At 39.5% G+C, this 72089-nt stretch overlaps 3 pseudogenes; 1 reads left to right on the top strand and 2 right to left on the bottom strand.

Moving 5' to 3' along the window:
• Positions 1-13460: 13460 nt before the first annotated feature.
• LOC119511366 lies at positions 13461-43264 on the bottom strand (annotated as a pseudogene).
• Positions 43265-45189: 1925 nt separating this feature from the next.
• On the bottom strand, positions 45190-46402 carry LOC119511364 (annotated as a pseudogene).
• A 10700-nt stretch (positions 46403-57102) lies between these two features.
• LOC119511599 lies at positions 57103-57589 on the top strand (annotated as a pseudogene).
• Positions 57590-72089: the final 14500 nt, after the last annotated feature.

The following is a 72089-nucleotide window of genomic DNA, read 5'->3' as shown; positions in this document are numbered from 1 at the left end:
CACATTCAATAAAGAAGGGCTTTCGCCCCTACATAAACATTGGGGGCCCTCGTATAGGCCCACCCAGGCCCCGATGGTTTACTGGAAGGACCCAGAGAATAATGCCTGGAAGGGTCCCTCCCCACTCCTCGCCCAGGGGCGTGGGTTTGCTTGTGTTTTCCCAGATGATGCAGCACAACCAATCTGGATCCCGGGAAAAGCAATCCGACCTGCCACCAGCAGCCAAACGGCTGACAAGACGAGAACGCCGCCGTCTCCGCAGCCTAACATACCAGATGACAACCTTGCAACTGGACCAGGAAGGCCATCCGAGAGCACCCCCGGAGAGGCCTGAAAACTCGCAAGAGGAAAGACAAGAAATCGTCCAAATCATGCGCCTATACAGACAGGCAAAAGCCAGCCCCCTACACCTTCACAACCCTCACCCAAGCATAGCTTCTCTTCTAATAGCCATGTTAACCCTCGCCTCTTCTACCCAGGCCAACCCCCACCAGCCTTGGAAGTGGACCCTTGCGCATTGGGAAGACTCCAAAATAATTCTTTGCATTACCACAGCAGGATCCCCCTCCTTTGTTTTTAATGCCACTGATCTGTTCCCCCCTCCTAATCCAAAACCTATTGGTTATCCAGGCAGCCTAAATACACAAAATTATTATATGTGTCCATCTTCAAATCCTGGAAAATCATACTGCAATTCCCCCTATGAGTACTACTGTGCATACTGGGGGTGTGAAACATTAGCCACTGGCTGGAAACCTTCTGTCCCTGACAAATTTCTAAATCTTACAGTAATCCCTTATACTTGCCTAAACTCAGGCAATCGCTATTTCGACAGGTACCTTTGTCCTAAAAGGCTAATGCTCACCGTACAAAACCCTACCGATACGTCTTGGCTCATGGGTCGAACCTGGGGCTTCCGAATTTATCTAGCGGGGTCCAATCCGGGATCCCTTATTCTCATAAAAAAGGAAGCAGCTCAACATTCATCTTCGGGCATTGGCGCCAATAAAGTCATTAACCCCCTTTTTCCACAGCTCTCCAGCCGCACCTCAGCTCCAACCAGCCGCACCTCAGCTGCAAACAAAGCATCGCCAACCCCACCACCCCAACCTTTTCTACCCCCCTCTCATTACTCCTCTCCCCTCTTCAGCCTTATCCAAGCAACCTTCACCTCACTAAATGTCTCCTATCCCAATATTACCTCCTCTTGTTGGCTTTGCCTCTCCACCTCTTCCTCACTGTATGAGCCCGTCGCCTCCAACCTCTCCTTTTCAGAAAATGCAGAAGACAACCCCTCGGAATGCAATTGGAATACCTCAGCCGTCCCCCTAACCTTTCATTCAGTCTCCTTTACAGGAAAGTGCATCCGCCCTCGCTCAAGTAACTCTCCCAACCTCACAGCCTGTGCCAACTACTCATCTCCCAGCAGCTCTGCCAAGTTTCTTATTCCTCACAACTCCTCCCAATGGCTCTGCTCCTCTACAGGACTTACCCCCTGCCTTAACGTGCAGACCCTCAATACAACTCATGAAACTTGCCTCCTAATTGTCCTTATCCCCAGGGTCCTATACCACAGCGAGGAAGACTTCTTCCTCCTCCTGGAAAAAACTGCAGCTCCTGCCCCACTGCAAAAGCGAGAGCCCATCACCGCCCTCACGATTGCCTCCCTCCTAGGTCTTGCAGGCACTGGCACCGGAATCGCTGCATTAGCCAGTCAAGGCTCCGCCCTAACTCACCTCCGGGCGGCTGTTGACGAGGACATTCGTCACCTACAAGACGCTATTTCCCATCTTAAAAATTCTGTCAATTCCCTCTCTGAGGTCGTGCTCCAAAACCGCCGAGGTCTCGACCTTCTCCTCCTCAAAGAAGGAGGCCTTTGCGCCGCCCTAGGAGAAGAGTGCTGTGTATATGCCAATTCCACAGGTCTCGCCGAAGACAGCCTAAAGAAGGTCCGAGAGGGACTAGAACAACGCAAAAGAAACCGTGAAACCACCAACTATTGGTCCCACATCTTTACCCCCCTCCTCCCATACCTCCTCCCTCTCATCGGCCCCCTACTAATGATTATTCTAGCTCTCACCCTAGGGCCGTGCATTATCCGCAGAATTGTCCAGCTTGCTAAGAACCAAGCCAATGATGTCTTTTCATCATTTGTGCAAGTCCAGTATCAACAACTTGCCTCCACTGAAGAAGCTGACCCTCCGCAGCGTCGCCACCCTCGTCCATCCCGCAAGCAGCGAAGCCCCTCTCGAACGCCCGGGCGCCACACCAACGTCGAGCTCCAACCTCTCTAACTACCATCTACCCCTATCCCTTCCCCCACCTCCCCTTTCCCTCATCCCTTGGCGGATCTCTCCGGTAAGCTTCTTCCTCTAATTAGAAAAGAAGGGGGAAATGCGGGACACTGTTATCAAGTTCTGACTTGGCGGGCCTGGGCCAGGGGAACTGATCAGCCCCTAGGAAAGGTAGTGGGGCACGGGTGGTAGCGCCCTCCACGGCCCCCCGGGCCTGAGAAAGTGGAGCTGAATGCAGGCCCCATTTCCTCACCCCAAAGTACAACCGTTGGGGAGGGCTTGCCAGAGAAAACCCCCCCCCCCTGTGCCTTACCCGCACCCTCCACCCTCTTCGTTACCGGAGCAACTCCCGCCCCTTTTCAAACAACCTCTGCACCCTCTCAGAACCAATCCAAGCCTTTAACCTCTACAGCTACCCCGCCCTCTATACCGCCCGATATAAGCTTGTACTCTCCCCTAATAAACTCTCTTGGCTTCTTCACCCTAAAAGAAACGTGTCCCGCCTGTTCCTTCTCGCCGCCCTCCACACCTTGCACGCCTCCGCCGGGGACCGGGCCCAGTCCCCCGCCTCGCCCTCGCCTCCGGGAAAGAGCCCCCGCCGCCGGTACCCTCCGAGCAATCCCGAGAGCCTAGGATTTAGCAACCGGCCGCCACCCCCCCCAGACGAATCAACTGTGACCGCAGGTTGTACCTTCTTTATAATTCCTGAAATAACATTCTTATACTTGTACTATAAACTCCAGTCCATTTTCCACAATAGCATTCACTGTATTATCTGTCCCATGTTTTAACTTCTACCTTTCATTCTAATAATGTACACCACACAAAATTTCCCCATTCAATCACATTCACATACATAATTCAGTGCTGTTAATTCAACACAGATAAGTATGCTACTATCACTACCATCCATTTCCAAACCTATCCAATCATCCTAAATAGAAGTTCTGTGCATATTAACCACCAGTTCCCCATTCTCTATGCCAGACTATCTTCTAGTAAACTGTATGCTATGTTCTAACACTGTGATTGTGGTTATTTTAATAGGTTCATATGAGTGAGGTCACATAATACTTGTCCTTTTTTGCCAGGCATATTTTACTCATCATTGGGTCCTCAGTTTCATCCATGTTGCTGCATGCATCTGGACTTCATTCTTTTACACCTGAGTAATACCCAATCCTTTGTAGAGACCACATTCTGTTTTTTCATTCATCATTTGATCTCTTGGGTTGGTGCCATCTTTTGTCAGTTGTTAATGTTGGTGTTTGAATAGCAGTGCACATGTTCAAGTGCACTGCTGTCAACTTTTCTGAGTATATACCTAGTAGCAGGATTTCTGGGTCATATAGTACTTCTATGCATAGTTTCCTGAGGAAATGACAAACTGCTTTCCACAGGACTACAAAAGTTTATGTTCCCACCAGCAAATAATGAGTGTCCCTATTTCACCACATCCTCTCCAACACTTCTAACATACTGCGTTTTTTTTTAACAGTAGCCTTTCTGCTGGGTGAAATGATATCTCATTTTGGTTTTGATTTGTGTTTCTCTAATTACAAGTGATGTTGAACATATTTTCATGTGCTTTTTTTCCCATTATATTTCCTCTTTGGAAAAATGTCTATTGAAGTCTTAGGCCATTTTTAATGCAACTTTTATTGAGATATATTCACATAAAATACAATCATCCAAAGTGTAGAATCAATTCTTAACAGTGTCATCATATAGCTGTGCATTCACACCACATTCAATTTTTTGAACATTTTCATTAATCCAAGAAATAAAGATGAAAATAAGAATAAAATTAAAATTAAAAGCAAAAAATTCATCCAGAAAAACTCACACTGCTTCCCTGTGTTATTTGTTTACTTTTTGCCCCCCCCCCTTTTTCTACTCATCTGTCCTTACACTGGATAAAAGGATTCTGAGTCACAATGCATTCACAATCACACAGTCACACCATATAAGTTACATAGTTATATAGTCATCTTCATGAATCAAGGATACTGGATTGCAGTTCAACAGTTTTAGGTATTTCCTTCTGGCTATTCAACTACACAAAAAACTAAAAATGGATATCTATAAAATGCATAGGAATAACCCCCATAATGACCTCTCAACTCCATTTGAAATCACTCATCTACTAAAACTTCATTTTGTTTCATTTTTCTTCCTCCTTTCTGTCAAGATGGCTTTCTCAATCCCATGATGCTGGGTCCAGGCTCATACCTGGGAGTCATCTCCCATGTTATCAGGGAGATTTACATCCCTGGAAGTCATGTCCTATGTAGGAGGGAAGGCATTGAGTTTACCTTCAATGTTGCCTTGGAGAGAGTGGCCACATTTGAGCAATTAAAGAGGTTCTCTGGGGGTGGCTCTTAGGCACAATTATAAGTAGGCTTAGCCTCTCCTTTGCAGTACAAGCTTCATAAGGGCAACTGCCAAGATCATGGGCTTCACATGTTAAATTGCTAATCCCCAATGCTTGCAAGAATATCAGGAGTTCTCCATGTGGGTAAGTTTAATATTTCCATGGATTTCCCACATCCCTCAATGGGGCTTTGCAAATAGCTTTATATTCTCTGTACAGATACATCAGGATGGTCAAGGCATCACACTAAGCTGTACAGACCAAGTTCTTACTGCATATTTAAGGTTCTATGTAATTATGGTGTTTGAATGAACTGACCATACAGGTTAAATTATATAGCATGCTACAGAGAATATAGATTTTCCACCAAATAAAAGTCTCTTCTTTGGTCTCACATAGAAGTTGAAGTTTCAGAATATGGTCAATATCATCCTTTTCCCTTTTGTCTGGTTTACCTTAGTTCTAACCAAGTACATTTTCTGTATTTCTGTAATTAAAATTTGATCTCTTTTTCAGTTTATTTTTGCTGTATGGAGTAATGCTGCCATTCATACCTGCTGAACTCTGGCTCTGAGTCTCAGGTGTCACACAGATATCTGAAATTCCTCAGACTAACCAGGTTATACAGAAAGACTTCATCTCAGAATTTAGGGAAAAAAAAAAAACATTAGAACTAATGAAGACATGTGGCTGCTGTGAGAGCTTACAATAGAGGAATTTTTAGCATAAGGCTTCTCTGGTAACCTATACTCTTATATTCAGTTCTCAGAGTTTGCACATTATACTTAGTCCGTATTGGTGAGGTGTTATAATGTATATCTTTTTGATTCTTGATTATTTTACTCAGCAGACTGTCCTCAAGGCCCATTCACCTTCTTGCATATCTCACAACTTCATTTCTTCTTGGCACCACTCAATAATCCATAGAATGTATATATCCAGATTATCATTCCATTTGTTGGTTGATATACACTTAGGTCACCTCTGTCCTTTGCATGTTGTGAATACTGCCATGATAGTCACCAATGTGCAATGTCCATTCATGTCCCTGCTCTCAGATCTTCCAAGTGTATACCCAATAACAGGGTTGCAGGACCATATAGCAACAACATAATTAGCTTCCTGTGGAAGTACCATACTGCCCTCCAGCTAGGCTGCACCATTCTACTTCCCTACTAACAGGGAATAGGTACATCTCTCCAAATTTTCTCTGGAACTTGAATCTCTTTGTTTATTTTTAAATGGTTTTATTCACACATCAATCATCCATTCTAAGTAAACATACAATGATTCCCACTATAGACACATAGTTATGCATTCACCTCCACAACTTATATGAGAGCATTTCTTCTGCAAAGAAAGAGGAAAAGGAGAAAAATGTAGAATAAAAATATAAAAGAAAGATGAAAAACTAAAGTAAAATACAATAAGGTCAGACAACAAAACCACAACCAAGTATTCCATATCACTCCCTTATAACTCCATCTCATAAGCATTTAGTTTTGGTATATTGCCTTATTTACAATTAATGAAAGCATCTTACAATGTTACCATTAACTATATACTCTAGTCTGCATTGATTGTACTTTTTTTCTTGTATTATCCAATTTTCAATGCCTTGCAATTTTGACATTCATTTGTTCTCCCTCTTTTAAAAACTTTCTTATATTTGTACATTTAATAACTATCATTGGCCACTCTAGATTTCATTAAGTTTTACAATCCCAGTCTTTACCTTCTATCTTTCCTTCTGGTGTCATACATGCCCTTAGCTTTCCTCTATCCAACCATACTCACACTCATCTGTGCTCAGAATTCTTACAATACTTACAATATTATGCTACCCTCACACAGTATTATGCTATCCATTTCTGGATCTATATAACAAATCCTGTTTACCATTATGTACTCCTTCAGCATCAAATGCACAATCTCTAATCTCTTTCTAACTCATGACGGCCTCTGTTCTCAATTTTAACTCTCAAATTTCTCTTATCCATATTAGTTCATATTAATGAGTCCATAGAGTACACTTCTTTTTTTTTCTAGCTAATTTCACTCAAAGTGATGTCTACTGTCTACCATTTTTACTTTTGGAATTTGTATGTCATATCTTATTTAATTTTATTTTCCCTCTCCCATTTTTACCCATACTGATAGCCTTCATTTCAACTGTCTTTTCCAAAGCTCTCACTCCTGTCCTTTCCTATCTGCTTGTTGTATTCCCTTTACTCTTTCTTGTAGAGCAGGTCTCTTGTTCAGAAACTCTCTCAGTGATGTTTGTCTGAAAATATTTTAAACTATCCCTCATTTTGAAGGACAGTTTTTTGAGATATAGAATTCTTGGTTGGCAGATTTTCTCTTTCAATATCTTAAATATATCTTACCACTGCTTTCTTACCTACATGGCTTCTACTGATAAATCTGCATGTAGTCTTATAGAGCTTTCTTTGTATGTGATGGATCACATTTCTCTTGCTGCTTTCAGAATTCTGTCTTCATCTTTGACATTTGAAATCTGATTAGAGTAGATCTATTCAGATCTGTTCAGTTTATGGTATGCTGTGCTTCTTGGGTCTGCAATTTTATGTCTTTCATAATAAATTGGAAGTTTTCAGTGATTGTTTCCTCCATTATTGTTTCTGCCTCTTTTCCCTTCTCTTCTCCTTCTGGGATACCCATGATATGTACACTCATGTCCTTCATATTGTCATTCAATTCCCTGAGACACTGCACATATTTTTCCATTCTTTCCCCTATCTGTTCTTTTTTGTGTAGTATTTTAGATACCCTGTCCTCTAGTTCCTGAATCCTTTCTTCTGCCTTTTCAAATCTGCTGTTGTATGTCTCCATTGTGTTTTCTGTCTCTTCAATATTATAGATTTCATTCCCTTAAATTCTGCCTATTGTTTTTCTCCAACTTTTTTAAAGCTCTTCCTTATGTTCACCCAGTGTTTTCTTTTTGTCCTTTAATTATTTTGCAATATCTTCCCTCTCCTTATTGATTTGATTTTTGAATTGATTTAGCTTATTCATTTGCAGATTTTTAATTAGATTTTTCAAATCCTGTATCTTATTTGAAGTGTAAGCTTGTTTCTTTGACTGGGCCATGTCTTCATTTTTTCTAGTGTGTCAAATTTTTGTTGTCTAAGCATGTGGTTTCCTTGACTACCACAATCAGATTTTCCCAGATCAGGCAGGCCCAATTCTCAGTCAGCTGATGTAATCAGTATTATGTTTCCCTGAGGATGAGACCCAGAAAGTTGCCAGACTTTCCTGTGATGACTCTAGATATGGTGCTTTTTCATATCCTGTCCAGCATTAGTGATTGTCAGCCCTCAGCTCCCCAATGACATAAAGAAATGTGTTACTCTTAATTCTCATTAGACCCTCTCCCTGTCAGGGACTGACAAGTTCAGAAGCCAAGCATAAGCTGTTTCTGTTTTTTCCCCAGGCCCTAGAATCTAATTCTCTGAGAGAGGGCAACCACTTGAGCTGGGCCCCACCTACTCCTTTTCCTAGAGAAGATAATCCCTTTAGGAATTTACCTCCAACATTTGACTTCTTCCTTTACCTCTCTATCTTAAATCCACCCTTGCCTAGATCAGCTCTGACAATTGAAAATGCCTGAGGCTTCCTCTAATTAGCTACTTCAAATGAGAGAAAAAAATGAAAAAATAAAGAAATCCCCATTTCAGGGCCATTCCCCAGCCCCCCAGTTACCAGTCAAGAACCAGAATTGGTGCCAGGTTCTCTGTGTGGCTTTTCTTGGCACACAGATGATTTGAATTTGATTCTCTTATTTGTCATTATAAGTGGAAGTTTTTCCTTGAGATTCTCTTCTGTGCACTCTCTACTGATGTACAGAAACAGTACAGATTCTTTGGGTGCATTTTTTGTGCTCTGCCACTTTGCTGAATTTGTTCATTAGCCCTCAGAGTTTTGCAGTATATTTTTTGGGGCTACCTGTATCTAGGATCATGTCATCTGCCAAAAGTGAAATTTTCTTTGTCATTTCCATGTTGGATGATTTTCATTTCTATTTTTAACACCTTCTGTAATGTTGTACATCCATTATAATTCAGGAAAGAATATTTTTATATTTGTATTATTAACCCCAGCCCATTGTCCAAAAAAGGATTCACTTTGTTATACTCTCCCATTTTTAATCTTCAGACTTTCATTCTATTAACATGCATGATCCAACATATCCCCTTTCAAACACATTCCTGTACATAGTAGAGAATTGTTAATTACACTCACAATAATATTTGACCATAACCACTATCTTATTGAAAAATTTACAATCAACCTATATGTAAACCAAGATCTCAACCTTGAAGGGTGTCTGTTGTTAAAGAGAGGGCATTAATTTGAAAGGAAAGGGATCCTGAAAATTGGAATGGGGATATATGGGGTGATAATGATGGCAGTGGGGACATGAAACCTTAGATTCTGTTGAGTTTTTGAGTCTTTACTAAATGAAGCTGTAATGATCTGCTCTGAGGAAACAACTACCTGACCTCCAGCCTGCCCTGAGGAGACAGCAACTGGTCCTCCAGCCTGCCTTGAAGAATCTCCCATCCAACATCCATTGGAGACATTAAACCTACAGTGCTTGATATACCTGTTACCACCTCTCCTGATGAAAAAGGAGAGATTAATCCTGTTTCAGCAATTGAATCTTCAACATAATGCCCTGAGTTAATTGGCTTGAAAGACAATTCTAATTCTTTTCATGAACCACTCCTACTACTTCTCTGTATTAGTGAAGGTCCTCCAGGAAAACAGAACCAACAGGGGATAGCTGTAATTATGTGGTTCTATAAAAGTGTCTCAATTGTGTCCAAATTCCATAGGGCAGGTGGCAAGCTGGCTACTCTGATGAAGGTCCTAAATGAAATCTGCAGGAGAGGTTGACTGGCTGAAGAAATGAAAGTTCTTTCTTCTCCCTTAAAATATTCAACTGACTGGATTAAATCCAACTGATTGGAATCTCTCATTGCAGAAGACACTCCCTTAGTTGACCATTGTAATAAGACAAAGATGCAATGAATTGATGATTTAATAAACCACACTTCTGGTTTATTAACCAGCCATGAAGTGTCCTTGCAGGAACAGGCCAGTGCATACTTGACCAGAAAACTGACTGCCATCATGTAGCCAAGTTGACACATGGAAATAACTGTCACCACATCTTCCAGACCTATAACTAGATTAAGTCCCAACAGGCCCCAAAAGTGAGGTACAAACTGTGACCCATGAAAAGTTACACTATACTCTAAAAGAACTTCATGAGTTTTCCAGTTTATATAGAGGACGATTTACAACTGACCCAGCATGCTTTGCAAGCTGCTCTGCCACTTTTCTCATGTGATCCAGCAGATTCTATTGTATTGGAAGTGTCAGTGGCAAGTAAAGACACTGAAGACTTTGGCAGGCCCTATAGGATAATCACAATGTAGGCCCTTAGGATTTTGGAGCAAAGCCTTGCTATCCTCTACAGATTATTTTTGGCCTGTTACTTTGCCTTAATAGAGACTGAATGCTTAACCATGGCTACCAAGTTACCAGGAGACCAGATTTGCCCAAAATGAGCTGGGTGTTGTCTGACAACCAAGCTATAATGTTGGGCAGGCACAGAAGTGCTTCATCATAAAATGGAAGTGGTATTCAAGACAGGACTCAAGCAGGTCCTGAAGGCAAAAGTAAGTTAAATGAAGAAATTACCTATATGCCCATAACCTCCACTCCTGCCAGATTATCTTTCCTTTCCCACCCCAAAACTATGGCCTCTTGTAGTGTTCATTACAAGCAGTTATGCATGATACGCATGTACCACCTGATAGTGGATAGCTACAGCATGGCAACCACTTTCTGGGATGTCCCTGAAGGGCAATCCTCCCAGTGGACAGAACTTTGAGCAGTGCATCTGGTTGTTCATTTTGCTTAGAAGGAGAACTGGCCAGAGGTATTTTTGCATACTGATTGTAGGTCTGTTGCTAATGGTTTGGCTAGATAGTCAGGGACTTGGAAGCAACATGATTGATAATAGATGACAAAGAGGTCTGTTGATAGACCTTTATGATTGGGCAAAAAACCTGAAGATATTTGAATCCATGAGAATGCTCACCAGAAGGTATTTCAGCAGAGGAAGATTTCAATAATCAAATGGATATGATGACACATTTTATGGATACCAGTCAGCCTCTTTCCTCAGCCTATCCTGCTACTGTTCAATGGGTTCATAAAAAAAATAATCATTGTGGTAGGGATGAAGGTTTTGCATGGGATCAGCAACATGAATTTCCACTCATCAAGGTTGACTTAACTACAGCCATTGTTGAGTACCCAATCTGCCAGCAGGGAGACACATGTTAAGTCCCCAATATAGCACCATTCCCCAAGGTGAGTAGCTGGCTACCTGTTGACAGGTTGATTACACTGCATCACTTCCATCATGGAAGGTGTAGCAACATCTTCTATCTTGTATAGGCACATACTCCAGATGTGGGTTTCCATTCCCTGCACACAATGCTTCTGAAAATACTGCCATTCTTAGTCTTATAGAATGCCTTATCCACCATTTTGGTATCCCACATGGCATTGCTTCTGATCAAGGGTTCATAGCAAATGTAGTGTGGGAATGGGCATACACTCATGGAATTCTCTTGAACTACAACATTCCTCATCATCCTGAAACAGCTGGATTGATAGAATGATTAAGCCTCATAATCATGATTAAGCCTCAATTAAGGCACAAACTAGGTGATAATACCTTGCATGGCTGGGGCAATTATCTCAAGGAAGCTAGTGTATGTTCTAAATAAACATTCAAAATAAGGAACTGTCTCACCCATACTGGGATTCATGGGTCCAGGAATAAAGGGGTGAAAATAGGAGTGGTATCACTCATTATTACCCCTAGTAATCCAGTAGAAAACTTTTGCTTTCTGTTCTGCTTGTCTAGAAGTTTTAGTTCCGAAAGGAGGAGGACTTCCACCAGGAAACACAATGATTCCATTGAACTGGAAGTTAAGATGGCCACATACCCACTTTGGGCTTTTTATGCCTCTGAATCACCAAGCAAAAAGGGAATTGCTGTACTGGATTGGGTGATTGATCCTGACTCTCAAGGAGAAATAGCACTGCAACTACACAATTGAGGTAAAGAACGGTTTGCCTGGAATACAGTTGATCCTCTAGGGCATCTCTTAGTACCACCATGCCATGTGATTACATCAATGAAAAGCTGCAACAACCCAATCTAGGCAGGGCTACCATTGGCCCAGAAAGTTCAGGAATGAAGATTTGGTTCACCCTACCCGGCATAGCACAACAGCCTATTGAGGGCTTGCTGAGGGCAAAAGGGACATAAAATGTGTACTGGAAGAAGGTAGTGATAAATATGAACCAAAACCATGTGACCAGTTACAGAAATGTGAGTTGCAATGATATAAATATTCCTTCCTTGTTTTGTTATGAGTACATCTGTATATGTATTTAAAGCAAATATCTTTGTTTTCATCTCTATCTTATCCCCTTATCTGGCACAAGTTTTACTGTTCATTTTCATAGTGTTTGAGTTGTAGGATATCAAGTTTAAGAGTGTATATTACCCAAGGATGTGCACCCTATTCTGGAGAGATATAGTGCATTCCTTGTTGTACACAGGACAGTTGAGTATTGTTAGGCAAAAATATGTCTGTTTTTTATTTAGAGATCAAGTATGGTTTAAGGTGATACATATAGTTGACAAGGGGTGGACTTTGATCATTAGGTTTCATATGTCATCTTGGCCAGGTATTGGTCCCCAGTGGTCTGGTCAAACAAGCACAAGCCTTTTACTGTGAGGACATTTCATGGACTTAAATCAAGTTGATTGCATTTGGGTTGATTATATTTCCAACAAACTAAAGAGACGAGGGTCTCTTCAGCAAAGAGAGATATTTTCATCCAATCAGTTGAAGGCTTTGAAAAGAGAAGTGACGTCTTCAGCAGTCAGAAGGGAAAATTTTCATCTCACTTCAGCCAGCCAAATTCTCCTGGAGAATTCATTGAAAACTGTCATTGTAGTTGTCAGCCTACAGCCTCCTTATGGAATATGGACATGTGCATCCCCGTAATTGTGTGAGACACTTTTACAAAATCTCCTAATATTTTCAGATACCTCCTATTGTTTCTGTTTCCCTAGAGAATGCTGGCTAATACACTCTTTAACTCACTGGTTAAGAGTAGGTTTTTTAATATCCACATATTTGTGGATTTTACATTTCTCCATCTGTTTTTGGGAGTTTAGCAGTGAACAAGGTCAGGTCTCATCCCATAACAAAACCATTTCAGTTGGAAAAGAGTTAATATTGAAATCTTCAATGCATGGAAAAAGATGAAAATAAAATTAAGTACTTCAAAAACCTTAGACTTTCTATATACAGATGGATAAACTTCCAAACTTAGAATAAATAACAAAATATTAAAAGTGTATTCCCCTTTTTTTGCCCCCTGCTTTCTCTCTTGCACACACACACTTTTTATAAGATAAACTAGAAGGTTACATGAAAGCTAATGAATATATTTTAAAGTAACATCTCATATTTCAAAGCAAACCATATTGTACAACATGAATTAAAAGAAATTCATGAATGATCCATTTGTGTCACTCTTTTTGGTGCTATTGAGAAATACACGGTTTGAACACTTTGTTTCTGTGGGGGTTTTTGATTTGGATTAAAATATCTGATTTAGAAAATTTACCAAAACTAGAATTAATGAGGGGTTTTTGAATTCTATTTTTAGAGGGGTGATGGTTCCAAGTCACACATGCTCACAGTAATGGATTCTGCTTCCACTGATCCTGGTTGAAGAGGTCCCAGGGACACTTGAATATCAACCTTTTTTCAGAAGACAATGCTTCCAGTTGCTTAGGCTTCTTAAACATTTGATGATACAAGGTCTTATGCTACAGTTTCTCCTTGAAAGTTAAAAACTGTAGACAGCATTTGGAACACTGGTGAACATTCTTTTCTCAGTGGCCTCTACAATGACAAAAGTATGGTCAGGTCATGTTTTTAAATTTTAGAAAAAAAAGGACAAATCAAGTTTTTAGATTTTCATGGCATGTTCTAAAATGTGTTTCCACACCAGCAAAGTTGATGATCTATAATTGCAAGCCTGTCAAATGTAAGGTTTTTCACCAAGTTTGTGACTGTCCTTCATGTGTTGTAACAGAACCTCATCTGTTTCAAATGACAATTCACAGATTTTACAGAGTGAACGGTTCCTGAGGGAGTGCTCAGTTTCAATATGGCACTGTAGCTGGAAAGGAGAGGGGAATTGCCAGTGACCATGTTGGCAGGTGCTGTGCCTTTTCCAGCTGTCACCCCTTTGCTTCATGTGGTTCATAAAATTAATATTTTTAGAACTTTAAAGCAGCTGAGGCATTTAAGGTTTGTGTCATCTTCTGCTCTGGCTGCCCATTTTCCTTATGTTGTTCATAGTAAAAGTCATGAAGTAACACAATCATACTTCCTTTCTTGGAATCAGCAGTTTCTTGACCTGCTATATTTGAAAAATCTATTTTGCCAGTCCTCCATTTTCCCTGACTGGATTTACAGGCTTAAAGTTGTCCTTTTGCAAAAACATTGTTAAAAGTGCTTCATTCTGAACATAGTTTAACAAGGTATGGCAAACTTTGGAGGGTATATTTTGCTGATTGTTTTTTTATGAGACATACCCCAGGGGGACAAAGCTAAAGAATGTCCATCACTGAGTTTAGGCCTTTTGGGATTAATGATATTTACTTCAGAAGTGGAAAGTAAATTTGATATACAAGGATTTTCATCTATACATCCTACAGAAAGTGCTGCTCTTCCTGAATGATGCAATGAACTCCCAGGAGAAAATAGCTCTGAAGTTATTAGGCATGAATTGTGGTGAATTAATTTTATAATCAGGTTCAGACAAAGTCTCAATAATAATGGGACTACATGTTGCTTTTGATTTAGATTGTGAAACTGGCAAGATGGCCACTCTTGTTGTAAGGGTCACAGGATGTATAGCCTGCAATGTATGATACGTACCTCATCAGAGTGACCATACTATTTTCTCCTTGAATTAGACCTGGGGTGACTCTGTTAAAAATGTTTGAAACTAGTTTTGAATTTGAAGTCAGTCCAAAAATAGCCCATCTTCATTTACATGTTCCACCCCAAAAAATATCATCTCAGGGTCTTCACCATCCACTTGTTTGGTTTCTTTCACACTTTTCTGTGGTTCTGGCTGTTCTACACACATACCAGTGCTTCCTTTACATAAAATGCAACCTCAAATGTGCACTGATACTTCTAAATAAATTGAGATATTTCAGGCAGAAGGTCACATCTGGTCCACATCCATGGTGATACTGGAGCTCCCAGTGGCACACCAGCATTACAGCTCTACCCAGGCAAAGACCTTAATGTCTAATTTTCATGGTATTACTATAACTACTCTAAATCTCTTTTAGCTAATACTTGCATATTATATTTTTTTTCATCCCTTCACTATCAACCTACTTTTATCTTTAAATTTAAAGTGAGTCTCTTGCAGACACCATATACTTGAGTCAATTTTTTATGGCCAACTGATTTTGTGTTTTTTTGCAAAATATAATATATATACTAGAAAATGATAACTTTCAAAGTAAAATTAAACAGGAATTTAAAGAGCAAAATTTCAAAGAATTGTATGGGCTACTGTTCTACAATTTCAGTTATTTCCTTCTAGCTGTTCTAATACACTAGAGACTAAAAATATATTTATATGATCTAGTATTCATGGTCCTTTGTTAAATCTTATCTTGTCTGTTGCTACCTCTCCGTCATTGGACCACTATTTCAATCTTCAGCGATATGTGGGCACTGACCACCCTAATTTTTCATATTGTAAAGGGGTGTCAATGGTATGGGAAAGGGGGTGCACCAGGTTGATGTTTTTGAAGAGGCTATTACCTCTGGGTGTGGGGACATATCTGGCATAGGAATACCCTGGAGGATTTAAATTTCTGAAAAATAAACCTAGTGAGTGAAATTTTAAAGAGTGTCAGATGGGGATCTGTGTATTCATTAGAATTTTGGGGACCAATGTTGATTTGAGCTTGGCATATTGAAATATTTAGCTGATGCTTTCACCATACTAACCTCTAGGAACAAACTCTTGAATATTTTAAATATCTTAATGACTGAACCCTTATTTTGTAAGCTTTCTTTCTCCTCATTTGGGCAAGAAGGTATTCTCAGTCTCTTGATGTCTGGGTCAGGCTCCTTCCTGGGAGTCATATCTCACATTGCCAGGAAGATTCACTCCCCTGGGAGTCATGTCCCATGTTGCAGGGTGGGTAATAAGTTATTTGCAGAGTTGGGCTTAGAGAAAGTCCACACATAAGCAACAAAAGAGGCCCTCTGGAAATGACTGTTAGAAATAATTATAGGTAGAATTAGCCTTCACTCTACAGCCTTAAGTCACGACAGAAGGCCTCAAGATTAAAGGTTTGACTTATTAAATAGGGGGTTCCTAATTTCACACAGAATATATTCTGTCCAATGTAAGCACTGTCTCACATTATTTTCACTTTGTTGTTCAATCATCACTCTCACTTTTAAAAAATTATCATAACCCAAAACACCCCAAAGCTCTTAGTATGTCCTAATTACTTATTCCTAGTATTAATGTGGTTCTAGTAAGTTATTCCTATTAAATATAGTAGTATGACATGGCTAGTTTTCCCCATATATCACTATGTTGTTAACTCTGTACCAGTGTCATACCTTATAAGCACAACATGCAATCACTTATTTATATTTGTAGTACTTATCTGTGGGATACATGGCATTAAACAACCCTTTTCAATCATGTTCACCTTCAATACAACACTGGTACTTTTAATCCCACTAATGAGATTTCCTCAAACCTGTCCTTTCCCATTCCTTTAAGTTCAGCCTCATTAACAGGTCTGTATATATTAGGTAATCATTCTCCCTCTCTAGCTTCTGGCTACATCTGGGCCTACTATATTCTACATTTTAAGACACTGATTTTACATTATACAAAAAGTTCATATTAGTGATAATATGCAATGTCTCTCCATTTGTGTAAGCATTATGTTGTCAGGCTTCATCCATTTTGTCATGTATTTCAGGATTAAATTTCTTCTTACTTCTGCATTATATTTCATCATATATATACACATTTTATTTATCCACTCACCTGTTGAAGGAACTTGGATTGTTTCCATCTTTTGTCAGTTGTGAAAAGGCCACTAAAACATCAGTGTGAAAATGTCTGTGTCACTTCTTTCAGATCTTCTAGGTATATACAGAGTAGTGGAACTGAAGGATCATATGGTAACTTAACATTTAGTTTTCTGAGGAATGGCCAAACCATCTTCCACAGCATCTGTAAAATTATACATTCCCACCAGAAGAAGATAAGAGTTCCAACTTCTCCACATCCTTTCCATCATTTGTAGTTCCCTGTTTAATGGCAGCCATTCTTATTCATGTAAGATGATACCTCATTGTAGCTTTGATTTGCATTTCCCTGCTTGCTATTAAGATGAATATTTTTTCATGTGAGTTTTAGCCATTTGTGTTTCCTCTTTGGAAAAATGTATTTTCATATCACTGTTCCTTTCATAATTGGGATGTTTGTACATTTGTTGTTGAGTTGTAGGATTTCTTCACATATGCTGGATATCAGTCTCTTATCAGATATATGGTTACCAAAACTTTTCTCCCATTGAGTTTTCTGCCTCATGGCCTTTTTTACAAAATCCTTTGAGAACACAAGCTTTTGATTTTGAGGAGTTCCTATTTATCTTTTTTTTTAATTTGTTTCTTGTGCTTTGGGTTTAAGGTCTAATTAGCTACTTCTTATAATAATTGTATTGATGATGTATCCCTATATAACCTTCTAGGGATTTTATTGTACTGGCTCTTATATTTAGGTCTTTGATCCAACTTGAATTAATTGTGTAGGGTGTGAGGTAGGGGTTATCTTTCATTCTTTTGGATATGTATATCCAGTTCTCCCAGGCTCATTTGTGGAAGAGACTACTTTGTCCCAGTTCAGTGGATTTAGGAGCCTTGTGAAAAATCAGTTGACCATAATTCTGGGTGTTTATTTCTTAATTCAAGATTTCATTGCACTATAAATATGTCTGTCTTTGTGCCAGTTCCATGTTCTTTTGACTACTGTGGCTTTCAAGTCAGGAAATATAAGTCCTCCCACTACATTCTTCTTTTTTAGAATTTTTTTTTTGTTTTGCAATTCAAGTTCCCTCTCTCTTCCAAATAAATTTGATAACCAGTTTTCCAAGTCTGCAAAATAGGTTGTTTGAATTTTTTTTCTATTGCATTGAATAAGTAAATCAATTTGTGTAGAATTGACATCTTAATGATGTTTAGCCTTCCTATCCATGAACATGGGAAATGTTCCCACTTATATAGGCCCTCTTGTTCTCTTTTAATAAAGTTTTGTAATTTTCTGTGTACAGGCTCTTTACCTCCTTGGTTAAGTTTTTTCCTAGGTACTTGATTCTTCTGTGAATGGAATTTTTTTGTTTATTGTCTATTCAGTTAATCATTACTAGTATAAAGGAACATTACTGATTTTTGCACATTAATCTTGTATCCCTCACATTTTGCTGAATTTATTAGCTGAAGCATCCATGTTGTCAATTTCTCAGAATTCTCCAAACATACATTCATATCATCTAAAATTAATGAAAGTTTTACTTCCTCCTCTCCAATTTGGATGCATTTATTTCTTTTACTTGCTGTATTGTTCTGGCTGGAACTTCTAGCACAATGTTGAATAGTAGTGGTGACATTGTGCATCTTTATCTCATTCCCAATCTTAAGAGAAGGATTTCATTCTCTCACTACTGAGGACCATGTTGCATTTGAGTTTTTCACATATACCCTTTATCATGTTGAAGAAGTTTCCTTCAATTCTGACATTTTGAAGTTTTTTTTTCACAAAGGGATGCTGAATTTTGTCAAATGTTTTTGCAGCATCTATCAACTTATCATTTGTTTTCTCCCTTTCAGCTTGTTTATGTGTTGTATTTCTTTGATTTTCTTATGTTGAACCACCTTTGTGTATCTGGAGTGAGCCCCACTTGGTTGTGGTGTATAATTCCTTTAATGTGCCTTTGGATTCAATTTGCAATATTTTTTTGAGAATTTTTACATCTATATTCATTAGGGAGCTTTGCCAGTAGTTTTCTTTTCTTGTAGTATCTTTATCTGGTTTTGGTGATAGAGTGATGTTAGCTTCATAAAATTAATTAAGTACCAATCTTTCTTCAATATTTTGAAAGAATTTGAGCATGAATGGTGCCAGTTCTTTTTTGTGTGTTTTGCAAAATTCCCCTGTAAACAAATCTGACCCTTGGTTTATATTTGGAAGAAGATGCTTGATAACTGCATCTCTTGTGATTTGTTTACTGAGATCTCCAATTTCTTCTCAGGTCAGTCTAAGTTTGTTTCCAGGAAATTATCCATTTCTTCTAAGTCATCTAGATTGTGGGCATACAGTTGTTCATAGTATCCCCTTATGATTTTTAAAAATTTCTTTGAGATCCGTAATAATGACTGCTCTCTCATTTCTGATTTTGTTTATTTGGATCTTCTTTCTTTTGTCTTTGACAGTCTAGTAAGTGTTTGTCAATCTTATCGATCTCAAAGAAACAACTTTTGGTTTTCTTTATTCCCTCTATTGTTTTTTGTTCTCCAGATCATTTATTTCTGCTTATATCTTTATTTCTTTTGCTCTACTTGCATTAGTGTTAAATTGCTCTTCATTCCCTAGTTTATTCTTTTGTTTAATTAAGCCTTTAGTTTTAGCTCCAACTTCCTTTTTTATGTATGCATTTGGAGTTATCAATATCTCACTCAGCACCTACTTCACTGCATCCCATAGGTTTCACATGTTCTGTTCTCATTTGCATTTTTCCAGTTATTTACTGATTTCTTCTGCAATTTCTTTTTTTACCAACTGATTGCTTAAAAGCATGTTGTTTAACCCCCAATATATATTTTTACTTGCAATTTTATTCAGGTATAATCACACACCATACTATCATACAAAGTGTACAGTCAATTGTTCACAGTATCATCATATAGATAAGTATTCATCACCAGCATCAATTTTTGAATTTTCATTATTCCAAAAAATAATAAAAATTAAAATTAAAATAAGAATAAAAATAAAAGTAAAAAGAACATCCAAAACAACACATGCCCTCCCATACTCCCCTATTATTCATTTACTTTTGGTTCCCATTTTTCTACACATCTCTCCATACAGTGTATAAAGGGAGTGTGAGCCACAAGGACTTCTGCAATCACACAATCACACTGTATAAGCTATAAAGTTATACAATTTTCTTCAAGAAACAAGGCTACTGGGTTGTAGTTCAACAGTTTCAGGTATTTCCCTCTAGCTATTCTAATAAATTAAAAACTATAAAGGCATATCTCTATAATGCATAAGAATAATCCCCAGTATGACCTCTTGACACCATTCAGTAGCTTTCAGCCCTGGAAATTTTACTTTGTTTAATTTATCTTCTCCTTTTTGTTCAAGAAAGCTTTTTCAATCCCATGATCCCTCATATTTGAAGGAGAGTTTTCCCAGATATAGGATCCTTTGTTGGTGGTTTTTCTCTTTCAGTATCTTACATATATCACCCTCCCTTCTTTCTTGCCTCCATGGTTTCTATCGAGAAATCCACACATAGTCTTATCAAGCTTCCTTTGTATGGGATGTATCACTTTTCTCTTAGTGTTTTCAGGATTCTCTCTTTATCTTTGTCATTTCATAATCTGATTATTACATGCCTTGACCTAGGCCTATTCAGATCTATTCTTTTTGGGGTACAATGAGCTTCTTGGATCCATAATTTTATGTTTTTCATAAGTGATGAGAAATTTTCATTATTTCCTCTATTATTACTTCTGCCCCTGTTCCCTTCTCTTCTTCTTCTGGGACACCCATGACATGTACACTCCTGCATTGTGTGTTGTCATTCAATTCCCAGAGATGTTGCTCATATTTTTCCATTCTTTTCTCTATCTCTTCTTTGGTGTGTAGGCTTTCAGGTCTCTGGATCTCCAGTTACTGAATGTTTTCTTCTGCCTCTTGAGATCTGCTTTTGTATGTCTCCATTGTGTCTTTCATCTCTTGTGTTGTGCCTGTCATTTCCATAGATTCTGCCAGTTGTTTTTTTAAACTTTCTATTTCTACCTTATGTATATCCAGTGTTTTCATTATATGCTTCATCTCTTTTGTCAGATCCAGACTTATCCCTAGGAGTCATGTCCCATGTTACATCAGAGATTTACACCTTACCACTATACATTTTTGAAAGTTCTTGTTCTTGGTGGTTATTGGTTTCAAGCTGCATTCCATTATGGTAAGACAATGTGGTTTGAATGATTTCAGTCATTTCAAATTGAGACTGGTTTTGTGCCCCAACATTTGATCTTTCCTTGAGAACATTCCATGAGAACTAGAGAAAATGCATATACTGTTATTTTGAATGCAATCACATATTTCTTTATATATTTATAAAGTGTAATTCATTTATCATATTGATTTTGCATTTAAAACCTATTTCATCTGATGTTTCTATGGCTATCACTGTTTTCTTTGATTACAGTGTCTGTAGAATGTTTTTTCCAACCTTTCACTTTCAATCTCTTTGTGCCACTAGGTCTAAGATAAGTCTCTTGTAAACAACACATCAGTGGATCATACATTTTAATCCATTTAGTCAGTCTGTATCTTTTAATTGGAGAGTTTAATCCATCCCCATTCAAATTCATTACTGTGAATGCAGTTCTTGACCTAACCAGCTTATCCTTTTTTTAGTTCTGTTTTTCCCTACTTCTTTTTTTTCCTTTAAGTTATGCTATCTAATACTCTTGTGTTGTGTACCTTTCTGCAGATCTCTCTCTCCTGACTTTTTTCTCAGTGGTCAGAACTCCATTTAGTATTTCTTGCAGAGCAGGTCTTTTGTCAACAAATTCTTTCAGCATGTGTTTGTCTGTGAAAATTTTAAACTCTCCCTCACTTTTAAAGTACAGCTTTGCTGGATAATGTATTCTTTGCTGGCAATTTTTGCTCTTTCAGAATTTTAAATATGTCATACCTCTGCCTTCTCCCATCCATGATGCCTGTTCAGTAGCAGTACTTAGTTTTACATGGTTTCCCTTTTATGTGGTGAATCACTTCTGTCTTGCTTTCAGGACTTTCTCCTTCTCTTCAGCATTTGACAATCTGATTAGTATATGCCTCAGAAAGGTTCTATTTGGATTTATTCTATTTGAAGTTTGTTGGGCTTCTTCTTTGTATATTTATGTCTTTTGTAAGGTGGGAATTGTTACCCAATTTTATCCTCAAACACTCCTCCTAGCATTTTACTTTTCTCCTGGGACACCAGTGATTGTATTTGTGCACTTCATTTCTGTCTAAGCATATTTTTCTGGGGTGAATCATCTGTTACTGTGGTCATGGGGGCTTCTAAGGGTGGAGAGTCTGGAGTAAGGGTGTCAGGAATCCCAGGAAATGAGGTGACTGGGGTACTTGGCAAAGTCCCAGGGGTTACCCAGAGGTGGCCTCTTCCATAGTGTTTGGAGTCAAGTCCCCAAGTGGATAATCACCTCCTGGGAAGGCAGAATCTACAGGACAATGAACCATCACAGTCAGTAACCTCCAAGGGGGTGTTTTTACTGCCTGATGAGCCTGATATACAGCATCTGTAGACTTCTTTACTTTAGCCTCCTTTTACTCCAATTTCTTTTTCATTGCAATGTCATTGCAAAGCTCATCCAGTCTGCTATCCATGTGCCCAGCTTGAATTAGTTCTGCATCTTTTTCAGTCATCTATATTTTTCCTGGGTTTCCTTTGTTACTTTCTTTAATTCCTCAACTTTTTCAGCCATAAGCTCCTGAACAATGACATCTTCAACAGTTTCCACAGCTTCCCCCTTTTCACCACATTTCTATTTTGGGGTCTCAGTGGTCTCTTGAATTTCTGAGTATTGAGAAGCACCGTGTTTTTGAGAGAACCAGTCTGGAGTGTGGCCAGGTTCTGCAACAGGCTTGATTGCTGTTAACTGATACCCAATTTTGATCTCCACACCTCATGACAGAAGATGCCAAACACAGGTTCTCCTGGATAGACCATGGCTCTGTGGGGCCAGTACTCAGCAGTTTGTTTGCCTGTTCCTGTTGTCATCTTGGCCCTGAAGTCTCTCTCCCTCATTTTTGAAAGAAGGTTTCACCTGATATATAATTCTTGGTTGGAAACTGTTTTCTTAAAGCACAATAAGTATTTCAACACACTGTCTTCTTTCCTTCATTATTTCTGATGACAAATCAGCACTCAACCTTATTGGGACTTGCTTGTACAAAACTCATTGCTTTTTTCTCAGAGCTTTCAAAAGTCTCTCCTTGTACTTTGTGTTCAGTAATGTGATCAATAAATGAAATGGTTTATTTTTCTTAATGCTTCTGATGTTTGGTTTTTCTGAGCTAGCTGGGTGTGCACATTCATATTATTTATTAAGCTTGGGAAGTTCTCTGTCATTATTTCTTTGACTATTTCTACTTCCCCTTTCTTTCCTCTCTTCTGGAACTGCTGTATTGCATACATTGGTACATTTGAAGATCTAAGTTAATTTCACTTTTCATAATTCTGATATTTGTTGCTCAACCCTATTCATTTCAATTGTCTTGTCACTGTGTTCAGATTCTTTCTTTGGCCAGCACCAATCTGCCCTTGAAATCTTTCAGGACACTTTTTGTTTTTGTTATTATGGTCTTCAACTCCAGTAGTTGTGTTGATTCCTTTTAAAATTTCTGTATCTTTACTAAGATTCTCATTTGCTCATTCATTGTTTCCCTTATATCCTTTAGTTCTTTCTCTGTATTTTCCTTCATCTTGAGCATTTTAAGATCATTTTTAAAGGATTTATTTGGCATGCCCACATTCTGACATTCTTCATTGTTGGTTGCTGAATTTTTATCCTTTTCCTTTGGATGGGCCATCATTTCCTGTTTGTTTGTCTTGCACTCATTGCACACTGTGCATTTTAATATGTTAATTCTGGTATTTATTCCCTGAAGATGTACGTTTCTTGATTTTGTAACCAGCTGGTGATAAGAGAGAGATTTTACTGAACATCATCCCCTCTATCAGGGATGTCTACAGAAAATGATTGCCGTGTGCATGTTTCCCCTTCTTAATCTGTGCCTATGTCTTGTCCTGTGTTTTTTCTTCTTAGTTGTTTTTGAGTTTCCTTATTTTCAGGAGTTTTTTGTCCCCTGTTTCCCAGGAGACAGACATCCTGCTCATGAGTGTTTGAAGCCCACAAGCCATTGCTCCTGTATCACTGCCTTTATAATTCTTACATGTCTTTTATTGCCTCAAGGGCAAATTCTGAGTTGAGGGATGTGATGAAGAGGCTTTCACAAGTCTGTCTCTTCTGCTGAATCAGGGCCAGTCAAACATGTCTACTGTATAGACTTGCTCCAAATTGCCCTGGGTAGAGGACCAGGTAAGTCACCAAGATCTTTCTTTACAGCTTTTCAAAGCTGAGTTCTCTTGGCTTGCCTAGAAAATGCACTCCTTCTAACTGCCTCATGCAAACCTGTGGAAGGCTAGTGTCTTTGGCTCACCTCTACCACTCAGGATGTTTTGAAAAAATGGCTGCCACCACTGCCTCTGTAGGGTGGGTTGAATCAATGGCCACATTTAGAGTAGGGTCTCAGCAATCCAAAGCCATTAATCAAAAGCTGTGATCAGTGCTTTTATGTGCCCTCACTTGGTCTTGGCAAAGATTTTCACATCCTTTTATGTCACCAGCAAGTTTGTCAAGGGTTGGAACCTTTGTGGAGTGCAGCAAGAGTGAGATACATGTTACAGTAACCACCTTGAGATAAGAGCAATTTTCTCTTCTTTACTGTAATTTGTCAGACTCCAACTCCTGCTCTTCCCTGGATGCTGTATAGTATTCCTCTCATTTGTGGAGATTCAAAATATCTGTTTCAGACAGATTCTATCCATTTAATAGTTGTTATTCTGGGAGGACTGAGTTGGTGCTCACTCTTCAGTTTCTCACTATCCACTTGTCACATGCATGTGTTTTCAATCCAGCAATTTATCTGCTACATGCTCAAGAAAAATGGGTGTCAAGGTCCACCAACTCAAGTAGAGCAATTTTAAAGAAAATTTATTGTTCACAATACCTAAAACATGGTAATAAACACAATGTCAAACATTAGGAGAATGAATATCTACAATATGGGCAATAAATTTGGTGGAACACTGCTAGCAAAACAAATCAACACCAGCCCAAAATTACATATATATATATATATATATATATATATATATATATGTTGTGTATATATATCAAAAGAAGTCAATTACAAAAGAACACATACTATATGATTCTATTTATATGGATATTGAATATTCATAATAATCAGTGTCTGACAGCAAAAAAAAATGGGTACTTATGGAAGTATTAAAAAGCAAAGAAATATATATTCAGACAAACTAAAGCAGAAAAAGTTCAAGGCCATCAACTGGATGGTACAAAAAATGTTAACAGATGGTTTTCAGTCTGAGGGAAATCATTCCAGATGGATACACTGTATGCAGCAAGAAATGAAGGACAATGAAAGGGCAAATATGTGGGTTCAGGAAGTCAAGAAAATATAACTTGCTAAAGTGCACACAACCCTTAAGTTGCAGATCCTACCTAGAAACATAGGCTGTTTGGCTCTTGAGGCAGCCAGATTAACCATAAATATTTGCCATCCTCTGTAAGGGGGTGTTGAGGGAGGGGAAGCCCTCTGTGGGAGTTTGAATAGAATGAAACAAAATTACTCTTAAGTACTCAGAACAGTGACAGTGACATACAATCATGAAATTTATTTTTATATGTCATCTAAATGCATATTTAAAACAATCATCTTTAAAATAAATCCACGGCCATGTAGAAAAATATTGTTGGGGTTTGAATGTATTATGTCCCCCAGAAAAAGACATATTCTTTGATGCAATCTTGTGGGGCAGACATAATAGTGGGGATTAAGTTGGAACATTTGGATTATGTTGTTTGCATGGAGATGTGCCCCACCCAACTTTAGAGGATAACTGATGGGATATTTCCATGGAGGCATGGCCCCACACATTCAGGGTGGTCCTTGATCAGTGGAGCCATATAAATAACCTTACTCAAAGAGAAGGAATGGAGTGCAGCTGTGAGTGACATTTTGAAGAGGAGCAAGCTTGCTAGAGAGGAACATCCTGGGAGAAAGCCATTTTGAAACCAGAACTTTGGAGCAGATGCCAGCCATATGCCTTCCCAGCTAACAGAGGTTTTCCGGACACCACTGGCCATCCTCCAGTGAAGGTACCCGATTACTGATGTGTTACCTTGGACACTTTATGGCCTTAAGACTGTAACTGTGTAGCCAAATAAACCCCCTTTTTATAAAAGCCAACCGATCTCTGGTATTTTGCATTCTGCAGCATTAGCAAACTACAACAGATTTTGGTACCAGAGAAGTGGGGTGCTTTTGCTGCTGAGTTTGCAAATACCAAACATGTTGGAATGGTTTTTTAAATGGATAATGGGGAGTTTCTGGAAGAATTGTGAGGAGCTTGATAGAAAAGCCCAAAACTGCTGTAAAGAGACTGTTTATGGAAACATGGACTCTAAAGATACTTCTGATGATGACTTGAGCAGAAATGATGAATGTGTTGTTGCAAATTGGAAGAAAGGTGATCCTTGTTTTAAAGTAGCACAGAATTTGGCAAAATTGTGTCCTGGTGTCAGATGGAAGGAAGAATTTGAAAGTGACAACCTGGAATACTTAGCTGAGGAGATCTCCAGACTACATGTGGAAGAGGTACCCTGGCTTCTTCTTGCAGCTTATAGTAAAATGCGAGTGGAGAGAGAGAAACTTAGAACTGAACTCTTGGGTTCAAAGAAACCAGAAGCTGATGGCTTGGAAAATTATGAGCTTCCAGGGGGTGGAATCCCAGAAGCTACAGCCCAACATGAGGACGTAACCAAACATGGAACCCAGCCACCATTTCAGTACAAGCCAAGATTGGAAATGGAATTATCCAGAAAGAATTTGTGGAAAATCCTATTGTCTGATGGCTTTGACCCCTGCATGCTTCTTGCAAAGCCAACATAATTTTTGCAAGATCTTTACAGACAGAGCCGTTGCCAGTCTGGACTGGAGCCAACAGACAAGGAACAAACTGAAGGAAAAATTTCTTCAAAGACAGAGCCATGGAGGTTGAGGTCTGGAGTCAAGAGGTCTTGGGCTGGGAGAGTGGAGCAGCCCACATGCATGGAAAGGGTGAGTTTGCCCTGGAGGTCGAGGGCGGGTTTTCCGCCTCGATGCTCTGGAAGAGTTTTGCCACCGCAGGTCCCAAGGAGGGTGGAGCACATTTAGAGGGAATTGGGGAGAGCCTGGCTGCCACCACACTGTTCTGAAGGGGTTGAACATGTTCCGTGAAGATGGAAGGGAATCCAGGAACTGCCCCGATGTTTGAGGAGGGTGGGGCCAAGAAGGTGGTCTCCCCAATGTGTGGATATGTTGGAGCACTCACCCAAGTGTTTGGAGAGGAAAGGCCCTTAGGCCCTTAGGAAGGGTTACACTCCAACTCTCTCAAGCCCCAAGGATGCAACATTGTTCTGTAAATGACTCTCAGACTTTGAAATCTAATGGAGTTTGTCCTGCAGGTTTTAGGAACTGTTTTGGTCCTGTTAACCCTGTTTTCCATACTGTTTCTCCTTACGGCAATGGAAATGTTTATCCTATGAATGTCCCTCCTTTGTATATTGGAAGCATATAATTTGCTCTAAGTCCACAGATCCAAAGGTAAAGGAAAAGTATGCCTTAGGACTGACCACGCCTATATTTGATTTTGATGGGATCTTGTACTTAACTATTGTTACTGAAATGGTTTAAGTTTCTGTGGTATTGTGGGATGAATGTATTTCGTATTTGGAAAGAATATGTTTTTCTGGGATCCAGGGGGTGGAATGTGCCAGTTTGAATGTATTATGTCCCCCAGAAAAAGCCATATTCTTTGATGCAATCTTGTGGGGTAGACATAATAGTGGGGATTAAGTTGGAACGTTTGGATTAGGTTGTTTGCATGGAGATGCGCCCCACCCAACTTTAGAGGATAACTTATGGGATATTTCCATGGAGGCATGGCCCCACACATTCAGGGTGGTCCTTGATCAGTGGAGCCATATAAATGACCTTACTCAAAGAGAAGGAATGGAGTGCAGCTGCGAATGACATTTTGAAGAGGAGCAAGCTTCCTAGAGAGGAACATCCTGGGAGAAAGCCATTTTGCAACCAGAACTTTGGAGCAGATGCCAGCCATATGACTTCCCAGCTAACAGAGGTTTTCTGGACGCCATTGGACATCCTCCAGTGAAGGTACCTGATTACTGATGTGTTACCTTGCACACTTTATGGCCTTAAGACTGTAACTGTGTAGCCAAATAAACCCCCTTTTGATAAAAGCCAATCCATCTCTGGTGTTTTGCATTCTGCAGCATTAGCAAACTAGAACAAATATCCAGATATTTATTTGGATAATTGATCATGTGAGTGATCTGTCAACTAATGATGGAAACAAGATAGAATGTAATAAGTTGAAGATCAATTTTGAAATCTCTAGGGTAATATCTAAAATAATTGAGATAAGATTTTATTACTGAAAATCTACTAGATGGAAAAAAAGGAAAAATACACTTTATCAACTCAATAGAAGAAATATTGGACCCAGAAAAGGTAGGACAAATAGCAAACCAAAAGTATGAGTGTAGACAGAAATTCAATATGGGCTACTAATGACACTAAATTTAAATGAACTGAATGACCCAATTATAACACAAAAATTGTCAATTGGAATGAAAAACTAAAATACCCAACTATAAGCTTTACATAAGTAATAATAGTTAAAATAAGCAGAAAAATATACATCAAAATAAAATTTTAAATAAGATGGCGAAATATATAATGCAAAACAAGCCCCCCCCCCAAAAAAGAAACAGTCATTAAAGCTATATGGCTTAATTCTAGTAAAAAAAAAATGTAGACCAGATGTAGGAAGAATGGCTCCATATATAGAGATTTTTCTTCATGATAAGGAAGTTGATTTAATAGGAAGATTTAACAATTAGAAATTTGTATGCACTTATGACATAACTACAAACATACTGCAAGAAATGACATATCACAAAGGAGAATTTTTAAAATTCCAATTTCATAGTTGGAGATATGAATAAAATCTAATTATTATACTCAACACTTGAATAACACAACGGGCTAAGTTGTCTTAAATAGGACATAGAGATTATTGCTCTCTGTGTACATAATTTTTTTCAACTACATTTTTGGCAGATATCAAAATAGTCCATTCACTAAGCCAAACATCAACATGTTCCAGTTGTTAAAATCATAATGACTATGTTGTCTGAGAATAGCTGAATTAAACTAGAATCAATGACAGAAATGTAATTGGAATTTCTAAGAATCATGGAAGATATTTTGCTTTCCTAGAGCCATCTGAAGGCAATTAGCCATTTGAAATTACAACAGTGCTCTTATTTTTATGCCAAGTTTTAGATACCAAGGGGTTTTCTCTAGTGCCATTGCTTCACTACATTTTAAACCAAAACTGAACAAAGATGGCTTGGTTATAAAACAGAATGATTCCTGCCATGGTCTTAATCATCTCAGGTTCCCACTCACCCTTGCCTGCACCTGGAACATGACTGGATCCTTACCAGAAATCCTGCCTTTCCTCTCCCGTGTAAGAGAAGACAGTATTAACTTGTAACTTGTAAGTGTTTGATATTACTGTTCTCTTCCTTTCCTCCTCTTTATCCGCCCCCCCAATGAATCACTCCAACTCTCTCCTGCTCTGCTATGTTTTAAAAAAATTGGAATAGAAAATACTGATAGGGATGGTAGTTACACAATGAGACCAAGCCAATGCATTATTTATTTTTCATTGAATTGCAAATCTGAGTCCCAGGAGTTTTAAGCAGAACTGATAATTGTTAATGAAAGTTCAGTGATTGGATTACAGTGTCTAGTGGAACTGATGCCAGCAAAACTGGGGGCTCCTCTTGCTGCCCAAAATTTCAATATGAAGAATACTAATTTAAATATTTAAATACATTTTATTTTGTTTGTCTCCATTTATATTAAAAATTGCATATTTTATTGTCATTGCAATTTAATTAATACCAAAAATATTTGCCTATTATCTTCTCTTAGCTAACCTCTGTGCTACATATTCAGGTGGTACAAAGTAAATAAGTGAATCCTTGTCATGAAAATAAGATATATACATGAGCCCTTATATTTCAGGTGTAATTTCTCATAGTATGTTTTGAAAGAAAATATAAGCATTTTTCTGCCATTCCTACACACAGCTTCTAGCCTTTTTTTGTGCATAATTCACCCCTAAATATTTTGAAATATTGAGCTAACTTTAAGCATACTAAGTTTTATATGGATGTGTGGATTAAACATATAAATGGAAAATGATACCAATAATTCTTTATATTGAAAATACATTCTTTACATATGCATTAAAATAAATGATATTTTCTGTTATATTTGTGGGATGGGAGCACCTACGCAGTATTCTAGTTACCCCTGGAAAACTGCTGTGCAGAGATCCTCTTGCCACTTGGCAATCTACAAGTAAAGAAATGATCTAAGTTTTAAAATCTGTATATACATCATTTCAGAACATTTTATCATGTCATAACCCTTTTAAAAGAAAGTGCCATTATCAAATGCAGAGCCCTGGATTTTCCTCTTACATCTTTTTGTGTTCAAAAACAATAGTACTATGGGTTTAGAATGGAAGAAATGTAAGTACTGAAGATATCACATAATTCCTTTTGTCTGTGATTGCTCTTCTCCTACTGATTTATTTTTCCTCAAAATAGACACCTGTGCCAGTTTGAATGTATTATGTCCACCCAAATATCATTATCTTGGATGCAATCTTGTGTGGGCAGACCTATCAGTGTTAATTAGATTGTAATTCTTTGACTGTTTCCATGGAGATGTGCCCCAACTGTGGGTGATGACTGATTGGATAATTTCCATGGAGGTGTTGGCCCACCGATTCAGGGTGTCTCTGAATTAAATTACTGGGGCATTATATAAGATCAGACAGAAGGAGCAAGCTAGTACAGCCAAGAGGGGCACTTTGAAGAATGCACAGAAGCTGACAGAGCAGCTAAAGGTGAGACTGTTTGAAGATGGCTGTTGAAAGCAGACTGTTGCTCTGGAGAAGCTATGAGATGACAAACACCCCAAGAGCAACTGAGAGTGACACTTTTGAAGAACAGCATTCTAGAGGAGAATGTCCTGGGTGAAAGCCATTTTGAACCAGAACTTTGGAGCAGATGCCAGCCACATGCCTTCCCAACTGAGAGGTTTTCCAGACACCATTGGTCTTCCTCCAGTGAAGGTACCTGATTGTTGATGACTTACACTGGACACTTTTGGCCTCAAGACTGTAACTTTGTAACCAAGTAAACCCCCATTATAAAAGCCAATCCATCTCTGGTGTTTTGCATTTCAGCAGCATTAGAAAACTAGAACAGATTTTGGTACTAGGAGTGGGGTGCTCGTGCTGCTGTGTTTGCAAATACCAGACATGTTGGAATGGCTTTTTAAATAGATGAGGGGAAGATTCTGGAAGAATTCTGAGGAGCTTGATAGAAAAGGCCCAAACTGCTTTGAAGAGACTGTGGAACTATAGTCTCTAAAGATACTTCTGAGGAGGACTTGAAAAGAAATGATGAATGTGTTGTTGTGAACTGGAAGAAAGGTGATCCTTGTTTTAAAGTGGCAGAGAATTTGGCAAAATTGAGTCCTGGTGTCAGATGGAAGGAATAATTTGAAAGCAACAACCTGGAACACTTAGCTGAGGAGATCTACAGACTACATGTGGAGGATGTACCCTGGCTTCTCCTTGCAGCTTATAGTAAAATGCAAGCAGAGAGAGAGAAACTTAGAACTGAACTCTTGGGTTCAAAGAATCCAGAAGCTGATGGCTTGGAAAATTATTGGGTTCCAGGGGGTGGAATCCCTGAAGCTACAGCCCAATGTGAGGATGTAACCAAACATGGAACCCAGCCACCATTTCAGTACAAGCCAAGATTGGAGGAGGAGTTAAGCAGAAAGGATTTGTGGAAAGTCCTATTGTCTGATGGCTTTGAACCCTGTGGGCTTCATGTGAAGCTAACAGAATTTTTGTGAGATCTTTATAGACAGAGCTGCTGCTAGTCTGGACTGGAGGAGACAGACAAAGAACAAATTGAAGGAAGAATTTCTTCAAATTTCTTCAAAGACAGAATTTCTTCAACTGTGGGTGATGACTCTGATTGGATAATTTCCATGGAGGTGTTGGCCCACCCATTCAGGGTGTCTCTGAATTAAATTCCTGGGCACTATATAAGATCAGACAGAAGAAGCAAGCTAGTACAGCCAGGAGGGGCACTTCAAAGAATACACAGAAGCTGAGAGAGCAGCTGGAGATAACAGACTGCTTGAAGATGGCTGTTGAAAGCAGACTCTTACTCCAGAAAAGCTGAGAGGACAAGCACCCCAAGAGCAACTGACATTTTTGAGGAACTGCAACCTAGAGAGGATTGTCCTAGGAGAAAGCCATTTTGAAACCAGAACTTTGGAGCAGATGCTAGCCACATGCCTTCTCAGCTAATAGAGGTTTTCTGGACACCATTGGCCATCCTCCAGTGAAGGTACCCAATTGTTGATGACTTACCTTGGACACTTTATGACCTTAAGACTGTAACTTTGTAACCAAATAAACCCCCTTTATAAAAGTCACTCGATTTCTGGTGTTTTGCATTCCAGCAGTGTTAGCAAAGTAGAACAGCACCATATTGAGAACTGACTCTATTTGGACTAATTTCTAAATTTTTAATTCATAAGGAGTTTATTATTACAAATTTTCTAAGTAAGAAAGTCATTTATCAAAGATGTTCAAAACTTTCTCAGGGCTATGAAGCAAATAAATGTCCATGCTGAGGCATAAAATACATCTTCCTATGATGGAATGACATTTTAACTGCTCTACTGTCACACATAAATTAAAGCTAGACTTAACATTGATTCATCAGTTCAATATATGAAAACTTTTTATTCTGTGTTCAATCAAAGCCTGTTGTATCTCTATAATATGACAGTAGTAGTTTGATAATTGGCTGAAAGTAGTCTGGTATGTAGAAAATGTTGAGAAAATCTTCCTGAGGTGACTACCTTCAGCATGAAACCAGTTTTACTAAGTTGGATCTATTTTAAATATTGAAGTGGTTATTTTTAACCAAATTAATATGATGCTATCATTAAACTTTCAGTAAACAGATTGGCATAAAACAGAAACAACAAGAAAAACAAAACTTCTTAGTGAACTCTTTAAAATAGTCCTAAACTAAAGACTCTCAAGGAGGGGAAAAGGAGAGAATTTATAGTCTTGCAAGCAGGACGTCAGTCTGAAAGTATCTGCTTTCTGGCAGTTCTCAGAGGTTCTGTGTGTTATAAGTGGTCACAGATCACAAGAAAAATGGAACAGTAAAATCAAAATGTGAAGTGTGGCACTCATTAATGTTCCTTTAGAGAAGTTGAGGATGGAAGGATAAGCAGATCTGGAAAGTTCTATTCCACATTGTTCTAGTTTGCTAATGCTGCAGAATGCAAAACACCAGAGATGGATAGGCTTTTATAAAACGGGGGTTTATTTCACTACACAGTTACAGTCTTAAGGCCACAAAGCATCCAAGGTAACACCTCAGCAATCGGGTACCTTCACCAGAGGATGGCCAATGGCATCCAGAAAACCTCTGCTAGCTAGGAAGGCAGCTGGCGTCTGCTCCAAAGCTCCGGCCTCAAAATGGCTTTCTCCCAGGATGTTCCTCTCTAGCAAGCTTGCTCCTCTTCAAAACATCACTCCCAGCTGTACTCCGTTTCCTCTCTTTGAGTCAGCTCATTTAGATAGCTCCACTGATCAAGGCCCACCCTGAATGGGTGGGGCCATGCCTCCATGGGAACACCTCATCAAAATCATCACCCACAGCTGGGTGGGGCACACTCCAAGCAAATCCAACCAACTCCAAAACGTCTGTCCCACAAGACCACAAAGATAATGGCATTTGGAGGACACAATACATTCAAACCGGCACAGACATTTTTAAGACATCAAGGAAAATAGTTTAAGCCAATCCAACAGAATATGTGCTGTTCATGAGGGTTTATTAACAATTTAGCCTAGGGGCCCATAAGTGAAGGGGCTTCAAATACAGGTTAAAATTTCACAACTTATATTTTTACTCATGAAGAGGAACATTAATGAGGAATTTGCTGTGAGTCAACATCCACTTACTATTAACAGATTTACCACCAATGCATATGTTTACACATAAGTATAAGACAATCTTTTTATGTCTCAGCTTATTCATGTTCTGAATTATGTTCACCTTGTATGGTAAAACATAATATTGTACAAAAGACAGAAGACTCAATACATTTTGTCTTTTTTCAACTTCACAGTTATTAAATAATTACTGATTCCCACAAATAATATCAAATTTCATAAATAGGAAAGATGCCAGCAGCAGTTATTCTTATATTATAAGCCTGTGAAGGTATATTGTGGTGAAATTAATGAATGCATGAATCACCTGATCAATAGATCAGTCCATCACATTTTCAGATGTCAACAAAAGTAGCTTTTTACTTCCAAATATAGAAAAGCATATTGATAGTAATAAAATGAGTAAAAATTAAAAATATACATAGTACAAATAAAAGTATAAGGTACTGCAGAAATAAATCAATCAAATAAATTCCCAGAAAGCATCCAATTTTTCAAATTTTTATAATATGTACAGAGACCTTAATTTTGAAATATTTTAAAAATTTTAAATTAATGGTTTAGAGATGTTTCTAGGAGTCTTTCCTCAGAATTTCAAATATGCCATATATTGCATCCAGGTTGGTCTTAGTTCAATAACACATTGAGTGAACTTAAAGTATTTTACAGTAAAATGGTAGAGATATAAGAGATATTCAAGTTCAACAAATTTAAAGTAATAAAGAATCTTTCATAAAATCATTGTGACTGAAGTGTTAAGAGAAGCCAGAAAGGTATACTTGATAAATGAGATCATCAAGGGCAGTTTTATTTTTAAAATATATTGTGAGATTCATCTTACTTGTTCTGGATTGCTAATGCTGCCATTATGCAAAATACCAGAAATGGATTGTCTTTTATAAAGGTTTTCTTTTGTTACAAAGTTACAGTCCTAATGACATAAAAGTGTCCAAATCAAGACATTAACAGTTGATGAAAGATGGTTGATGGCTCCAGAAAACCTTCATTAGCTGGGAAGGCAGGTGGCTGACAACTTTTGATCCCAGGTTCTGTTCTACCTTCTCTCTCAGCTCCTGTGCATCCTTGGTTCTTTCTGTCAGGACATTTCTATCTAAGCACCTAGGGGTTCTGTTTTAGCATATCCCAGGAAAAACTCTGGGCTTCATCTGGTAGCTAAACATCCATCTGTCTGCATCTCCAAATATCTCTAAGTGTCAGTGTCAGCTCTTAGCTCTTAGGTTCCTTCCAAAATGTCCCTCTCTGCTGCTCTGAGCTCATTCTATTTGTGAGTTCTTTTCTAGGATGCCAGTGATTATAGACCATCCCTGAATGGCAGGATCTATATATCCATGGAAAAAATTTAATCAGTTGATTGAGCCATATCTCCATGGAAACACAATCAAAAGTTTCCAACCTAACCAATACTAATACATCAGCCCCCAGAAGGTTGCATTAAAGGATATGGCTTTTGAGGGGACAAAATATATCCAAACGGGCATATTCCACCCCTCTGGATTCCCCAAAGACCTATTCTTTCCAAATACAAAATACATTCATCCTATCACAATATCACAAAAGCTGAAATCCATTCAGTAACAATAGGTAAGTACAAGACTCCATCCAAATCAATCACAGATGTGGTCTTTTCCTAAAACAAAATTCTTTCCTCTCTGGATGTGGACCTGTGAAACCTATAACAAGTTATCTGCTTCTAATATATAAAGGAGGAATTGTCATAGGATAAACATTCCCATTGCCATAAGGAGAAACCAAAAGGAAAATAGGGTTCACAGTACCAAAACAGTTCCTAAAACACACATGGCATGCTTCATTAGATTTCAAAGCCTGAGAGGCATTTGTCAAATGATGTTTTATCCTTGGGGCTTGTGAGAGCAGGAGTCCAACAATTTCCAGTCTTATATGGCAGCCCTTTTATCTCCAAATGCTAGGGTGAGAGCTCCAACATATTCGTGCACTGGGGAAACCACATCCTTCTCAGCCCCACACTCCATAAGCACCAGGGTGGCACCCAACTCCCTTCCATCTCCAGGGAACATGCTCAACCCTATGTAAATAGGCTCACCACAATCACCAGGAAGTGTGCTCCAATCTCTCTGAGGACTCAGTCAGCAGCACTCTTCCTGAGCATTAAGGCAGAAGGCCCACACTCTGACTCCAGGGAAAACTACTCTTTCCACATGCTTCAGTTTCTCTTCTCTCCTTCCCAGTGATTTCTTGGTTCCAGATCTCAATTTCCATGCTTCTGTCTTTGAAGGAATTTTTCCTCCATTTTTTCTCCTTCATTCCCTGCAGCCCAAACTGGCAGTGGTTCCATTTATACAGATAGTGCAAACAATTGTTGGCTTTCTGCCAGCATACAGGGGTCAAAACCTTCAGAAAATCACTTTCCACAAATCCTTTCTTAATAACACCATCTCCAATCCTGGCTTGTACTGAAATGGAAGTCAGTTTCCATGTAGTTAAATCCTCACATGGGGCACTGTTCTCTGGGGTATCACTTCCTGGTAGCTCAGAGTTTTGCAGTCCATTGATTTCTTGTTTCTTTGTACCCAAGACTTCAATTCTTAGCATATCCCTTTCCTATCACATATTATTATAAGCTGCAAGAGTAAGTCAGGCTGCATTTTCAACTGTTAGTTTTGAAATCACTTCAGCTAAATATCCAAGCTCATCATTTTCAAATTCTACCTTCCATCTAAAAGCAGGACTCATTTTACAAAACTCTCTGCCACTTTAAATCAAGGATAGCTTTTCTTCCATTCAACATTTCTGTTCAAGGCCACATCAGAGCTATCTTTAGAGTCTGTATTTCTAGCCAGTCTCTTCAAAGCCATACTGGTGAACTGGTGAGCAGACTTCAATCAGCAGGCAGGTGGAAACGATGGCTTCACTCTGGGTGGCTGATGTGCACAAGCTCCTGCTGTTTTCCAGGAACAGGGAAACAAAGAAGCACTACCTGCAGAAGAATTGCAGGTAGCTGAGGGGATTGCAGGGACTGCCCAGGTGGCAGCCACAACAGCCACTGCATATGTGTAACATGCTCATGCTGGTGTTCCTCAAGCCCCAGTTGACCACCATCATGGGTGCAGCTTTTGTTGTCTGCTGCAGCCCTGTGTATCTCTGGAGTTCAGAGATATGGAGTTATTCTTGGAGCCTGCGCTGGTTTCAATGTATTATATTGCCAAAAATGCCATGTCTTTGATGCAATCTTCTGAGGGCAGATATATTAGTGTTGAGGTTGGAAGCTTTGGATGAGATTGTTTCCATTGACATGTGACCCACTAACTGTGGATGATAACTGATTAGACAATTTCCATGTAGATGTGGCCATGCCCATGCAGTATGAGCCTTGATTAGTTTGCTAGAGCCCTTTATAAGCTCATACTGGAGCTTTCTGCTGCAGTTTACATTTTAAAAACAGCTGTTGAAAGCTGATGTTGATATTTGGAAAACACCACTTTGAAACAACCTGGGCGCAAAAGATGCCAGCCACATGCCTTCCCAACTAACAGAGATTTTGTGGATGCCATTGGCCATCCTTCAGTGAAGGTACCCTATTGTTGATGCCTTAGCTTGGACATGATTTTGGCCTTAAGGCAGTAAATTTGTAACCAAATAAACCCACTTTATAAGAGCCAATCCTTTTCTGGTATTTTGCATTCTGGCAGCATTGGCAAACCAGAACAGAGCCCAAGACTGGGAAATGTCATGGGGCAAGTCATGCCCAGAACTGCCCAAACACCCATCACCTCAGCTCCCTTAGAAAGTGTTCCATCATTGCCACAGCCTGAGCCACCTTCCTGGAGATAGATAATGGCAACACATTTTTAATGCATGGCATGAGCAAATGCCTGATCAGGGTTATGGGTATTTTCCATTCCCATGCCCCCAAATACCCCAGGACTTACAATATTATTCTAAGATCTAATTTTATTTCCATTTTAAGTTGAAAGACCAGTAGAAACATTTAAAAGGGAAAATGTCTGTATCACCAGAAATGACTCCCAAGTTATCTATTTATCTATGTTCTGTTCATTAATGCTCTGTACATACTTGTTAACAGTATATAAGAATTATGATACATCATCTTTGGTTGTACAATTGTCAGTTAACTTTCAAAGATATTTTCTGATTAAACCTAGTCATCATAATTATGTTTAGAGTTGTATGAAAAAACAGTAGTTGAAAATTAGAAATTTCAGCGACAGTTTTTCCTCATAAATATGTGCATATGCTGATCTGTTGAAAAGAACTCTGATTTCCCTGCCTACAACTCATTACAAAAGTCTGCATTCAGCAGTTCCAGATCACCTCACAATCCATTTTAATTTATTTTTCATTAATATGTCAAAAGGAAAAACTCTGAATTCATGTCTGAATTTTGTTGTAAAGCATTCTTGATAGTTATTTTTTCCAATCTGATATTCCTCATGTGAACTCCAGCTGAACAGACATTCACCTTGATTTTAGTGTTGACATTTCCTCAATATGAGAAATTTAACATTGATTGGTAAATTGAGAACACCAAAGACGTTTCTTCATTCTATATATACATAGAATGTATTATACAATGTGAAACTTCACATGTGTTCCACACATTGCTTTGTAAGTAAATAATTTCTCATTTTTTCACTGAGTAGCCACTCCATCAAATATTATATCTTGTTCTCCTAGAATATTCTCCTCCTAGTAAGGATATTTCTGTCCATTTTTATGGTTTAGGAGTTATTCCTACTCTGAGCTATAATTGTATACCAAAGGATGGAGCTAAGCTGAAATTTATTATAGTTAATTACAGACTTTGAGTTCTTCCTACAAGAGTAAAATCATGTTATTTAAAGATAGATTGTAAATAAAAGCATTTATACGTTTATTACATTGAGAGATATTTATCATAGTTCTGTGTGAATTTTTTAATTTTAAATGTTAGAGCTGTGGCTGAGGACTCTTCCATAAGCAAAACATATTTAATAACTTCTCTGATGTCCAATAGCAGAATAATGTCTAAAGGTTTTCCTATGTAGATGGAAGAAATGTTTTCTCCCCAGTGTTAATTACCTTGTGTCATCTGAAATTATCAGTGAAGCATTTCCCACATGCATGGCAGGTGTATAGTTTCTTCTGTTAGTTTTTTCATGTAACCTCAATTTACCACATAAATGGAAGGATTTCCCACATAGATGGAAGGATTTCCCACATGGTTGTCCAACTTATGGTCTCCCCCCAGTGTGAGTTTTCTCATGTTGCCTAAGTTTATCATGTACATAGGATTCCCTGCATAGACGGCAAACATGTGGTTGCTCTGTGGTGTGAATTCTTTCATGTCACCTAAGGGTACCACAAAGACTGAAGGATTTCCCACATATGTTGCTGACATTGGGTTTCTGCCGAGTGTGAGTTCTTTCATGTTGCCTAAGGTTACCACAATGACTGAAGGATTTCCCACATACATTGCAGACATTGGGTTTCTCTCCACTGTGAATTCTTTCATGTCGCCTAAGGGTACCACAACGACTGAAGGATTTCCCACATCTATTGCAGGTATTGGGTCTCTCTCCAGTGTGAATTCTTTCATGTTGCCTAAGAGTACCACAATGACTGAAGGATTTCCCACATATGTTGCAGACATTGGGTCTCTCTCCAGTGTGAATTCTTTCATGTTGCCTAAGGTTACCACAATGACTGAAGGATTTCCCACATACTTTGCAGATATTGGGTTTCTCTCCAGTGTGAATTCTTTCATGTTGCCTAAGGTTACCAGAACGACTGAAGGATTTCCCACATATATTGCAGACATTGGGTTTCTCTCCAGTGTGAATTCTTTCATGTTGCCTAAGGCTACCACACTGACTGAAGGATTTCCCACATATATTGCAGATATTGGGTTTCTCTCCAGTGTGAGTTCTTTCATGTTGCTTAAGGTTACCACAATGACTGAAGGATTTCCCACATATATTGCATACATTGGGTTTCTCTCCAGTGTGAATTCTTTCATGTTGCCTAAGAGTACTACAATGACTGAAGGATTTCCCACACATACTGCAGACATATGGTTTCTCCCCAGTGTGAATTCTTTCATGTTGTCTAAGGGTACCACAATGATTGAAGGATTTCCCACATATTTTACAGATATTGGGTTTCTTCCCAGTGTGAATTCTTTCATGTTGCCTAAGGATATCACACTGAATGAAGGATTTCCCACACATATTGCAGATATATGGTTTCTCCCCAGTGTTAGTTCTCTCATGCTCTCTGTGTGTAGAACTATCAGTGAAGTTTTTCCCACATACATGGCAGTCATATGGTTTTACTTCAGTATGAGTTCTCTCACTTTGTCTGAGGGTGGCACTCTCTGTGAAATCTTTCCCACATCCATGGCAGGCATATAGTTTCTCCACAGTATGAATTCTTTCATGTTGCCTAAGGTTAAAACTTTGACTGAAGGAACTCCCACACAGATGGCAGACATATGGATCCACCACAGTGTGAATTCTTTCCTGTTGTCTGAGAGTAGAACTACCAGTGAAGTCTTTCCCACATAGATGGTAGCCATATGGCTTTTCTCCAGTGTGTATTTTCTCAAGTCGTCTAAGGCCAGAACTCCTTCTGAAGGCTTTTCCACATAGATGACAGTTATATGACTTACATCCAGTTTGAATTTTCTTATTTTGACCAATGAATGAATGATAATTGAGAACTCTTTGAAATTGTTTGTTTACATTGGGTTTGATTCCCATGTCAGTCATTGTGGAGTGAGTGAAATATTCTCCCAAATCATTACTTTCCAGGGGATCCTCTTCAGTGTGAGAAATCTGCTGGTATAAATGACAAGAGAGACAGTTAATGATGTGTTCACATATATTTATTAACATAATTCTCTAGTCTAATTATTCAGAGAGTTTCCAGTCATCCTTCATTATAATAGTTCCATGTACACAGATTACTACATTCTTGTATGCACAGATTTTCTTTTTTGTATCATCTCAACTGCAGAGCTAATTAATTTTGAAAACTTCATCATGTTTCAAAGAATAGGTATATAAATGATGTTTATGCAATTGTCCTTTTATAAGACTTCAGGTTATGGTTTTGAACTCAGGTTAATATTTTCTTAATTGAAAATATCCACAACTTTTTGATGGGAGAGTGAATAATACTATCTATAATTACTCAGGTGACGGTGATGATCTCCTAAATTATTCAATCCTATCTCTCTCTCTAGGAGACAAATGCTCACAATCATGAAACTTACCTTTGTCTGGTTGGTAGATGTGTCCTTCTTAGAGACATGTTGCATGGTTATCATTTCTTCATTTTTATGGTCATTTTCCCTGCCTGGAACAATTTTAAATGCTTTATAGAGTGGCAGAAGCAGAATGAAATATTTGAAAATCCTCAATTATCATGTGTTTATTTTTCAAATATTGTCATTTAGATTGTATAACAATGTAAAATTAAAGTGTGCTTTAGGAGGTAGAAACACTTTTCTGGAAATTGACAAATAAAATATTTTCAGCATTAAAGTAAGGGAAAATAAGAAGATAAGAAGATGCAATATTCAGTGGTAAAGAGAGGAAAAATCCTCAAAAAGGAAGACCAGAACACAGGTCATTATGTGAAAGTTTAACTCCTATAAGTAAACAAATGTACTTTCCCTAAGTGAAATACAATCAGAGATGGATTCTTGAATAGAAATTGATACATGTATGGAAAAATTACACATTTGAGGAGATTTTCCCCCAAATTCATAGCCTACATTTCAGAGAATATCATTCAGTTCAGGAAATCTTCTGTTGATACTTCTAAGGACCTGCTCATTCAGTGACAATGCTCCTCCTCATAGTGAAGCACAGAGTCTTAGAACTCACCTGGACTCTGTACTTGGAGAAACCTTAATCCTTCTCTCCACAGTTCTCCTTGTTCTGACTGTGAAAGCACTTCTGATATGCAGACCTGATACCCTATGTATGAGAAACAGAAGCATAGATTTTGAAATCTATAGTGATATAAGTTCATGATCATCAAGTCTAGGGCAGACTATGAGGAACAGTAGATAAGCTCTTATGAACAGCACAAGGAAGTATAATTTAAATAGAGTATACTGAAAATCCTTTTCCTGCAAATGATAATTCTTGACCTTCAGTCAAAAACACTAAGGATATATTAATGCCCATGCCTAAATTCCTGGACTACAGAATCCTCAATATTTTCATATCAGGAGAAATTATGATTCCAAAATGGTTGAAGTATATTTTATAAAAGCATCCAATAAACATAAGCTCAACCAAAACAATCTATGTTCTATGTGGAAAATAGTATGCCTTCTGTGTGCCAAAACTTCACTACAGTCCCTAGTGGATAACAATTATCTAGAGAATATTTATTTTGTCCATAGAAATAAAATTTATTGCATTCTCACATTGTTATTAATGTTGGAGATTGAGCAGCAAGAAAGACCTGAAATTTTAGAGCAGAAAATCACATGCCACTGGTGGGACAAATAAGACATAAGGAATAAACAAAAACAGAAAGTTTCTTTTAAGTACCCATAAGAAATATGAAAGAATCAGAGTAGAGATCAGTGTGGCATATGGGGCCATTGTCTAGATACTTGAACAACTTGATGCTAGATTAAATAAATGGATGGATGGACGAATAGATAGCTGTATATAGATAGAATATTTTGAAAAACTCACCGATGAACACCAGATGATTGATATTCTCCAGCATAACATCTCTGAACATCTTTCTCTGGTTCATGTCCAGCATGGCCCACTCTTCCTTGGTAAAGTTGATAGCTACATCATTGAAGGTCACTGATTCCTAAAATGACATAGGCATTTTGGTTCAGTCAATGCCATCCCTACCAATATCCAGACTATATTGGATGAAATGAGAGCCCTAAGGAAGGGTGGTGGCTGTGTACAAAATGCTCAAACTGTGTCTGGGATTCCAGTTTTGTAAGGCAATCATCCCCACAAACATGGGTCCCTGAGTACCTTTCCATTTTCACAGGTTTTTGCTTTAAACTATTCAATCACTGACTACTGTGGAAAATCTACTAACTTACACTTTTGGCCAATATTAAAAGCACAATACAAAGGGTCCCTTTTGCTCAGGTGTGTGCTGCCCACACAGAACCAGGGCTGTTCACGTCTCTCACTGGCTCCACATGGCAACCCTCTCTCCCTAGGGTCTTGGAGTAATCAACTACTTTTTCATATATTATTCTTGCACTCCCTAATTATGTAATACCTGATGTGCAATAAGATAGAAATTTAAAATCCAACTTCACTAATTTGAGGCAACTGCAATGACCTCAGGTTCTCTGTATAGGAAATGGTTTCACAAAATGCAACAAGTTTTGAAAAGTCCAATGAGCTGATGATACCTATGTAACCAACACTTGTTAAGTAAAAGTGATAAATCGATTAATCATTAAAATGGAAGATATAACTGAAGCAAAGTACATAATTCTGCAGAAATGTACAGTATTTATACAGAACTTCAGAACATTATTTTTCCTGTTTCACCTCTAAAAACCTCTGTTTTTTATTATGAGATATGAGGGTAAGCTGTTTAGTAGGAAAAACCAGGGCCCCCCGAGACTACTATACTAAAGGACAGTCCTAGGGTGACTCTTCCTATGGTACAAGTCCTCCCATACTCAACAATTACCTGGACCTCCAAATTGGAGCTTACATTGTATCTCTTGTATACTCATCCTGATTCTGTTAAGTGACAAATAGACTTGTTATTTGTTCTGTTCTCTTTATAGTTCTTCAAATATTTTCACTGGTCCTAATATTTTACTATACATGCAACACACCTGTGTGCACAGCTTAAAATAAGGAAACAATATTACCTGTTCATTGCTTCCACTTACAAAGTTGTACACATATTTTTTAAAAGAAAGAAAATGGTTAACTGGGGACAAGATAGTAATGAGAATTTCAAACATCTTTTCAAAATGTGAAAATATTCTCTCAAAACTGTCAAAAGTATTGGACAAAATAAATACATTCCTTTTCATTGCCTTTACTGTCCTCTTTCTTGTGCTCTCCTGAACATGGCATAGCCTTGACCCCAGCATTCATAACACTAGATTCATTGAGCTCACCTCATGAACCATCTGCCTCCCTATTGGACTAAGTTGTGCAATTTCTCATCTCTATCCCTTGGGTTCACCACAATCCTAAGAATGGTACTACCAATAAAATAGTGAATGAATGAATTACTTCCACACTGAAGTCATAGGATGCATGAAGAAAATAAATCCTCTTATATCTCTTCTGTGAATACACAGCTTTAAAGAGGCTTGATAAATTAGTATAAATGGTGAAGAGAAGATTATTTCTTACCCACTTCCTCACCCACTATAATTATAGCAGAGTCCTGGGTATACATGAGTGGATCTCAAACATGTGAGTATCCCATGAGTGTACTTAGAATGTGCCAGACCAGTACAGGAAATCTGCATATCTTAGAAAGGTTTAAATTTCAGTAGAAATAGCAATTCCCTACTCACCACTGGTTTCATTGTCAGTAGATCTGCCACCAACTATCTTCCTCTGGGTTTTTACTCTCAGACAGTCCAAGCACTAAGCATCCAAGCTGAGGATGGAGCAAGAAGCCATGAGAATCAAAACTTGTCCTATCACATATACCCAATCATTCATTTGGAAATACCCCCCCCCCAGTTCAACCAACAGAAACATGTAGTCTACTCTAAGAGAAACAGGGGAAGGCCCTCATCTCCTAAACTCATATATAAGAAGGCTATGGATTATGTTGCTAATAATGAAAATGTGACTACAGATGTCTTATAAATAATAACATAAAAATCATTGTGTTTCATGTGTTAATTATCCCATGGTGCTCAAAGTCTTTTAATCTCTTCATCATTCAAAACTAGGTATCTCACTTGAAGAGTTAGGCTGCTTTGCATCTACCCAGCATCTAGAACCAATTACAGCTTCTTAGCTAAGCTGCAAATGAACTCCCTTAGGCATTTGGTAGCCATGCAGCCAGTAGTTAAAGACTAGGAATCCCTGAAGTGGATAAAAGTGCAGACTGTTATCTGGAGGTGTAAGTGTATGTTTTGGAGGGAGAGTGCATCTCATTCTGGGCACTGGGAGGCACATTTAAGAAATTCCAAATCAAAATAGTATCATCATGGGAGCTGCTGATGATTTGAAACTCATCAAACTGAAGCTGAAACACATGACCAGAATGTTCCACCAACATGCACAAACACAAAGTGCTTGCTGGTCTGCAGGGGTCAAGAGCAGCTTGCAAGTTCCAAACTTTAATTTTCTCATCATATGCCCTGCTGACAATCCTCTTGTTATCAAAGTGGATGCAGTGAACCAATTCTTCATGTCCCTCTAGGACTCCTACACAGGTGCCATATTCAATATCCCATAGCCTAATGATATTATCTGATGATCCACTAACAACTAGCTGATCCCTGTACAGGAGGTAGGCAATGCCTCACTTGTGCTCATTCAGAGTACAAATTCACAGGTACTCATGCCTCACACTTCGATGGTTCTGTCACCAGAGGCACACATGATTTACTTATCATCAAAGTCTACCACATTGACAGTAGTGAGGTGGCCAACCAGGACATGGCACAAAGTGATATCAGTGGCAGAAGCCATGTCCCACATGGTGATGGAGTGGTCCTTGAAACAGGTCACCATGAGTCCATTGCTAAAGTGTAAGTGCAATACAGCCTCATTGTGGTGGATCAGTGTATTCAGAACTTCACCTGTGTTCACATCTCAGACTTACTATAGAGACTGAAGGGCCAGTTACAATGACATGTTCATCATATTGGAGACAAAGGACAGTGTCCCATTAACATTTTCAAACATTCCAAGCTGCTTTTATCCCAAATCTTAATAGAATTATCTCATAGGCCACTGATAAAGTTTTTCATCACCATATTGTAAACAGTGGCCACCTTTACTATTTTCAGAGTGTCACTGAATCCTCTGCAACTTGTGTCATCCACACCACCAATTAAGATTCTATACTCTCTATATCCTGGATAATCTTTGGGTATAATGACCTACAAAATGAATTTGGAGGGCCAACTGTGAGTCTGTTGTTAAACAGGTACTGATCCCACAGTATTTTTTTCTGAAAGTCCCTTCCATAGAGGATCTGTGCATACAATTCAATCATCTTCTTCCAAAGCATTCCTTCTGAGATCACTCATTGCCATTCTTTACAAACCAGCACTGCTACACACAGAGACCTGGAATCTAGGTAGGAAAGAATGTTTTCTGCTGTGTGATCTAAGCCTTGCTCTGGTAAATCAGTAATAAAGTCCTGCTGCAACATGGGTTTCAGGTAAGAATTAATATGTCCATGCTGATAGTGACACATCCATGAAATAAAATGTTTCTCATATTCCACTTGATCTGATTCAGAGCACTGGTAAAATATTTAATATAAAAGTCTTAAATAAGTCTTTTTTCTTTTTGATAGTTTCCATCTGATGGCCTCTTTCTGGAGATGATCACAGATGATGTTTCATTAATTATCTGGAAAATATTTTATATTTTAGATCCACAAATCCAGAATGAATGGATGTATTCTCTTTCAGACTAGTCTGAAAAAAGACAGCAGTCAAGCATCTTCCAAGATTCTTTCTGTTTATGGTATCTAGCTTTCTTCAACAAAATGCCAAAAATACACTCTGGCAACATGAACTCAATTATCTTGTCCTCATTCACTGAGTCATGCTCCATGGTGGCCCCAGCAGCCCTGCCTCACTCTCCCCACACAGCAGTGAATGGATCTGGTGGAGGAGGTGACAGCAGAGGCAGTAGAGGCCTAAAGTGTTCTCTAAAATCAATTAGGGAAAAATGATAATCTGTAATAGAAAATTGGGGTAATGATATGAAAAAGGGTTAATAGGAAAAAAATACAAATGGGAAGTGGAAAAATATTAGCTTTATTAATGAAATAAATGCAAATTAGAATAGTAAAAAAATAGGTATCTCTAACTCCTACTGCATGTGGATTTTGGTCTTCTCATGCACATAAATATTGTGCAAATCTCAGATTTATGTATTTTTCATTTATGCTCTAACATAGGTCTTCCAAGACCTATCCATGCCCTCTGGACCCTCACTCTATTCCTGCTCTATCCTTCCCTGGCCTTTTGTATGTACTTGCTGCAAATCATCTTGGTTCAACTTCTTAGGGTTCTGGAAAGACCACTTTCTCAACCCCCTTGACACTGATTTTCAGAACTTTCTCTAGTGGATTTGGATATTGTACAAGATTGAAACTGTTTTGGACCCCCAGAAGAGCCACAGTCTTTAATCCAGTCTTCTTGGGTGAGATTTTTGATTGTTTTTTTTCCCAGAAGGTATGATCACATCCATTCAGGGTAGGTCTTAATTAGATCACCAGAGTCCTTTAGATAGCTGAGATCCCACACAGACCCAGAAACTTGAATTGTTGGAGATGCAAATAAATGCATATTTGAAGATGCTAAAATGAGAGATGAAGCAGAGTTTGTATCAAAGATGCTAAGAGAGCACCCCCAGATGCTTAGAGAGAAATGTCCTGGAAGAGCAAGCAAGGATGCAGAGGAGTGGAGAGAGAGAAACTACAAGAGACAGAAGCCCAGAGACATTTTGGAGAAAGCTATTTTGAAACCAGAACCAAGGAACAAAGGAAGAGCTGACTCCAGCCATGTGCCTTTCTAGCTGACAGAGGTATTCTGGATACCATCCACCATTCTTTGGTGAAGGTATCCTAGTCTCTCCCCCTACTGGTCTAAATGCAGAAAAATTAAAATGCTGAATGTTAAGTTCTGGCAGGACTCATTTAGACCACTAGGGATACATTTTAAATACAGACAAATATCAAGTTACAACCTCCTAACTTACCCTCAGAATGTCTGCCAAAAACACCTAAGTCAGATTAAATGATGATCTTCTAACTAAATTTTAATTTATGAAAAAAGGGAGGTCTGATCATCTGGGCAAAATTTCTCCCCAATAGTCACCAGAATTCAAATTAAATTAGGAGAGAAAAACAATCAAATTCTTTGCTCCTGTTTGCTAATGCTGCCATTATGCCAAATACCAGAAATGGATTGGCTTTTATAAATAAGGTTAATTAGGTGACAAATTTCCAGTTCAAAAGTTAAAAATGTATCCATGCAAGGGCATCAACAAGGGGTTACCTTCACTGAAAAAAGGCTGTTATCACTAGGAAAACTCTGTTATTTCTGAGGCATGTGGATGACACCTGCTCACTCCCAGGTTGTATTACAAAATGGCATACTCCAAAATGTCTCTTGGCTTAGCTTCTCATGGCAAACTCTGGGCTAACCTCTCTGAAGCATCAGCAAAATCTGTTTTCAGTGACTGTCTCTAAAATGTCTCTCTAAGTTACAGCACTGAGATCTTTCTTAGCTCTTATAGGACTCCAGTAAGCCATTCAAGACCTTTGCTATATGGGTCGGGACACATCTCCATGGAAATAATCTAAACAGGGTTATCACCTAGATTTTGGTGGGTCACATTTCCATGGAAAAAAACAAATCCAAAATTTCCCACTAAATCAACACTAATACATCAGCCCTCACAAAATTGCATTAATCATAGCTTCTCTGGGGGACATAATATATCCATACTGGCACATTCCACACCCTGGAACCAAGAAAAGCATGACCTTTCCATACATAAAGTACATTCATCCCATTGCATCATAGAAACTTAAATCCCTTCAGTAACGATAGGTAAGTACAAGATCCCATCAAAATCAGTCACAGGTGCTGTCATGTCCTAAAGCAAAATTCCCCTCTGGCTGTGGACCTGTGAAACTTAGTAGAAGTTATCTGCTGTCAACATAAAAAGGAGGAACACCCATAGCATAAAGGTTCCTATTGCCATAGGGAGAAACTGAAAGGAAAACAGGGTCCACAGGACCAAAACAGTTTCTAAAGCCCTCAGGAAAATATTAGAATTCAAAGTCTGAGTCACTTATATAATAATGTTATATCCTTGGGGCTTCAGAAACCAGGAGCACAAACTTTTCCAAAGATTTATGCAGAAGCCCCCTTTTCTCCAAATACTAGTATAAGTGTTCAAACATATCCACACATTGGGAAGACCACCTTCTACCTGGTCCCACCTTCCTCCAACATCAATGTGCAGCATGAAATCTGCCTTTCCAGAGCCAATGCTCTGCCCTCTCCAAATAGTGAGGTGGTGGCCAGTTTCCCCCAGTCTATGTGGAATGTGCTTCCCCAAATCTGAATCTTAGTGGCAGCCCAGTTCCTGAGCACCAAGGCAGAGAGCCTGCTTCCTAATTCTTGGGCACAATGACCCTTTCCATATGCATTGGTTGCTCTACTCTCCTTGCCTGAGATTTCTTGACTCCAAACCACAATTTCCATGATTTTTCCTTCAAGAATATTTTCCTTCAATTTGTCCCAGTTCCATTCCCTCCAGTCCAGACTGCCAATGATTACAGTTATACAGAGCTCACAAAAATTGTTGGCTTGGCATGAAGCATGCAAGGGTCAAAACCATTAGACAATATGACTGTCCACAAATCCTATCTGATAACCACATCTCCAATCCTGGCTTGTATTGAAATGGTGATTGGGTTCCATGTTTGGTTAAATCCTCATGTAGGGCTGTAGCTTCTGAGATCTAACTTTTTGGAAGCCAGAATTATCCAAACTATCAGTTTCTGTTTTTGTAGTACCTAGGAGTACATTTCTCAGCTTAACTCTATCATCTTGCATTTTACTATATGCTGCAAAGAGAAACTGGGCTACATCTTCCACATGTAGTTTGGAGATTTCTGGAGCTATGTATTCCAGGTTGTCACTTTCAAATTCTGCTTTCCGTCTGACACCAGGACCCAATCTTGCCAAATTCTCTGCCACTTTGGAACAAAGATCACCTTTCTGCCAGAATGCAACATCATATTCAACATTTCTGTTCAAAGTCTCATCAGAGCTTTCTCTAGAGTCCATATTCCTACCATCAGTTTCTTCAAAGCCTACTAGGCCTTTTCTATCAAGCTCCTCACAATTCTTCCAGAATCTTCCCCTTATCCATGTAAAGAGCCATTCCAAAATGTTTGCTATTTTGCAAAGGCAGCAAAATTCCTCTCATCTGGTAAAAAAAAAAACTATTCCATTTTGCTAAACCTGCTGCTTGCCAAAATTCCAGAAATGGATTGGCTTTTATAAAGGGGGTTTATTTGGCTACAAATTCCAATTCTAAAGCCAAAAATGTACCTATGTTATGGTATCACAAAGGGTGTACCTTCACTGAAGAAAGGCTGTTAGCATCCAAAAAACTCTGCTCCAAAGACACATGGATGGCAACTGCTCACTCCCAGGTTGCATTCCTAAATGGCATTCTCCAAAATGTCTCTTGGCTTAACTTCTCATGGAAAACTCTGGGCTAGTATCTCCAAAGCATCAGCAAAAGTCTGCTTTCAGTGGTTGTGTCTAAAATTCTCTCATCAGCAACACTGAGCTCCTTCTGTTTGAACTCTTATAGGGAGGGCTCCAGGAAACAAATCAAGACCAGCACTATATGGATAGGCCCACACCCCCAAGGAAATAATCTAAAGAGAGTTATCACCTAGAGGTGGGTGGGTCATGTTTCCATGGAAACAACCAAAGCCAAATTTTCCCACTGAATCAACACTAATAGTTCAGCCCCAGCAAGATTGCATTGAACATGGCTCCTCTGGGGGACATAATAATCCAAACTGGCACATCTCACACCCTGGACCCCAGAAATACATCATCTATCCATGCACAAAATACATTCATCACACCACATCACAGAAACTTAAATCCTTTCAGTAATAATAGGCAAGTACAAGATCCCATCAAATTCAGTCACAGGTGTTGTCTTGTCCTAAAGCAAAATTCCCCTCTAGCTGTGGACTTGTGAAACTTAGAACAAGTTATCTGCTGCCAATATAAAGAGGAGGAACAGTCATAGGAAAAAGGTTCACAGTGCCATAGGTAGAAACTGAAAGGAAAACAGAGTTCACAGGAACAAAACAGTTTCTAAAACCCTCAGGGAAATCTTCATTAGATTGCAAAGTCTGAGAGTCATTTAAGTAATGATATTGTATCCTTGGGGCTTCAGAGAACAGGAGTCCAACCTATTCCAAAGACTTATGCAGAAGTGTTATTTCTCCAAACACAAGGATGAATGCTCAAACATACCCATGCATTGGGAAGACCACCTTCTACATGGCCTGACCTTCCAAAAACATCAGGGTGCAGCATGAAATCTGCCTTTCCAGGGCAAATATTCTGCCCTCTCCAAATAGTGGAGTGGTGGCCAGTTTCTTGCAAATCCCTGTGGAATATGCTCTCCCCTCTCTGAGACCTTAGGTGGCAGTGCATTTCCTGAGCACTGAGGTGGAAAACCTACACAGTAATTCTTGGGCACACTTACCCTTTCCATATGAATTGGTTACTCTCCTCATCACCTTGCATGAGATTTCTTGACTCCAGACCTCAACTTCCATGATTTTCCTTAAAGAATATTTTCCTTCAATTTGTCCCAAGTATATTCTCTCCAGGGCAGACTGGCAGTGATTCCAGTAACACAGTTCTCACAAAAAAAAGTGTAAACTGGGCATGAAGCATACAAGGGTAAAAAACAGACAATAGGATTTTCCATAAATCTTTTCTGGATAACATCTCCAATCCTGGATTGTACTGAAATGGTGGCTGGGTTCCATGTTTGGTCAAATCCTTATGTAGGGCTGCAGCTTCTGTGATCTAACTTTTTGAAGCCACAATATTCCAAGCTATCAGTTTCTGCTTTCTATGTACCAGAGAGTTCATTTTTTCAGTGTATTGCTCTCCTCCTGCATTCTAGTATAAGCTGCAAGAAGAAACCAGGCTACATCTTACAAAAGTAGTTTGAGATCTCCTGTGCTATGTATCCCAGGTTGCCACTTTCAAATTCTGCTTTCCATCCGACACCAGGCCTCAATCTTGCCAAATTCTCTGCCACTTTGAAACAAGGATCACCTTTCTGCTGGAATGCAACATCATATTCAATGTTTCTGTTCAAAGTCTCATCTGAGCTATCTGCAGAGTTTATATTCCTACCATCAGTTTCTTTGAAGCCATCTAGGCCTTTTCTATCAAGTGCCTCACAATTCTTCCAGAATCTTCCCCTTATCCATGTAAAAAGCCATTCCAAAATATTTGGTATTTGCAAAGTCAGCAAAACCCCTCTTCTCTAGTAACAAAGTCTATTCAAATTTGCTAATGCTGCTGTTATGGAAAATACCAGAAATGGATTGGCTTTTACAAAGGGAGTTTACTGGGCTGCAAATTACCAGTTCTAAGGCCATAACAGTGTCCATGCAAATGGATCCACAAGGGTGTACCTTCCCTGAAGAAAGGCTGTGAGCATCCATAAAGCCTATCTTTGCTCAGAAGACATGTGTTTGGCATGTGTTTGATCCCATTTTCCACTTAAAATGTGTTTCTCCAAAGCATCCATGGTCTTAGGTTCTTGGCATAAACTCTGGGCTGCTATATTCTAAGCATCAGCAAAATCTGCTGTCAGCAGCTGTCTCTAAAATGTCTCTCTCAGCTGCAGCACAGATATCCTTCTCTCTGAGCTCTTATATGGTTCCAGGAAACTAATCAAGACTGGTGCTCTATGGGTGGGACCACACATTCATGGAAATAATCTAATCAGAGTTATCACCTAGCATAGGCTGGGTCCTACACCTCCATGGAAACAACCAAATCCATATTTCCTCACTTATTCAACATTGATAGATCAGCCCCCACAATACTGCATTAAACATGGCTTCCCAAGGGACATAATGTATCTAAACAGTGACATTCCACACCATGGACCCCAGAAAAATATGATCTTTCCATACACCAAATGCATTCATCCCATCCCATCACAGCAACTTACATCTTTCAGTAAAAATATGCAAGTACAGGAAGGGCAAGACAGCAGAGTGGTGAGGGGTGTTTTAGTTACTGCTCTGGGACAGTTGGTAGAAAGCCAGGAACTATCTGAAACAGACACCACAGAGGAATTTGAGCTTGGGCATGCTTCATACAACACTCACAGATGTGCAGAGCAGCTGAAATCAGCAAAATCTGTGAGTTCTTGTGGCCAGGGTGCCTGCACCCCTCCTGGCCAGGCACAGTCCCAAGGGAGGAGGGGCCTTCAATGCTGGGAACCAGGAGGGAGAACTGTACTTGGAGCTCTGATTGAAAAGTTCAGGCTCCTGAAAAAAATCTCCAACCATAAATAGACTGAGACCAGACATTGGAGCAGTCAGCCTGGTGGAGAATCAAGTATTTAAGAATAAACTTACCCAAGGATACAAAAGACATGTTTAAAGAAAACTACAATAAACTGCTAAAACAAACTGAACAGGACCTAAAACCATGGAAGAACCTACCAAGTTCATGGACTGGAAGACTAAATATAATTAAGATGTCAACTCTACCTAAACTTATTTATAGATTCAATGCAATACTAATTAAAATCTCAACAACTTACTTTGCAGAAATAGAAAAACCAATAACCAAATTTATTTGGAAGGGCAAGGTGTCCTGAATAGGCAAAATAGTCTTGAGAAAGAGGAACAAAGTGGGAGGTGTCACACTACCTGACTTTGAAGCATATTACAAACCTACAGTGTTAAAAACATCATGTTGCTGACATAAGGACAGAGATACTGACAAAGGGAATCAAATTCAGTGTTCAGAAATAGACTCTCACATTTACAGACAATTGATCTTTGATAAGGCAGTCAAGCCAAAGCAAATGGGACAGGACAGTCTCTTCAATAAATGGTGTTTGGAGAACTGGATATCCATTTCCAAAAGAATGGATATTATATGAAAATTAACTCCAATTGGATCAAAGACCTAAACATAAATGCTAAGACCATAAGGCTCTTAGAAGACAATGTAGGGCAATATTTAAAGATCTTGTGAAAGGAGGGGGTTTCCTAGATCTTACACCTAAATGGTAAGTAACCAAAGAACAAATAGACAAATGGGATCTCCTCAAAATCAAACACTTTTGTACATCAAAGGACTTTGTTAGAAAAGTAAAAAGGCAGCCTATACAATGGTAGACAATATTTGGAACCACATATCAGATAAGGGTTTAATATCCAGAATATATAAAGCAGTCCTAGAACTCAACAGAAAGGCAAACAACACAATTAAAAAATGGGCAAAAGACACGGACAGACACTTTTCTAAAGAGAAATACAAATGGCTCAAAAACATGAAAAAATGCTCAACTTCACTGGCTATTAGGGAAATGCAAATCAAAACCACAATGAGATATCATCTCATACCTACCACAGTGGCCATTACACAAACAACAGAAAATTACAAGTGCTAGAAAGGATGTGAAGAAATAGGCACACTTATTCATTGCTGGTGTGAATGTAGAATGGCACAACTACTCTGGAAGACAGTTTGGGATTTCCTCAGGAATCTAAGTTTAGATCTTCCATATGACCCAGCTATTCCATTGCTAGGTATATACTCAAAGGAACTGAAAGTTAAGACACATACAGACATTTATAAGCTGAGGTTTATTGTGGCATTATTCATGATTGCCAAGAGATGGAAACAGCCCAAACGTCCAACTACAGATGAGTGGATAAACAAACTGGTATATACATGATGGACTATTATGCAGCTCTAAGATAGAACAAAGACATGACACATATAATAAGGTGGATGAACCTTGAGGACATTATGTGGAGTGAAGTTAGCAAGAAATAAAAGGACAAATACTGTATGATGACACTAATATGAACTAACATTAAGGAGAGAATTTTGAGAGTTAAAAGCTGATAACAGAGGCTGCCAGGAACTAGAAAGAGAGTAGAGATTGGGCATTTGATGCTGAAGGACTACAGAATATTCAGCAGGATTGATTGTATAGATCCAGAAATAGATATCATACTAATGTATGAAGGTAACACAATTTTTAAGTATATGGAACAAAAATATCTGTGAGTGAAGCTGAAGGTGGGGATAGAGAAGTGTATGACACCAGAAGTAATGATGAATGATGGAGATGGACTGTGTAACTTGACAAAAACTGGAGTGGCCAATGACTTGCTAAATGTAGAAATATAAAATGTTTTTACCTGTGGTAGCACAAATGAAGGTCAACCTTGCAGAGTTTTCTAAAAGGGATGGTATTTGGGAAAAAAACACAGCCAAAGCACACTGGAGTCTGTAATTGGCAGTGACATTGTAATGTGCTTCCACTGGATGTGGCAAAGGCGATGTACCAAAGTTGAGTGTATATGAGAGGGAATGTGGGGGAGGTATATGGGATTCTTGGTCATGGTGTTGTTTTCTGTCCTTACTATTACATGGTGTTGTATGACATTTTATTTTCCTTTTTACTATCTTTTTATTATTCACCAAAAAACTTTTTCTTAGTAATCAATATGCTCAAGTGCTGATTGTGGTGATAAATGTACAAATATATGATGACACCATGAACAACTGACTCTACACTGTGGATAATTGTATGGTATGTGAATATATCTCTATAAAATTATAGGAAAAATATAAATATGGGTAAAAGTACTGTTAAAGATCCAGTCATGTTTTAGGTGCAGACAAAGATGAATGGGCACGTAGGATGATGGAAGACCATGACAGGAATCATTCTTTTTTTACAACCAGGCCATCTTTGTTCAGTTTTAGTTTAAAATGTATGGAAGCAATGACACTAGAGAGAACCCCTGGGTATGTAACCCTTGGCATAAAAACATAGAGCACAGGTGAAATTTCAAATAGACGATTAGCTCCACATGGCTCCAGGAAATCAAAAGCTCTTCCATGGTTCTGAGAAATGCCACTTAAATTTCTGTCATTGATTTCTAGTTCTATTCAACTGTGCTAAGACAACACAGTCATGGCAATCGGTTGGGCTGTAACAGTCCTCTGTCCGGTAGCGGCTGTAGTGGCAGCGGCAGCCAGGCATGGCGCAAGGTAACGCCACAGGACAGCAACAGCAGAGGGGGCAGCGGTGGTAGCAGGAGAGGCAGAGGCGGCCACAGCAGCAGCAGCACCAAGACAGACTCGTGGACACGCGCCACAGCGGCGTCCGGGTATCGCGCGCCGAGACTGGGGGGAAGTCATCGCCGCCGCCACTGCCACCACCGAGGTGACTGAGGAGAGAGGCTCCTTCTCGCTCCAGCTGCCACGGACTTCAATACCCAGTCCCCAGCTTGCCAGCATTTTTACTTGGAATATACGCTGCACATTTATGGCGATTCTGAGCCAGAGGGCAGACTTCTGCCAGGCTCAGCACAGTATTTCCACTGACAAGTGAGCTTGGAGGTTCCATGTGCCATAATTAACATTGCCTTGAAGACTCTGGACACCGAGACTGGCCTCAGAAATAGTTGTTTTTTTTTTTTAATTGCAAGCATATTTCTTTTAATGACTCCAATAAAGTTAAGCATCAAGTAAACAAAAGTGGAAAGCAATCTACACTTTTAACTTGACTCACTAGTGCCTAAATGTAGTAAAGGCTGCTTACATTTTATACATAGTTGGATTTTTTTGGAGTCTGAATGTATCCATCTACAGTCATTGAGGCCCGAGTTGAAATTGGATTCAAGTGGATTCTAAATCTTTCTGCGTATCTTGAAGAGAGAAGCTTCTTAAGGAATAAACAAGTTGAATAGAGAAAACACTGGTTCATAATAGGCATTTTAGTAGTCTTTTTAATGTTTTCTGCTGTGAAACATTTCAAGATTTATTGATTTTCCCTGCCCCTCTGCCCCGTTTTCCCCTCACACTCACACAGGCACGCATACACTTTTTATTTGCCATAATGAACAGCCCAGCACCTGTGGAGATCTCCTACAGGAACATGCATTTTCTGATAACTCACAACCCTACCAATGCTACCCTCAACAAGTTCACAGAGGAACTTAAGAAATATGGGGTAACAACCTTGGTTCCAGTTTGTGATGCTACATAAGATAAAGCTCCAGTTGAAAAAGAAGGAATGCACATTCTTGATTGGCCATTTGATGATGGAGCTCCACTTCCTAATCAGATAGTAGATGATTGGCTAAACCTATTAAAAACCAGATTTCGTGAAGAGCCGTGCATTGTGTTGCAGGATTGGGAAGGGCACCTGTGCTGGTTCACCTGCTTTGAGCGAATGTGGAATGAAGTATGAAGATGCAGTTTAGTTTATAAGACAAAAAAGAAGGGGAGCATTCAATTCCAAACAGCTGCTTTACCTGGAGAAATACAGACCTAAGATGTGATTATGCTTTAGAGACACCAACCGGCATTGCTGTGTTCAGTAGAAGGTAATGTAAACAAAGTCTGACTCGATTGTGACATTTAGAGGGAATTCTTGGTACCTGGAAATGTGAATCTGGAATCATAACTGTGTCATCAGAGTAGTGATGGATTCAGTACTCCTCAACCACTCTCCTCATGATCAGAAAAAAGCAAACAAAAAAGAAATCCCTCTATAACACAAATAAAATGTTTAAGAAAAGGAGATAGAAAAAGGGGTTACTTCAGTGAAGGATGATTTTGCTCCCAGTGTTGGAGTTTGAATTTCTGCCAGGATTGAATTATTTCAAAATCCCCTGTCTTTTTTAACTTTTTCAAAATAGGTCTCTATGGAAAACCAGCAGAACATTAGCCTGTGCAAAACCATCTGTTTGGGGAGCACACTTCCATTATGCTTGGCATATAGATCTCCCTGTGGTGGGATTTTTCTTTTCTTTTTTCTTCTCTTTTCTTTTCCTCTTTTCTTTTCTCTTTTCTTTTGTTTTCTTTATTTTTGATGGGAGGGGGAACGGTATATTTTCTCTCTCTTCTCTCCTTTCCCCCACTCCCTGATACAAGTTGTAGAAGGAATAGAAGAAGCTTTTGTTGCTGTAGATATGTTTGCAGTCTGGCAACCTAAAGCCCACCTGGGCACTTTTAGGAATTAAAAAAAAGCAGTGGCATATATATTATATGCCCCAGGTGGTTTTTAGTCTTTACTTATGATGGGGTGGTTGTGTTAGTTTCTTTTCCTGAAAATCCTATCCAATGCTAGGCAAAAGTAGCCAAGAGCCTTTTTGTTTTGATTTTTGTTTTGGTAAATTAGTGGGGAAATGGGATTTAAGAGGAGTCTCTTTTTTCAGAGAACTTAGCTGAGAGGGTTATTCTTCCCTTTTCCAACCAATGAAGCTAAGTAGGTATCCTAGAAACTTGTTTTCTGAAGGGGAAGACCACAGGCCACCACTCAAGTTGTCCAGGCAGAGTTATCATACTTTCTATATATCATAGAATTGTGGGCTGTAGCATTACTCTGATTTTCTGTCTAAAGAAGTCAGAGAATTCTGGTAGTTTAACATTTTTGTTGTAGGACTGATTTCTACTCTGAATTTTCAGGAGTGGTCAAAGGAGTAGCAGCAAAGACATAATTATTTTGGACTTGAGATAGGTATGTCTGTGATAGGTATTTTCCAAACTGCCCTCTATATGTACAGTTCAGTTTAACCACTGATTGCCTTGTTATTTTCTTACCAGGTTCTTTTTTGAGATTTAAAAAAAATTGCTGGTTCAAAACCAACAATACCTAGTGAGTATGTGTCCACAGGCCATAACAGGTAGAAGAGAAACACAGGGCCACATGAGTAGCATAGGAATTGTGTTGCTTGTGAGGTGGTGCAGTGTTACTTTTGCAGATTCTTTGCTGGGTTCAATGTGCTTATCTAGACAAGATATTTTTCTGCTTTTTATGGGAGGCACTTGTGACTGGTTGGCTTTGACAAAGCAAGTTGAAGGGCACCACAAGGGGCTCTTGCACTCTTTTCACCTAAATATTACATATTTAATAATGATCTGCTTCTAAAGAAGGCTCTGAATACAGGCTTAGGGTCATCTTGTCCTGCTGGAATTTACTGTGCAGAGTCATAAACCTCCCATTTTGTTAGGATCAGCTAGGACAGTAGGAATGAACTGGGAACTTGTCTCATGCTTATGATACCTCAGATGTTGGCCAGCTATGTGAACTGCCTATTTCCTATTGCTGGAGTTGTTTTGAGTTTTAGCTACATGCAAATCTGTAGATTCTCTCCTTCCCTGCCCCTAAAAAAACAAAACAAAATAATGCTTTTTGAAATCACTTCTAGGATTTTAAAGTGAAAGATGATGGTACTATTCACACTACTTTATTTCAGAACTTAACAACAGATTCCTTTAACATACCCTCCAAGCTTAGATAGACTGTAGACTCCAAGGGTTTTGCTCATACCATAACAAAACTTTTCCTTTAATGTACTCTGATTTTTGTTATTTTGGGGGGAGTGTGTGTGTGTGTGTGTGTGTGTGTGTGTGTGCACGTGTGCACGCGCAGTGTCCATCAGTATCACTGCCTGCCTGAGTTAGGAAAAGTATATTCCTGGTTCTGAATGAGAAAGGTGTATAAAGCAACATGAAACATTAGTCCATATTTTGTTTTACATTGCAGACTAATGTCAATTGCTCTCAGAACTGGATTTTTTCCTCAAAATTACAACAGCTTTTTTTTTCTTTTGGATTAATGAAGTAATGCTAGCTGAAACCAGTTTGACATGGTGAGAGAGATGTCAGACTGATGAGAGGTGTGCAGCCTGATTTAAAACCAAAACTTGAACCCTTTTAGAGAACAAACTTATTTTACATGGAAAAAAAAGACAACACAGTCAGTATGAGTTCAAGGCAGACCAGAAATCATTATCTCAGGTAAAAGAAAAGAAAAGAAAAGAAAGAAGAAAGAAGGAAGGAAGGAAGGAAGGAAGGAAGGAAGGAAGGAAGGAAGGAAGGAAAGAAAGAAAGAAAAAGGAAGGAAGGAAGGAAGGAAGGAAGGAAGGAAGGAAGAAAGAAAGAAAGAAAGAAAGAAAGAAAGAAAGAAAGAAAGGAAGGAAGGAAGGAAAAGAGAAAGAAAGCTGGAAATGGAAACTGTTAATGCTCAAGGCAATGACACTACCTCAACCTCTTGGCTTGAAGCTGTCTATTGAACAAAAGACTTTGAATAACTAACAGCCACTGTCTTTTTTAAACACTCACCTAAGTAATTCCTTCATAAAAAAATTTCCTTTTATTTGATTCTTTTCTTTAAAAACATTCTCCAGTGTCATATTAAGGGCTGCATTGTTTTAATTTGCTGAGGTTCCCTTCAGCACTTATCATGCTAGTGCATGGAGGAGCCCAGTGTCTCAGCCTTGTCTGAAACATCAGAGCAATTTAAAATTGAGACGGTGTTAGTTAAATCCAAAAGCTAATGACAGCAATGCTTCTCCACAAGTATCTGTGAATATAGAAGCCTTGGTGTTTGAATTGGTTCATAAATGTAGAGTGACAACCCAGGCAGGCCCACTGGGTTAATACCAAGTACTGTAGTCAAGAATGTCATTGTTCCAGTTTGCTTATGCTGCCATTATGAAAAATACAAGAAATGGACTGGCTTTTATAAAGGGGAATTATATGGTTACAAAGTTACAGTCTAAAGGCCATGAAAATGTCCAAATGAAGCAATCAACACAAGTATACATTCACCAAAAGAAGGCCAATGGCATCAGGAAAAACCTTGTCAGCTGGAAAGGCATGGGGCTGGCATCTGCTGATCCCAGGTCATGTTCCAGCTCCACTCCTGGCTCCTGTATGTTCTTTAAGATACATCTTCAAAGTATATCACTTGGCTGCAGATGTACTGCATTCCTTCTGTTTGTCAGCTCTTTTATATGGCTCCAGTGATTTAATTAAGACACATGCTGAATGGGAGGGGTAAATACCTCCATGGAAATGATCCAATCAAAGGTCTGGCCCACAGTTGATTGAGTCATATTTCCATGGAAACACTCAATTATTAGGTTCCAACCAAACCAACCCTAATACAAGATTGCATCAAAGAATATGGTGTTTTGGGGGACATAATACATCCAAACTAGCACAGTCATCAAAATCATGTTTTGAACCTAAACAAAGAACATGATATTCATGGACAGTCTGAACCAGGACCAGCAACCTGCAAAGACCACATACTATATATGAGATGATTCAAATGAAAGGGCTATGCTTTGAATAAAATAATTAAATATGTGGCTGATTTGCACCCTCCTCTCCAAGAAAGCATGTCCTATTCTTACTCTGGACCCCTTTTCACCTAATCCCCCTGATGACAAGCAGAACTTAGAATAAGGAGACCAGACTGCAATATGTTTTTCCAGAGCACCATGGGCTTGGGCAAGTAAACCTCACATTCATTGATTTTTACACTCTTTATTACCCAAAGCAATGTTTTAGAGTTGTCCATGTATTTTGTATGTATTTGTTATGTTTTATCCTCATCTTTTGTGTTTCTGATTCTCTGCAAAGGTACTTTTACATTTCCTTTTCCAAATATGTTTCTTAGTATATAAATAATAAAATTGATTTTTCTATTAAAAAGAGGAGTAACATTTGGGGCATCTCTTACAGTATTAAGAATTGCCAGTACAATTCAATCCAATAAACACACACATCTCTGGAAATAGCTTGCCATGCAATGATTCTACAGGAATATATGCACATCCTTGAAGACCAGAGTGGCCTGGAAGGAATGGAGATCCAGGCTGTTGACAGATACTGATTGAATTTGTTACCAAAGTTGTATCAGCAAACAAATTAGAAGACAAACTAAAGTGGAAGAAATACACCATTCCTATGATTTCATGTAAAAAGAATGGCTACCTTAACTACAAGGGTCAGCACACCAAGACATTCTTAAAAGCATTTTTTCCTTATAATGTCTCTATCTGATTGTGGTATCAGAGTGCAACTGACAAAATAAAATGAGCTGGGGAGTTGTTCCTCATTTATTTTCCAGAAGAGGTTGCATAGAATTGATAGTACATCAATGTTAATTAAATATTGGGTAGAATTCACCAGTGAAACCATCTGGGCCTGAAGTTTTCTTTTCTGGAATGTTTTTCACTACAAACTCAGTGTCCTCAACTAATACAGGTCTATTCACTGTTTCCTCAGTGAACTTTGGCAGTTTCTACCTTCAAATTAATTTGTCTATTTCTTCTAAGTTGTTAACTATAGGCCATGAAATTGAGGTTTCTAAATGATCCTTGAGACCCCCATGACTGAGGCCAAGATACCCTATCCACAGGAACCATTCTGGGTCACTGGCCCCTAAACCCTCACCAACTACCCTCAAACTGTGCACACAAGGGGAGTGACTGCCATGGATAGCAGAAGCCTTCACTACCTTCCCTGTCATGACAGATTTGAGACAAGGGAACATCCCTTCCCTTGGCACCTGGGAACCACACTCCAGGCTTCTCATGCACTCCAGACCCCAGGACACAAGACCCACCCAGCCAGCCTCACACCCCTTTGAGGATGATGGCAGTGTGTGGGTGGGGAGTGCTCTCAGGAAACCTAGTGGCTCCATGAACCACCTCTGCATGGTCATTCTGCAGACAGTGCAGACAAAGGGAAACCATCAAGCAGCCTGGGAAACAGAGAGACAGATGCAACAAGGGTCCCATAAGTCTTCCTGCAGTGGCTGGCAGATCCAGATGGAAGGCACCCAAGAGAGACCATGGTGGAGTCCATGGTGGTAGCACTGCACATCTGGGGCCACCTAAGCTGATTCCCATCAGGTCAGTGTCTTCCACTCTGGGCCCAGAGCTAGCATGAGCTCCTGGCTCAGTTCACCAGTCTCTTTTCATGAGTCCCTTGGGCACTGGCCAGCAACTGACCCAGAATGACTATGTCCATGTCCTTAGGTTTGGGATCCAGCCCGTCTGGCAGCACCCTAGTCTTCCTAGCCTGTTGGTACGGGAGGGGAGAGGAATGAGTCACTGGCACTCAGGCTCCTTAGTGGCAAGTGGGTGGAGCCAGACTAACCAAAGGGACCAGGGAGTCACTCTAGCCATGGGGAGGTTTGCAGAGGGACAGCTCAGGCCTGGGAGATCTGAGAAGCACACTCTGTCTCCACCCCCAACTGATACCCTACTGGGAGTAGGAACCAGTAGGATGCCTTTGGCAAGTCTTGGAAACAGCACCCATCATCTTCTCATGACCCTGGGCCACATCTTTTTGGGAGTTTTGTGATTGCCTGGGTCAGAATCTACAGTAGCCTGGAGGCCTAGTAGATGTGGTGCCAGGTGGGGATGGGGAGGGGAAGAGTGAGCGCTAGAGGGGTTCTGGGGTGACCAGGCAGGACCCACCACAAGGCTGCCACAGACAAGTGCATGGAAGTCTCTGTGCCCCAAGGGCCTTAGCAGGAATCCTGCCCACAGGCTGCCCAGGAGCCTGAAGTGTGTATGATGCTCCACCAACTTTCCTGCAGAGCTGTGGCCACCAGTGCAGGGAGTGTGTGTGGCATGCAAGCAGGACTTGGGCTTTCTCCTTACCCTGGTCTGCCCTGTGCCCTCTGTCCAGTCCACTACTCTTGCAAGGCAGCGCCAGATGAGCAGGGTCACAGCTTGTTGCCCTGCAGTTAGGGGACTGGATAAAGCAGATTCCAGGCATGTGTGGGCAGATACGGCTTTAACAGGGTTGTGCAGGATGGCTGGGTAATGTTAGGGTTAGTGGGGTCTATCTAGGGACTGAATTGGGTAGGGCAGTGCTGTCCTGCACTGGTGGTCCTTGGTACAGCTATACTGCCTGAATGCACTGGTTCTTGACTGATCCTGGAAGCTAATCACGTGTGAGCCTGGTTACTATTTGGATAGGAGGCCATCTGGGAATACCAGGTGCTGTAGGCTTTTGCATCATATCGAGTACCCTTGGCCCCCTTGCTTCTTCTTTTGGCCACTGCCCAGATCATGGCTTCTCCCCATGAATACCTGGAGCCCTCCTGCCACAGGTGAATACCTACATGGACACCCACTGCCCTAGCTCCTGCCATTCCAGCACAGGCAGGCAGATGACTGCAACCTGGCATATCCATATGTGTAGCAACCCAGAAGAAACCCAGGCCTGACATGGGCTGTGCTCAGACCACTCCTAGTGCCCAGGTCAACACCCCTTACTCTCTAGACACCTTCTCAGCCATCCACCCCTGTACATTTACACCTGCTTTCAAACCCTGCACACCATGGGTACACCCAACCTGGACTTTGCTGCCTTCCCTGGCACAATAGGGATGAGGTGAGGGAACATAAATTACTTTGGCACCTGGGCAACACTATCCAGCCTTCCCATTCACTCCAAGTCCCAGAGTATAGGACACACCCAGCCACCTCTCCAGCCCCTTTGATTACAATCAGGAACCTCTGCTCTCCAGAAACCACATGGGGCATTCAACCCCTCCCAGGCCTCTCTGCAGAGGAAGAGAAACCTACAAAAACCACAGGAAATAGACAGACACATTCCAGGTGTCCACTGCTCTTTCCACTTATCCACCCCAGCTGGCTGATCTGCTGTTATCCCTATCCTGGGGTCAGAATCCCTTCTCTGGAATGCTCTTTCCACAAAGTTTTTGACCAGCTCTTTTTGATTATCCTTTACAATCCATGTGTTGCTCCTGTATTTATTTTATGTTACTGAATATTTTTTCATTTCTCATTGAATATTATTAAATTCCTATTGTATAATTGTGGTAATAGTCCAATAAGCTGTTAGTGTCCAGACCAAGTTTGTGCATAGCTCTGGGGAGGTTGGGGGGTTGCTACCAAGAGAGTGAAAAACACCCCAGGTATAGAAGCAGACACAGGTGTGTTGGGACTTATGGACAGGAGAGGTTCTCTGGTGGTGGCTAATCTGGAGGTCTAGTGCTTCCATGAGGAATAGCAGTGCAGGGGTGGCAGGGTGTTAATATGTGATTTTTAGAACACATTCCATATAGCATGAGGATGTTGGGTCCCTATTACATTCATTAAAGGGACCTAAAACCTGATGTTTTACTAAGATTAGTGTTTATAAGACTAAGATATGATCAATGCTGCTTTTGCACCATGGTTATATTCTTCCCCCTCCTGGGAGATTGTTTACCTTCCTGACCTTTGTCCTTGGCTAAAGAAGGTTTCTTACCAGCATTTAGGAGGGGCCACATATTGGGAACCATGTAGAGAGCAATTTCTCTTTCCTTCTCCTTATCAGACCCTAGTTTCACATCCTTTTATGCTTGTATACATATATGTTTTAGAAGAAACTTCAGTACCCTAGGAGATATTGTGTAGCTTATGCCTTGTTTCCTCCACAGACAAATTTCCCATCATCCTTGACTCTTGGTCATTTCATTCCATAGGATTCATACATTTTAAGTAGTTAACATAGTCTAGTTTAGTTAAATATTCAAATATTCCTGCAGTTATATGTCATTAACTTCCACAATTCACCATAGTCATTCATGAATTATAAATGCCCACTAACTCTGAGAACTGAGAAGCTCCTTGTGCCTGTGTGGAACCCTGGGCCCTGCCCCTGAATTTCTAGGCAGTGAAGATGAGTATGCCAGATATGTGTAGAAGGGGTGGGCCCTAGGCCTGCTCATACCATTTGTCCTGCCTTCTCACCTCTCTCTTCAAATTGTTTCACATCTCTCCTTCCTGTTGAGTACTGTCTTCTGGTATCTTTTTCCTCATCCTGATGTCTGGACACTTTGTGGCAGTCTGCCTTTGCACCCTCTATGTTCCCTCAGCAAACCTGACATTCTGCATGTCTGAATCTCATGTCTTTCCCATGGCATCCACTTCTGCAGGTCTAGAGGAGCTGTGGTTCATGGAGGAGGCCCTGGGGTGGTGCCTGCACAGTGAGCATTTTCTTAGCAATTTGGATGGACAGCTGGCATGGCTGGTGCAGGTGGGGCTGCCAGGCTGTGGGGACCCAGGGCCTGGACACCTCCCCTCCATAGTGATTTCACAGACTCCTACTTGACTGGGACAGGTGTTAAAATTCATCAGATGTCCCCAGGGGAGGAAAATATATTGTAAACAGAGCACTGAAACTGCCCTCCATTGATCAATGTTGATAAATCTCCACACCCTGTGTCACAAGGGCTTGCCTAAACCCTATTCTTACACCCTCCTTGTCCTAACCTTTATAAACCATCACCTGTCACCCCCTACTTTTGCAAAGCACTAATTTCCATCTTTCCTGGCTTCCACTGCTGTGGAACAAATTATCTCCTCTAAGTAAGTCCTATTAAATTCATATATAACTCCATACCTAGTGTATCTTCAGTTCTAAGGCTAAGCTGACTTGAAACATGGCCCTATGGAGCTGACCTTCAGCCTGTGTGGGTAACCACTTGCCTTCCTGCTGCAGCTGTATGCTCCAGTGTCCTGCCAGGCTGACACCTTCCACCACACCTTCTTCATCTTCTGCTGTGGGGAGCCATCCTACTGCACTGGCCTGCACAGTGAAAGTGCCTCCAGATGCAGGGTGGGTGCTGTGGTTGGCAGTGCAGACCCATTTTGCTGTTATACCCTTCCTTGGACATTTATTCTTTTCTCAATGCTTTTTTTATTAATATTCTTGAAAGCTGCTTGGTGCACAGGGTTAAAATTCCAGAAATAAATGAGGGTATACATAGAAATTTTCCATTCCTGTCATCATTTTCCCACCATTCCACACCCACCATTTCCCACTCAACCACTATAATAACTTTCATGCGTCCTTCCCAGGATGTTGTTTGTAATAAAATGCATTTGATAAGCCTATACAATGCACTAGCACAGTTGTAATCTCCAGCTTTTGGATTAATCAGTTGGGACTGGGTGTGGGTGTGTGAGGTTCCACAGTCCCACACCCTCCTCCATTTTCAGTGCATGCAGCCACCGACTTGAATGGGACAGATGTCAAGGCCAACCAATCCCCCATGGGTGAGGGGAAGTAAAACTCCCTTCCCTTGATCAGTGTTAATTCCCAGGCCTCATGAGACCATGCTGAAATTTCATTTGTCACACCCTGTGGACCTCTTTCTAAGCCACCTCCTCTGGCACTTCTCTTTCTCTTTTCTTTGTCTTTCACTTTCCATAGCCAGCCACAACCATGAAACCATCATCTCCTGTAAAGTCCCAATTAAAATATCTCCTCTGCCTGGTGTGCCCTTCAGTCTTAGGGCTAAGCTGTGTTGGAACAACTGGTGAGCCAAGCAGCAGGCCCAAAAGCCACTGGCCATAGTGGGTCTGGGTCCTGAGAAGGGAAAATCCATGGAGGCAATCCCAAATTGCCCCTATCGTCCATGTGAGGAGGAGTAGATGCCCTCCTGGATGAATGGGGCTGCTTTGACAGTATGGGAATGCCCTAGAAATTGGCAGGGCTGCTAACTGTTTTGCAGTGGATACAGGATAATTAAATTTGAGAAAAAAGAAAAGGGACTGCAAATACTGGCAGTCATAGCACGGCCCCTTTTAGAAGCCCCACAGATGACTACCAAGACAGAACAAGCAGTGAAAGCTACTGCATGCCATTTAGAGGAGAAAGTAAAACTAGAAAGAGATATGCCCAGGTGGAAATGAAGGACTTTTTAACTGATCACCTGCTCTGAGTGGACAATCAGCTAAAGACTCAGGCATGCAGATATGACCAAGTCAATGGCTGTAAGTTTCCTGGGGCTCAAGTCTGGAGGAATTTAGCTACTCCAGATGGGACCCCAAACATGGGACCCATAGACTCCCCCCAGAATTGGAAGGGGAGGAAGGATGGGAGGTGGAGGAAGATGAGCCCTGACAGGTATGCCCCATAATACAACAGAAATGGAAGGCATCACAAGATCAACTGCCTGGTCTCAGCTATTCCAGTCTCCTGAACAGAAATTATGTATTATTATAAAAGTGTACCATGGCATAAATGGAAAATTTGGGGCAGCAGTATAGACAATATCTGGGGAGTCCCTATCCAAATGGCTTCTGAGGTTATGGGGCAACAGAACAGAGGGAATAAGTGCTTTCTGGGGGTAGAGATGAGTAAATTGGCATCTATTTCCACCCACCCTTCTCTATGAAAATGCTTGTGTGCTACCTCAGCCAATGTGAGAACCACCTCCTTATTGGTGTGGCTGATTGACATATGTAAGGCTGCATGACCCAATGAAGGGGATATATCCACACAATATCCCCAACTGAAAAACTATGGAGGAGCTACAAGACATTTTAAGGGGGCTTGGAATGAAACACACCATTTATGCCATAGTTTTTATAGGTCCTGACACTAACATGGTATTGCATGGTGCTGTCAACCATTACTATGGGCCTCTCATGTCTATTCTAAGTCTGCTAGTAGAACAGCATATTTCCTTGCTGCTCAGGCCATAGCTGACCTCAGGGAGGTGGAGAGGCTGCATAGAAGGGGGTGGGAGTAAGGGCAATGGGAAAGGCTCCCATGAGATTTACTGCTGTAATTGGGTATCCCCTAAGCAGAGGTGGGTGAATCTCATTACTGTAGGCACAGAAATGGAAACTATAGATAAGCAACCAGATAGAGTCCTAGTAAAACTATGGAGCAAACTGCCTAGGGGCCAGAGATTACTAAAGTGAGCTCCCAATCCTCTGAGGGAGAAAGGAAGTCAGAAACCTCTCCTCTCCCAGGAGTCATGGCAAGCCCCTTTCCCTATTCCTTAGGAGGGAGGTCAAGCTCCAAAGATGCAAAAAAATAGCTAAGGATCCCTGGGATCAGAGACTACATATAGAAGTAATAATTTACTGGTTCCCTACTAACTAACAGAAAATGTTAACACTAGTAAGTATAGGAGCCAAATGTACTCTGGTGTATGGAAATGTAGCCTGATTCAAGGGATCTGTGCTGTCCATGGATGGCTATGGGTAGAAAAACAGTCAGAGCTAAATGGCATAATTTGATTTTTGCCTAAAGAGTTTAATTTGATGTACCTAAACTGATTTATAGATTCAACACAATACCAACTAAAATTGAAGAAGGGACACTTCCCAAATATGTGTTTGTTGCTTGGTGCAGCTAATAGAAGTCACACTGAACCAGGCTGAAGAGGAAAATATGGCTTAGTTTATGGTTTAGTTTAGTGGGAAGACAGGGGGAATTTTCCCAAATCTGCCTCCCTGAAGTGTTTCTCCAATTGAGTTTTATACCCAGGTTCAGAGATAAAAAGAGATAGTCGTTCAGCCAACATGCAACAAGAGTGATAGACAAAAGGCCTATCTATCTGGGAAGTTTGGGGCAGTCTCCCATTGATTTTTAATTGGCTAAACCCATTAGAGACAAAAGGAGTCAATTATTTTAGTTAACATGCAACAGTTTTGGAGAACTTCAGTAATATATTACCTCCTGTTTTCTAGGTGACACCTGGGAAAGGTGCAAACTTTACATTTAGATATGTTTACAAACTTTACATTTACAAACTGCCCCTTTGTGAGAATAGGCACTTCCATTATATGCTGTCTCCAGCTTTAAAGGTAATATTTTACAATTTCTTGCTTGCTTACAGTTTAAGATTATATTTTAAAAGTAACCATTATAATTTCCCCCTTAAAATAATATTCATTTACAGTCTTGGGAATTGGCCATTGGTTGGTCTGGCTGCTTTGTGCTGACAATTGGGGTGAAGTAATTAAGGGGTTATCTGGTGAAACATTTGACATAACTTAAAGATATTTTCAATTTCTTTTGGGGTAGAATGGATTATTCTTAGCCAGAGTTCTGGAAGATGAAAAGGGTTACATTATGTGAATTATTAGGCACATTCATACAGCATTGAACATTAATCAGAGCACAAGTACCACCTTTGGTGGCAGCCAGAATATTTATTGGCATTTTGTTTTGAAAAACCACTTTTAAGTTGTGAGGTTTTACCATTAAGTGGTGATATGACTAGCCTTTACCATTTTCCTACCTTGACCACAGAAATAAATTTCCCTTTCTGTGAACTTTCTGCAACTTTCTTCCTCCATTCAGGTTTTTGTCCCACATTCTGAAACAACCAGATATTTAGGACAAAACTACTTTCTTTTTCTCTCTAATAGAAACATTCCTTATATCCCGTACATTCAAGTCATCATGGATCATTCTTGGCCAGAGTTTTGGAAGATGAAAGGTGTTTCATACATACTTGAGTTATTATTTGAGTACATAGAGATAAGAGGTATTTGTCTAGGAAAAGAGTAGACATAACAATTAGGAATATTGTAAGTATGGTTTGAAAAGAGTCTATAACCATAACAGTATTTCTGGAGGATTTACTGTTACTACAGTCTTTGTTTAACAGTAAGTGTGTCTTCACCTGGGAAAAGTTGTAACTTGACTCTGGTATGGTGAATTCCAGGGCTTTATTTCCTGCAACTTTAAAAAAATAAGTAATAAGTAACACTAAATAAGGCCTTGCCCATTTAGAATTTAATTGAACCTGGAGATACTGGTTGTTTTAGATGTAGACCCAGACTTAATTTTTAGGCTGGTAATGGTGTAGGGGGTACACCTGTGGGGAATTTAAAGCATTAGAGTCTTAATTATTAATTTCATCTAAAGTTGTACTTAAGAACTTTACATATTGAATTGTAGTTAATTCTGAACTGGGATGCATGTTACCTGCTTATTTAACCTTTAGAAATGGCCTTCTAAATGTTATTTTAAAGGATTAAAACCCAGCCCACTTCAGAGTGCTACTCTTATTCTCAAGAGGGCAACAGGTAGAGCTTTGTCCCATTTCTCAAGCAGATTTTGGTGAGGCTGTCTTTTAAAGTTTAATTCACAAATTCTGTTTTTCCTGTAGACTGTGGCTGGTAATTAGAATGCAGGCACCAGTTGATACTGAAGAGTCTTGAAACACTTTTAATTTTGCTATGAAAGCTGGTCTATTCCTTTGAACAGAAATCAGAACTCCAAATCAAGGATTTTTTTTTTAAGTAACCATTTTACAACTTGTGCTTTTTAGTTCAACAAGGAAAAGGCTTTTAACTATTTAGTAAAATTGTACATAAATACTAGCAAGTACTTCAAGATTCCAAGGACTTTTGGCAGGCCTGTAAATCTATTTGATAATTTTCCTCATCTGAACCTTTTATTATTCATGGATAGATGTCCTTTGCAGGGGATGACTAATATATTGGGATGCATTACTGCATTTAACAACTTAAAAATTAGATTTATAAGCTTTATGTTTTTGCTGGCTGCAGTTACTTTGACTATTCTCTTCAAATTGTTTTGTGAGCATGCAAATCAGCAAAAACATATGGTAGTTTGTGCAGGTGGGTAACTCTGCCTTGTTTTTAGCTGGAGGGCCCTTATAAGGGCAAATAATCCCACATTTGTGCTGATGTACCTGGCAGGAGAGGCAGTATTTGCTGCTGAATATCTTGCTTTTTGTGCGATGAATGACACTCAAGATTGTCCAGCAGCACTGCCTGATAGTGACCTAGCTTCTCCATTCTGAACCATTGTCCCCCTTTTGCTCCAATACAGTAAGGACAAGTTGGGAGCTCAAAGTAAACTTTTTATTTCTCATAAGTGTTCACAGGTGGTTGCCACTGTCCTAGGCCAATGGGCCATCCTTGGGCTACAGAATCAAACTCTTTTGACAAATAAGCCACTGTTTACATATTTTTTCCAAAAGACTTATGCAAGTACTTTGAATGTCATGCTCTGTTTTTTTATGGACAGATAAGTTAATTTTTGATGGTATTAAGGAGCCCAAGGCTGGCACTGGTATTAATTTGCCTTTAAAATTTGAAAAGCAATTGTATATTCTGGTATCCATTTTAATGTTTCTTTTTTCTTTATGGCCAGATATAATAGAGGTTTGGCTATCAATTCAAAATTTGTTATTGGCAGTTAACAATAGCTCACTATACAAAAGAATCCTGAGTTCCTTTTTGTTCTTTGGCATGCCTACTTGTCAAAGGGTCTAGTCTG

This window comes from Choloepus didactylus, chromosome 16 (genome assembly GCF_015220235.1).
Source record: "Choloepus didactylus isolate mChoDid1 chromosome 16, mChoDid1.pri, whole genome shotgun sequence".
Taxonomy (NCBI): Eukaryota; Metazoa; Chordata; class Mammalia; order Pilosa; family Megalonychidae; genus Choloepus; species Choloepus didactylus.
Note: the sequence above shows the minus strand (reverse complement) of the source record. Positions and strands in the feature narration are given on the sequence as shown.